Consider the following 65,965-nt stretch of genomic DNA (forward strand, 5'->3'; position numbering starts at 1 on the left):
AACTGCCTTGTTCACTTTGGACATGTCATCAGCAAAGATCAATCAGTATAAAAGGACATCATATGTGATAAAGTGGAGGGTCCATGATAATGTGGGAAACCTTCCAGGAGATGGATTGACGTTAGAGCTGCAACAACAGACTAAAACACATTAACAAGTGTGAGGATGCTGTGGGACCGGGCAATGTTTCATCTGTTAAACTAAATTGTCATGATTTGAAGCCAGCTTACTGATGAAGTTTAAAAAAACTCTATCTTCTTCCTGTTGTGCATCTTGAAGTTAGAACTGACTCACAGCTGATCCTCCAGTGAGTTTTCAGAGGCAGTAAACTGCGCAGGAGGAGATCGCCCATCCTCCTCCTGCAGAGCAGCTGGTAGATTAGACATGCGTGTCTTTGGGATTGCAGCACAGCTTTTCATCACTAGGCCACCAGAGCTCCCTTCAAGACTATGTTCACCTCACACAGAGAAAACAAAAGTCCTCATAACTGGACTAAGAAGCAACATCATCATGATAGATGAAAAAGACTGAAGTTGTCAAAGATTTCATTTTATTTGGATCCACAATCAATAACTATGAAAATAGCAGTCAAGAAAGCCCATGATGCATTGCATTGGACAAGCAGGCCTCAAAGGGACTGAGTGCTAAGGGGCAAGGATATCAGTTTATAGACTAAGGTGTGTTGCACTCAAGCCATGATATTTTCTTATTCATCTGAACATTGGACCATGAGTGAGAAAGGCCAGTGAATAATTTATGCCTTTGGGTCCTGTTGACGATGGTATTGAATACAACTCAGACAGCCAAAAGAACAAAGAACTCTGTCTTGGGAAAAGTGCAGCCAGGATGTTCTTTGGCGGTTTCATGTCACATACCTGGGGCATGTTATTAAGAGGGGAGAAAGGCATCATGCTTGGTCAGTGAAAAATGAGGGAACCCTTCAATGGGATGGACTGATGTAGTGGCTATAGCAATGGGCTCATGCCCAGCAGCGACTCTGAGGATGGCTCAGAACTGTGCTGCGCTTACTTCTGCTGTCCATATGGGCTGATGTGAGTGAGAACTGACTTGATAATAACAACACAAGAGCAGCTTGCCAACATGGAAGAAGATGTCTGGAAGGACATGAAAACAAATCTAAAATATGTGCAGAGGACATTATGCTGAGTGAAATATCTCAGTCACAAAAGGACGAAAACTGCATAGTGCCACTGTTGTAGAACAGGACTTACATCAGGGTTTGGGTGAGACTGAGAAAGATTGGATAAATTATGTATACTGCATTGAAACAGATGAGAGAGAGAACTGTTTAAAAGCGATATATGATTGGTATGATGGTTATGACAAGAGTCCAGAATGAAGGTTGCATAGTGGAGTGTACTGGGAGGAGGGATAGTATACCATTGAAAGAATTTTTCTTTTACTTTACAAAAAGAGTGAACTGGGTGAGGTGGGAGAGGTGGGCAGGGAGAAAAATGCAACAATGAATGAATGAAAATCCAAAATCTCTGTAAACATTCATTATAATTAATTTAAAAATATGTGCAGAGGGCAGTATCTGGATAACTTCTGCAGCTCTAGGTAGAAGCTTTGTGGTTCTGTAGGATAATGGTTTCTCTCTTCTGCTTCCCGGGTATTTCCCATCTCAGGGCAGAGAAAGGGATTACTGGATTACTCATCTACCTGTCACTTTGGTGTCTAACATACAGTCACAGAAATGTTTGATGAATTAATATGATTCCTGTCTTTGCCACATACTTTCTACGTGACAAGTCCCTTTCTTTTCTCTAAACCCCAGTTTCTTAACTATAAAATAATAGAATCAGATGAGCTCTAGGGAGCTCTTTCAACATGAAGGTGGAAGATGGTCAAGGGATGAGGGGACCTCTTAGGAGCCTTAAAATCGATGGAAAGGTAGAGTCTCCATTCAGAGTTGAAGGGTGGGGTCTCCAAAGAGTCTAACAAAAACTGTGCTCAAGTTCAAGGCAGAGAAATGGGCTCAGAAACAGTCTCTTGGTCTCACATGTTGGGAGCTGCCTATGACTCTAAAGGAGGCAAAGGACTTGGGTCGGATAGTCACTCTCCTGTCCTTGAGGGGCCCCGGCTATTACCTTCGGGAATCCCAATGGTTCACTCCGAGCCCAGCCCAGCCTTACCAGCCTGGGGTGGGGGAGACCAATTTCTGGAAGAAACTCTAGGTACCTGGTCCTCCCCTAAGCCTTCCACTGGACAAGCTGTACTTGTTTACGACCCCCATCCCAGGGGAACAGCGATTGCTCATCCCCACGTGTGATTTGAGAGGGCAAGCCTTTCAGGCCTGGAGGAAACTCAAGCCCCGCCAGCCGGCTGGCATCGGAATGCTCAGCTGGTCCCCTCCCTGGCTCATGTGACTGGGGTCCAGTTATAAATATCAGAGGGGCCTCAGACCAACACAGAATTTGGGCGCCAGGAGAAAGAGGCAAAGAGAAGCCGAGCGGGTGTTTTGTGACAAAGACAAGAACAGGGCCAGGCACAGGTAAAGGAGGCAGCCAAGCGGGATTGAATCTGCAGACAATATGGATTACAAGTCCAGCCTGATTCAGGATGGAAACCCAATGGAGAACTTGGAGAAGCAGCTGATCTGTCCCATCTGCCTGGAGATGTTTACCAAACCGGTGGTCATCTTGCCGTGCCAGCATAACCTCTGCCGGAAGTGTGCCAACGACATCTTCCAGGTCAGTGTCAGGGCCAGGCATGGCCTAGATCTGGGGCCCCAGGGGGCTTCTCAGCTTCCCTGTAATGAAATTCTTTTCTCCCCTAGCCAGAAATCTTTCCAGACCATGGCTGCTCTGTCCCCTCTAACATGATCCCCTGCAGGGAGGGGCCTTTGTCTCTGCAGAGGGGCTCTGAGCAGATTGCTAGGGCTATTCCAGCCCTTGTCAATGACTCATGCGTCCTCACCACCCACCCCAGCGAGCCCGTTGCTCTCCCACCCCTACCCTAAACAATGCAGTTGACTCTTTAATCATGAGTCAAATGCCTCAAGTGATAAGTAGGGGAGGCAGGCTGAGAGAAGAAAGAAACCAGACCTTCGGGGCCAGAGCCAACTTGGCAGTGGCAAGGGGCCAGAGGTCTGGGAGGAGGTTGGTGGGAAGGCAGGCTGTTAGAATCTGGGGGGAGTGAGATGCTCCATCTCCCTAAGAAATGGGAATGGAAGTAGATGTCCCAGCTGGGATGATCCCCAAATCAAGTTTCCCCAGGAGCACCTTACAAAATGCTCTTTCATGGTTTTGTTTTCAAAATAGCAACCCTAGAAGTCTGCTATAATTATAATGCCCAATTTTTTGAAGGAGCATATTGAGGCTTAGAGAGAGAAAATTACTTAAAGTCATGCAGCAAATAAATGTGAATGGAACCTGGATCCAGCGATTCCCATAGCGGGCCTTTATCCTGTTGATTATTTTGTTGCTTCTCAGCTGCTCTGAGTATAAAATGGGATGAATCTCATCATGGTGAGGAGCTCCAAGGCATATGGTCCAGCAGGGAAGGCTGGGATAGGGAGAGGTGGGGAGAGATAATAGGAGATTACAAAGGGAAAGAGCTATGGAGCCATGAAGGAAGCCCAGGCCCCACCTCTGCCCTTGCCACTTGCAGGCTGCAAATCCCTACTGGACCAGCCGGGGCAGCTCAGTGTCCATGTCTGGAGGCCGTTTCCGCTGCCCCTCCTGCCGCCACGAGGTGATCATGGACCGTCATGGAGTGTACGGCCTGCAGAGGAATCTGCTGGTGGAGAACATCATTGACATCTACAAGCAGGAGTGCTCCAGGTCAGCTCACCTCCTCCCCAGCCATTCTATACCAGCTCTCCCCAGCCTTCCCTCTTCCTCTGCTCAGCCAGGTCCCAGCATTGCAGAGGGCCATGTCCTTTTTCCTGAACATGTGTTCTACCTGGTTCCTAGTGCCCCTCAGACAGGGATGAGCCCAAGTTGCCCTTCTGGGAGATGCTGAGACCAAAATCAGTGGGAAGATGAGACAGATGAGGCAGAGAGATGCTTGGGGCAGCTTAGTTGCCCTGATGAACAGAGAGAGTCCTGAGGGGGACTTCAGCAGATTCTTTCTTACAACAGCAGTAGCTCCCTTCCATAGGTCAGTAGGTACAGTGCTTCTTCTTGGCACTTCACAGCAACCCTGTGAATCCGCCATGACTCATAGTATTCCCATTTCACAGATGAAGAAGCTGAGGTTCAGAGAGGTCAAGTCACTTACCTAAGGCTTTACAGCTGGGAGTGAGAAGATCTGGGAGTGGACACAGTTGAGCTAGCCCCAAGTTTCCCTGTTTAGAAAATAACAACTCAGTCTCGGGCAGAGTTTGTGAGTGGTACAAGTTACGCAATGTTAGTGTCAAACTGCAGAGAGCTTTACAATCAGGACATCGTGACAAGACATCCAGGTGCCTGATCCCTCAGCTCTCACAGTCCAAAACCTTCACTGAGTATCTGTCTGCTGGCAGCGCCCTGCTCCAGGGAGGGTGGGAGGGTAGGCCTCATAGGAAAGAGCCCTGACCTGGGGAGCTTTGCAGTCTGACTCTGTTATTAACACACCTGGTTAAAGCATTGGTCTTTGGGCCTTTATTTCCCTTGTCTCCAAAAGGAGACTGTAAGATGTTATTGTACCCAGGAAGTAGGATGTTGGTGTTATTATGTACCATTGAGTTAGAATGACTCATAAATGACCCTCGAGTGGTTTTTCAGAGGCAGTATATTGTACAGGAGATGGCCCATCTTTCTCCAGCAGAGCAGCTGATGGATTTGAACTGCATGCCTTTGAGTTGGAAGCACAGCTCCATACCACTAGGCCACCAGACCTCTCTAGGATCTTGACAGGAAAGGTAAAAAAAAAACAAAAAACAAAAAACCAGTTGTTTTTTTTTTTAAGCAGTAAGTTTTTGAGATAGGATCACTATGAGTCAGAATTCACTCAGTATTAATGAGATTACAATATTTTTTTTTTTTTAATGCTTGGGCACTAGGAGCCCAGGCAGAGTAATGATGGAATGTTTAGATATTAACCAAAAGGCTAGTGGTTCAAATCCACCAGTCACTCCACAGGAAAAAGAAGAATCAATCTCCTGTAAAGTTTTACAGTAGTGGCAGCTTCTTAGCGGCAGTTCTGCTATGTCTTATGTGGTTGTGATAAACATAGATTTAATGGTGGTGGGTTTCATTTTGTTTTATTTGTAGACCCTGTGCTAAGCATTTTCCAGGCTTTGTCTTATTTAGTCCTCATAATAACCTGCTAAGGTATTATCCTCATTTTATGGTGAAGGAATGAAGGCTCAGAGTGGAGCAGAGGTTACCAAAGTCACAGAGCAAGTAACGCATGAAACTGAGTGAGAGCCCAGTCTAGGTGACTCCGCAGTGGATATTCCTAACTACTATGCAGATTGAGGGGGCTCTGGTGGCCCAGTGAGTGAAGCATTGTGCTGCCAACCCAAAGGCACATGGTTCAGATCCACCAGCTGCTCTGCAGGAGAAAGATGGGCAGTCTTCTCCCATGTGATTTACAGTCCCTGAAAACCTACTGTAGGGTCAGCTATGAGTCAATTCTGACTCGATGGTAGTGAGTTGAGCTTGAGTTTGAAGCAAATTGCTTCTCCTGTTGATGGAGTTATACATTTCAATCATACAAATGTGTGGCTGATCTCTATAATAATGATAAAGCTGGTATTACATCAAAATATTAACCCAGCTGATGTTGACTTATCAAGACCACACAGTGGGTTTGAACCATTCCAGACATTGCTGCATCATTGAATGGCAATGACAGCTGCCCCTTACGAGAGTCTGCTCTGAGCCAGGCACGACTCATTCCACACAATTCCTGCTATGATCACAGTGGCCCTAGGAGGAGACCAAAGTTCAGAGAGGTGAAACCACTTGTCTGAGGTCACAACAAAGCAAGTGGCAGAATCATCTGGATCTGAAGCCAGATGCAAAAGCCCGGGTACAGGAGTTTGGGCATCTGAGAGGGAAGTGGGCACAAGGCACTAGACCTGCAAGACACATGAAGTGCTTTCTGATTTTTTTTTCTACTTGCATTTAGTTATTGCCATTATTAACCATGCACTATACACTGTAGATTCAGAGCTTGAGAAAAATGAGAAACTTTCCCTGCCTTGAGGGAAGTTACAGTCTGGTGGCTTAAATATAGACTTCAATGAAGCTATGTATATAAAATGCTTAGCTCAGAGCAGGAGCTATGCCTTTCTCAGAAGCTGGTGCTACCCCAGTGCTCCCTTCCCAATGGATAGAGATAGGTAGCAAGGGGAGACCCTTCTCACCATGTGGAGCCTTAGGCTACAGATACAAAAGATCACTCTTTCAAGGTCTCATTGAAAGGGCCTTATTCAGTAACTTAAGGGGACAACACACCTAGGATGTTGTTATTGCAAAGCAGGTTGATTACCAGCCACTAGAAGGACCAATCTTAAAGACAGGCGTTAGATTAGAAAAAGTACATATATTATATCCAGGTGTATAGGAGGTGGGAGATATGGTGACTTAGTGGTAAGGAATTTCGTTGCCAACCTAAAGGCATGTGGCTAGAATCCACTAACTGCTCTGGGAGAAAGATAATCTCCTCTCATTCAATTTATGGCCTCTGAAAACCTGCTGGAGGTCAGTTCCAACTCAATGGCATAATAAAAACAACATAAAGGAGAGGGTATGATCTCTGCCTTCCTGCCTTGAAGGTTTGGGGGCCTTATATAGGAGAGACACAGGACAGCAGGTTCATCCACCATATCTTTTCTCACCCAGGGGTTTGGTCCTGGGGATTGCATCCTAGGCTAATCAGCATTGTCTTATCAAGGTTCCAGAGATAGCTGGATGTTATCTGCATGTCATGACCAAAGAGGAGTAAATCTCAGCTGTAGATTATAGGCTGGAGAGGCAAAGATCAGCAAAGTGCTTCAGTTTGATAAGAAGTTCTTTCTCAATTGATCTTCTGGAGGAAGAGGATGCTTCTCTCTCTCTCTCTCTCTCTCTATATATATATATATATTTCATTATATATATATATATTTTATTATATATATTTCATTATATATATATATTTCATTATATATATATTTCATTATATATATATTTCATTATATATTTCATTCTATTACAGGGATTTTTTTAAAAAATAATTTTAACGACCACTTACAGAGTACAGGGAAGTCTGCTTCCTATTGCTTTCTTGTCAGCTGTGCAATTGACATTGATGGGGACAGTCACTTACGTGACACGGCCTTGTTAGAGCACAGACAATGAGGCATGGTACTGGCTATAAATGAGTGCATAGCCTCAATGGGGAGGTAAGACCTGGGCCTCTTAAGATTGGATCTATGGTAGGAAGTGACCATAGAGTGCCCCAAGAGGAGCACAAATAAACATATCAAAGGCCTTCAATGAGCATAAGATAAAAGGAGAAAGATATTCTGGAAATGTGCGTTTGTGAAGAAAGAAAATAAAGAGACTCTGACCTTGGGAAGACTCTTTGGACTAAGAGTCAAGGCTTGTGCTGGGAGGGTGAACAGCCCTGGGTCACTTGGGCTCTAATTATGTGACTTGGGACAGACAATGCTTCATCCTCTGAGCCTTGGGGTGCCCTGGTGGTGTGCCACAAGATTTATTCTTTCTTTCTGCATTTAATGATCACTATCACTATGTCAGGCACTATACCCTATCGATTCTGGGGTGGAGAAGTGAGCAGCTTTCCCTGCCTCAATAAGGACTACAGTCTGGTGGATCAAACATAAAATGAAATGAGGCCATGAGTATAAAATGCTTAGCCCAGAGCCCATGGTAACTAAGAACTCTGGTGACTATAATTAGAGCAGACGCATTACAGTCTATTCTGCCTGACAGGCTGGGTGACCTTGGAGAAGTCAATTCACCTTTCTGGGCCCCAGTTCCCTCTTCTCTCAAACATCTTTGCTTTGACTCTCTGAAACTCTATGGCCCTTTTCACGTGCTCTTAACTCAGCAAACTGGAGGTTGTTTCCTTGGATGTGGGACAGTCATTGATTTCTCTGGTCCTGAGTTTCCAGAGGGTGAAGAGAAAAGGTTTGGGGCAGCAACCAGACATCTAGGGTGGCCTCCTCTGACTTGAGCTGGAGGCAGGGACTCAGGACGTCCCCACATCCCCATGACTGGTGACTGTTCTCCTCTTTAGTCGGCCCCTGCAGAAGGGCAACCACCCCATGTGCAAGGAGCACGAAGATGAGAAGATCAACATCTACTGCCTCACCTGTGAGGTGCCCACCTGTTCCATGTGCAAGGTGTTTGGGGCCCACAAAGCCTGTGAGGTGGCCCCACTGCAGAATGTCTTCCAAGGACAAAAGGTACCAACCCAAGCTGCTTCCACTCCCAGCCTGGTCTGTCAGGCACAGCGGTGATTTAGGACGCAGAGCTGATCTTTGTAGATGTGCTGAGCCGGCCTTTCAGGAATAGTCCCCCTGGCGGGGGGGGGGGGGGGTACTTCCCAGGAGACAGGGACAGCAGCCCTTGCCTTCCTGGGGGAGGTAGCTGAGCTCATGGGTTATACTTAGAGCCATTTGAGAGCACCTGGGTGTGGCCACAGGGGAGAGGCCAGACCCCAGGGCTAGGCCAGCAGGGCCCTCTCAGGCCATGGCTTCTCTAGCCCAGCACGTTAGTGCCCCTCAGTTCTCACAGAACCCAAGTTCTCTGCATCAGTGGCAGCTTAGAAACTTCTCCCACCTGTTCCTATGGTATGCCACCATCCAGTCCCAGCAATAAGCAGTGGACCTCTCTTTCTGTACTTTTTGCTCACCTTTCTCTTGACCTCTCTTTTCCAGAACTTGCCAGTTCGATTTCTTTTTTTCATCTCTTCTTTCCTAGACACCAGACACTTCCCTGTTCACTAGTACTTTGCTGTGGTGTTTGTTTGGTTTTTTTTTTTGCAACACACTTTTCTTGTTTGGGCCTCATCTATAAATTAAGAGAGGCACTACTTCTCTGCTATTATCTGTTACGAACCTGCCCTGAACCCCAGAATGAGCAGCCAGGCCCCTACTGGAGGCTCTTCCTGCAGAGAGAGAACTGAGGGTGCCACTTGACTGTCCTGTGAGAAAAGACAGACCTGAGACTGTTTCTGCCTGGCCTAACTGACTCCCTATCTTACTCTCATTTAGACGGAACTAAGTAACTGCATCTCCATGCTGGTGGCAGGGAATGACCGTGTGCAGACCATCATCACTCAGCTGGAGGAATCTTGTAGAATAACCAAGGTGAGGGGGACGGAAGAGCCCCACCAGGGGCTCCGAAGCCTTCCAATGCAGCCTAGACTCTGGCTTGAGGCCTGAAGAATCACCCATGGTCTTGGGTTAGAAGCTAGGGTCTACAGCCTGAGGTGGCCATCAGAGGAGGAACATCAGGGGAGAGACAAATTTTCATTCTCTCAATCAGCAAATGCTTTTGGAATTCAGCTATGTGTCAGGCAGTGCCCAGCGTGCTGGGGATATGTGGTTAACAAGACAGACCTGGTCCCTGATCTCAGGGAATGTCCCATCAACAAATCTAGGGATTTTTTTTCGGCATTAACAGTTTTTGGAGAGAATTCTGGTGGCACAGTATACAAGAACTTGGACTGCTAACCTGAACACCATGTCTCTCCAGCAGTTCAAATCCACCAGTAAGCTCTGAGAGAGAAAGCTGGAAATCTCTTCCGGTGCAATTTACAGTCTCTGAAAATCCACTGGACAGTCAGCTGTGAGTCAGTTTCAACTCAAAGTCAGTGAGAGTTGAGAGAACAATTTTCAGAGCAGTGTTGTAGAACAGAGCTCCTCAAACTTCAGAGTACAGACAAATTAATATGGATCTTGTTAAAATACAGATTCTGGCTCAGTGGTTGTAGAGTGAGGCATGTGTTTCCATATTTCTAACAAACTCCTAGTGTTGTTTTTTCCCCTCCCAAGCTCTGGTCCAGGGACCATACTTTGAGTAGCAAGGTTGTAGAAGAGAGTTTTCCATTCCTATAAAGATATCCATGATTCTCCATCTCCACGTATGGTAAGAGCCTGGAAATGAGATGGGAGAAAAAAAAAATCATCATTATTGCTGGTGGATAAGGTCTTGTTCAAAGGGAAGAGAAGGATATTGTTCTATGCAATCTCAGTTTTAAGAAGGATTCAAGAGTCCCAAGTCTGATGAAGTGTTATCATTCTACCCATTTTGTAGATAAGGAAGTTAAGATATAACATCAATGATGGGGAGAAGCGATTCTTAGAGAAGGTGGTGCAGGAAGAACCTTCTTCTGTTTCTTCTAGGACCAAATGATGCAGACCTTCTTGAGTCCAGTCTTGGTTCTAAAATGAGCAGAAGAGTGTGACTTGGGAGCCCCAGAATATGGCATCCCATCTGACCCTAAAGCCTTTACTTCTTGAGGAGGGGGATAGTCGTTCTTCATGACACCAGCTTCCAGACCTTATACATTCTAATTAGCTATAAAAGCCTTAGCAAGTGCTATCTTCCTGCCAAGCCTTTATTTCCTCTTCTATCAAATGGAGGTGTAGTAGTAAAATATCTTCTTGCTACAAAGTTTTCTTCCTGGGCATGCCTACAGCAGGAAGGAAGTGTTGAGGATGAGGAATAGGATCCCCCAGGATGTGTGACTCCATGATTTCTGCCTTCAGGAGAACAGTCACCATGTGAAGGAAGAGTTAAGTCAGAAGTTTGATGTGCTCTATGCCATACTGGATGAGAAGAAGAGTGAGTTGCTGCAGCGGATCACAGTGGAGCAGGAAGAGAAGCTCAACTTCATAGAGGCCCTCATCCAGCAGTACCGCGAGCAGCTCGACAAGTCCACCAAGCTGGTGGAGACAGCCATTCAGTCCCTGGACGAGCCTGGTGGGGCCACCTTCCTCTTGGTGAGCAGGACCAGGAGCTGGGCAGGGTGGTTTCAACTCAGCAGTTCTGTCTAAGGCTCATGTCTATTCCTCCACTAAGCACCCAAGTGCCCTTGGATAAATCACTGGTCCTCAATGTCTTTCTCTATAAACTGAACATGCTAGAATCACTAGCCTCCTTCTGGTCTAGGGAGAGGATGTTTGTGAAATGGGTTTATAAAGCTGCCAAATTCAGTGCCTATGAAGAGCCAATGAATGGCAGGCTGGACACTGAGGTGGAGATACAGATAGGAGCAAAACTCTGCTCCGCCCTAGAAAAGCTTTTTGGCTGGTTGAGGAGACAGAAAGGAGTTCAGGTACAAAATTCCTCACTTTAGTTAAATAAAAATTTCCTGAGCTGGGTCCCAGGTTCTGTGCCTGTCTTTGGGTGTTAAGTTGATAAGGATATGGCTATCATTTTTGAGATTTCAAGATCTAGAAGTGTTTGGGCTTCCTGCCAGGATAATGAGGATCCTGGAGTGACACCCCAAACCTTTGACATAGGTGTGAAACTGAGGGAAGGGAACAGACCATCACCAGGCTAGGAAATGTCCCGAAGCGCCCACACGTAACACCAAGTCATCAATTTTGCTAATTTTCTGGTGCCACTGATTCCATAGTCCTAACTCTTTATACTCTTTCTCTTCCCTACAGAGTGCAAAGCAACTCATCAAAAGGTCAGTGTCTCTTCAGGGGCTGTGTGTGTGTGTGTGTGTGTGTGTGTGTGTGTGTGTGTGTCTGATTTCTCCCAGCAAGTTACTTCCTTTGTATTAGGTTGCTGGGAGGGTATCACCCTAGGCTAGCTTTCCTAAGCTTTGTATGCCCTGCTCTCTTGACTAATTTATTAGAGACCGGAGATAGCACCCTATTACTCCCGGGCAGTTCCTTGGTTCAAGGCCTGGGTGTGGGCACAAGCGTGTGCATTGGTGTGAAGTAGAGCTAATGACACTGCTTCCTGCATCAAATCCCAGATCTCATCCTATCCTCTCTGTCCCACAGCATTGTAGAAGCTTCCAAGGGTTGCCAACTGGGGAAGACCGAGCAGGGCTTTGAGAGCATGGACTACTTCACTCTAGATTTAGAGTACATAGCCGACACTCTGAGGGCAATTGACTTCGGAACAGGTAAGGGGAGAGAAGGGCCATGTGTCTATCTCCCTGCTTAATCCATGGAATCAAGGCAAATTCATAGAATTAACTTCTGGATGGCCCAGAATCTAGCACAATGTAATTGTTGCTCAATATATTACATAGGAATCCATAACAGAAAGGCATCTTGGGACAGTAGGAAGAGCATGGTGTCAAGGTCTAGGGAGACCTGAGTTCAAACCCAAATTCTGTCCCTAGTTGACTATGTGACCTTTAGCAAGTCTCTCCACCTTTCTGAGCTTCAGTTTCCAACAACAACAAAGTTAAAAGTAGACTTACTAAAATGACTATCCCAGGGTGCCACTATAACAAAATGATGATGCCAAAGGGTTTTATCCAATATTATCCATATACTAGTTATTACCCAATGCCAGTCTTAGTTTCACATTCTTAATACTGTAATCTATAGTTTTGGGGCACCTTAATTTATCCAAGTTATGTAGGCATTTCTGTTTATAATCAGTCTTTTATAGAGTACCCATAATAATTGTAACCAACCCATAGTTGATCCTCCAAAACTCTTGCAGAGCAGCTGGTTGGCAGTGCAGTTTCTTACCACTGTGCCACCAGAGCTCCCTATAATAAGAATAAACATTTATTATGTACTTACTTTGTGGCATGCAGCTCTGGTGGCGTAGCGCACAGGGAGTCCCCTTGCTAATCCAAAGGTGGCATCTCTCTGGCAGTTCAAATCCCCTAGAGGTTCCAGAGGAGAAAGTTGGACAACCCCCTCCCACGTGGTTTATGTCCTCTGAAAATTCACTGGAGTCAGCTATGGATCTGCTCAGACTTTACAGAAATGAGTTTATCTTGTGACAGCACCAGGCTAAGGGCTTTACAAATATTTTACTTAATTCTTATGAGAGCCCTATGAAATAAGTATTAACATTCTTATAAGGAGTAGTCATAGCATAAGAGTTATGCACTTGACTGCTAACTGAAAGGTCAGTGGCTCAAACCCACACAGTGGCTCTGTGGGAGAAGAACCCCTCGAAATCTGCTCCTTCAAAGATTATGGGATTAAAATGATAGGAGAAAGCATAGCATATATTCTACAAAAGGCTCTACCACTTTAAAAGCGTCCCACAATATTTTTTTAAAAAATTATAATTTCTTAAATCATTTTCATATATCAACAGATAATATTTTTCATTTCTTCTAGTTGAAAACGGAAAAACCATTCCTTCTTAGCTCACAAATTACAAAAAAAAAACAACCCAGGCATCATATTTACCTTCTATTGCCCCTCAAAAAGACTACAGTTTAGAGAACATTCTGGGGTAGTTCTGTTCTATGCTATTGGGTTGGTCGATATAGATTAGATCAATTCAGTGAGAGACAGAAAATTCTCATTTCAAAGATGAGGAAACCAGATGACAAACATAACAGTGATATTGACCTTTTTGAATGTCACACAGAATTAAATTAGCAATAGACAAACTTGTTGCCATCAAGTTAGTTTGGACCGCAACCCAATAAAACAACACAGAATGTAATCTTTACCAAAGCAGATTGTCACATCTTTCTCCTTCAGAGCATCTCAGGAGTTGGAGCACTAACTTTTGTTACTAGCCGAACACTTAACCACTGCACCATTAGAACTCTTGAGGGAGAGGAAAAAAAAAAGCAGATTCAATTTGAATGACCGGTTTTTGAGATCATGTTCCTATGGTCAGTTAGAGAATGAGAAAGAGGTGTGTAACAGGAACAAGGAAGAACTAAAACAGGCTGACATGAGAAAGGAAGACACTTAACACCTCCGGTGCCAACTTTACTGCAAGCCTTCAGTGTCTGGTTAAGTCTGTTCTCAGAATCCTAGGCATGCCACAGTCCTGGTGAAGGGCTAGAAGGCCCTAGGGAACAACACAGTTCAAAATTCAACCCAGAGCTGAGATGCCAAGGGACTCGAGTTTATCTATTGCTGTAGGGCACCTCCTCCACTGTTAAACTCCCTGAGCTGATCCAAGAGTCGCTCACACTGTATGAACTGACAACATTGTGAGGACCTGCACTACCCTGTAATCTCCCTGAGAAAGAGTACCAACAATACCATTTACTGAGCACCTTCCATGTTCAGGCACTTATCTCTTTATGTAAATAGGTTTTATCAAGTAAGTTCTATTATTATCAGGTTCATCTTAAAATGAAAAGACAAAAAACTAAGATGAGCCATTGGCTTCAGGCCACACAGCTAATAATCAATCCACACAAATCTCACTGGAGGCTACCGGACTATGCTAAGTCCTTATACCTAATTCCCAAGACTCTGGTGAGGATTAAAGGAGACAGTGTGTGCACAGCACTTAACACAACTCTTGGCACCCAGTAAACCAATTGTCGCCAGGTTGATAGACAAATCCCTGGCAGCTCCAATTGTGTCCTCAGAAAACTATGCTCCACATGGGTTTCGGTATTTGATAGTTTGGTGCCTCTGGGTGGATTTGAATTGCCAATATTTGATTAGTGGCTGAATGCATGAACCACAAAGGGACTCCTGCCCATAATAATTCTTAGAATAAAAAACAAAAGCACCTCATTGCCATTGAGTTAGAATTAACATATATAGCTGACCCTTCATTGGGTTTCTGAGGCTATAAATGACATGGAAGGAGATTGCCTAGCTGTTAGTGGAAAAACAGGGTTTTGTCATGTACTTCCAGTAAAATCAATGTTGGAGACAGAGATTGGAGTGGAAAAAGCAGAAGTTTTATTATACACATGCACATAGGAGATAGAGGGTATGAGCTTCCCAAATCTGTCTCAACAAGGAAAGGTTCCGAGGTGATATTTATAGGCTAGGTTAAGGGCATGGGGAAGAGCTCATGATGTAGTCCAGAGAGTGGAACTGCTAGCCTATACATGGTGCCTTACTGGTGGTTCTGATCCACCAGGTTCTCCAAGGGGGACAGATGGGAGAAAGACGCCCCTGGAAGGTCAGCTATGAGTTGGTTCTGACTCAATGGCAATGGGTGAGAGGCTAAAAAGGACACTGCTCCCTCTGAAATATTACTAAAGCAATGTTGGCTTCTTACTGCTCTCTTACCTGTTGTCCATTTTTCTCTTGTCATGGACTTGAATCACCAGAGAGGTGTACCCTTTGAGTTAGCAATGCAACTCCCAACAGACTAGGTCACCAGACTTTCTCTGGACCATAATAGGTGCCCAATAAATACCGAATAGTAATTATGGTGATGATTCAATAATAACAGTGAAACTCCCTAGGTTACAAGCTCCCTGACAGGACTTTTGACTGTCTTCTTAGAAACATTAGCCTTTTCAAAACAGGCGCAGATTCCTGACAAATGCTGTGACTCCTCTGTGGCTATTCAGAGCTTCAAAGGATAAAGAAAGTGCTTGAGGAGGTTGTAGGGGGCAGTCCCTGTTAGTGGAATTTAAAGGTAACATCTCAGATGAGAAAGTGAGAACTAAGTTGTAGCTCTGTCATTGGCCCTCTGTGGCTCAGCTCCAATGAGCTAAATGAAAGCAGAGATCACCCAGGAGTGCTCGCCACCTCATGCCCATCCCTCTGTAGGCTAAACAATGAGGAAAACAGGAAAGGGTGCTGAGCAAGCTGAGTTCAAAGGCTGAGCAAATTCCTTGAGAACCAAGACTTTGATCCTAGAGTTTCTGCCTGTCTCCCCACCCCCCACCCCCAGGGACTAATTGAGAGATATGCAGAAAAAATGAAGTGTACTGCCCCAAGATTTCCTCTGTTCAGGTGGCAAGAGGAACTGGAACAGTTTGACTATACTCCCTTGGAGGCAGAAAGCAGGCAGGGAAAGGAAAAAGCAGGGGGCAGGTTAGGTTTTACAAGCCCCTCACCTCCAGGCCTCTGCTTCCTCTGGGTGACCATTTGACTCCCAGGGACAGGAAGGGGAGCTAAAAAAATCACTGGCTCTGGGTTCACCTCTGAGCAGATCACAGCACCACTGATCATTGTGTCACACAGATGAGGAAGAGGAAGAAGTCACTGAAGAAGAAGAGCAGGATGAGGAATCCACAGAGGGGAAAGAAGAAGGTAAGAAACACCCTTCCATTTATTTATTCCCTCAGTCATTCAATAGCATGAGATACCCATTGTGTGCAAAGCACTGTGCTGGGCACTAAGGGTGGGACTTTGTCTAACTCCCAGTATTGTTGTTGTTATGTGCCGTCGAGTCTCTTGCAATTCATAGCGACCCTATGTACAACAGCCCTAAACTCTGCTCTGTCCTGAGCCAATGGCACCATCTCCGATACACCCATCCCAATTCACTGAATCAATCCACCTCATAGAGGGCCTTCCCCTCCTGCGCTGTCCCTCCACCCTAGCAAGCATAATGTCCCTCTCCAAGGACCGGTCCCTCCTTACAACATGTCCAAAGTATGTTAGACAGACTCCCAGTATACATTTAAAAAATCTTTTAAGAGCAAAATCTCATTACTTTTATCCTTGTTGTTGCTATGTGCTGTTGAGTCACTTGCGACTCACATTGACCTTATGTACAATAGCCCTGAAACCTGTTCTATCCTGTGCCAACTTTACTGTCTCTGACACACCTACCCTGATTACCCCAGTCACTGTATCAATCCATCTTGTCGATGGTCTCCCTCTCTTTCTCCATCCCTCTGCACTTCCAAGCATGATGTTTCTCTCCAAGGACTGGTCTTTAGGCTGGAAAAAACCCAAACACCAAACACAACTGAACTATTCATAACAAAAAGTCTCCCACTGTCCATCTAAATGACCTTCCTAATTGAATGGCAACACCACACAGCAGTGGTTAGAGAGCCAGGCCTGGCACTAATGTATTTGGTTCGCTTAATTTTTGACAATCCATATACTATTTAAAATATTTTTCCATTAGTTGCTAACATTTAAAATGTAGATAATTAAAAGAAAAAAAAAACCCAAACAACCAAAAGCCAGTTTCAACTGGGAATCTGGGCCTCCATCTTCTCATGAACATTCGAGAAGAGTTTATCCTTCCTCCCTCCATGTCCCCACTTCCAGCTGGAGAGGATGGGACTGCCCCTTGGAAATGGAGCTGCCAGCTTGTCCCCCAACCCCCACCACTGCCAAGCTTGCCAACTTCACTCCTCATGCTATCTGCTGGCCCAAGTAGGCATCTGTGTTTGCTAAGCTGGCAGAGCTGATAAGCACCTGGATTCCAAATTGTAGGTATATCCAGGACTAGTGTTGTGACCTTGAACATTTCCATTTCTCTAAAGTTTGGGCTGCTCATCTGAGTTTGGGGGGGTCTCACAGTACTGATCTCATAATATTTTTATATGAGGTAAATTTTAAAATACTCAAATAATATACACATTGTCTTATATATAGGAAGAACTCAATACTTATTTGCTGATACCAGTTTTCAAGCCATAGTTACTAGAATGAAATTCTAATCCAGCCAAAAAATATAGAGTTGTCTTTGGGAGTTTTACATGGGAAGTGCAAGCCACAGTGTGTTGGGAGAGGAATTCTATTTTGGTTTAAAAAGGAAGTGAATAGACAGATGTTTTTCTTTCTCACTGCAGCCTGGTGAGCCCTGGATCTTCCTGGACTCCCTGTCTCATTACGTGTCTCTTTTTATTCTTTCAGGACACCAGTAAAGAGTGGAATGAATGCGAGACCCTCGAGATGCAGAACCTGGGGAGGGTGGGGATGGGCCCAGCTGCCTCGGTGATAGGCCCAGGGTGGGAGGGGTTGGGGCCCTCAGAGGGGCATCAGGGAGATGTGTTTTCCCTCTGCTCAGAGAGCAGAGATTAAGAGAAGGACCCCACCACTGGGTCCAGCAGCCATTGATCCAGAATTGGAGATGTGCTTGAAACAACCACATAGGACATTTTTCTACCTTTGTGCAAAATGAAGTATTTTGTATATTTTTAAAATGTGATTTTTTTTTTGTATATACTTAACTTGTATATGTATGCCAATTTGGTGCTTTTTGTAAAGGAATTTTTGTATGATAACGCCTGGTCATTGTGTGACTGGCAATTATTAGAAAAAGGGAAAGGGTGCCAGACTGAGATGTCTGGTCATTTCCTTTCTTCAGTGGGGGGCCTGGGTAACACTCTGGCCTGGATAGGAATGATGTACTGTATTTTGATGCCTATCCCTGCCATGTGGGATGGCTACAAAGTTTGTGGTATATGTTATTTTAATAAATGCACAGCTGTTATTATCAAAGAGCTGGGCACTCATTCTCTCTTCTTCCCTCCATATTTTCTCTATCTGAAGAGAAGGATCCCTCATGGTACAGGAGTTAAGCTAGATGGCTAACTAAGAAGGTCAGCAACTCAACCTTCCAGCCACTCTACCACTCCTTTGGAGAAAAATGCAACCATTTTCTTTCTTAATGATTGTTGTTGTGTACCATCGAGGCAGAACCAACTCACAGTGGACCCTCCAGTGGGTTTTCAGAGGCAGTTTAATCTCATGGGAGGAGATTATCCATCTTTCTCCCATGAAGTAGCTATTGGATTAGAACTGTGTACCTTTGGGATGGCAGCACAGCTCCTTAACACTAAGCCACCAGAGCTCCCTTCTTTAGCCTTGGAAATTCTCTAAATTCTACTGTGAATGTTAGAGTCACTGTACGTTGGAATCAACTCAATAAAACATCTGGTTTTTGGTTTCTGGAAAGGGAGTTATGAGTGAAGGAGGAAGTTTGTAGCAGGAGGAAGAGGATGATGGCAAGGTTAGGCTTATTCCTCCAAGAATGATTTTATTTTGTTTTAATATAATAAATATAGGAAAACACATTGATTCAACAATTTCTGCATGTACAATGCATTGGTATGGGTTATATTTTTGAAGTTGTGTGACCATTCTTCATTTATTTTTTGGAATTGTTTCACTATCTTTAGCACTCTCTCCTGACTAAACTTCTCATCTCACCTTTGTAATTGCTGTTATCCTGTTTGATCTCTTATAGATCATTTGTTAAAAGAGCACAATCCTCAAATTGAACATTATTTTCTAATTATGCACGACTATTTCATTTAAGGGTGAATTTGGGCATAGTTTCCAGTCAAAGTTTAAAAATTTACTCAGAGTAAAAATTGGAAGGAGGGTCATTTGGCCTCAATAGCACTGAAAAGTCTGGGTTCTGGGAGAATTTGAAGCTCTGTTCCACATTATTCTCCCTTTGATCAAGATCATTCTTGATATCATTTGATCAAATAATTATGTTATCCGAGTCTCATTTAGTTCTTTGAGTATTATGGGAGGAAAGTGGTTATTTATGAAGGCAACCTCCAAGATTTCTCTAAACTAGCACTTCTCAGTATAAACTCCTTAAAAAACTGCCGGAATGATGTTGCCTTAGTTTTCCCAAAAAGAGAGCATGAAGCAAAGTTTAAATGCTAAAACTGTAGTGGGAGGTGCAGTCCTTTGGCAGCTAAAGTAAAAGGGCATGGAAGCTAGGCGGGAGGCAAAAAAGGAAGATAGAAACAAGGCAGAGAAAGAGGAAAGCAAATACAGGTGTCAAATTCCCGCGTTGACCACAGTTTCACTGAGGTACAGTTGATTGCTCAGTTATGTGAGCAGTTCCTGGCAGGTCATGAAGAATCAGAATGAATGCAAGAGAGAGATGTCGGCTGGCTCCTTCTCATCTCCTTTCTTTCATGGCTGACCTTTGTGTCACATAGTACTCATTCACCTGAACGTTCAGGTTGCATCACTCAGCCCCTTTGAGGAGCTCTTGAGGAACTATATTGCACACCACGCTTACTATGTGGTGGTTCAGCCAAGTCTGGAAGAGATGCAAGCATCCACAGCTTCTGTGGTCCAGCTGGGTCAGTCATGGGTGCTGGAGCTGCTGCTGTCAGGGCAGTGGTCACAACGATGTTATGCTGGAGCCCAAACTCACTCCAGGGAATGCTAACATAGCACCAGTACTAAAAGTTAAAAGGATGATAAAACCACAGCATCATCCAGGCTTTCCAAAGTCAAAGGTCTTGGAGAAAGACAAGAATAAAAAGTCTGAGGCAATATGAGTCTAATATACAATAGTCCATATACATTTGGCAGGGGGAAGCTCTAGTAGCCTAGTGGTAAGAAGTGCTGCCATCCCAAAGGTATCCATCAGCTGCTCCATGGGAGAAAGATAAGCCATCTCCTCCTATACAACTAACCATCTCTGAAAACCCACAGGTGGGTTAGCTGTTAGTTGGTTCTGATTCAATGGCACACACCAACAACAACATACATTTGTGGAACACTATTATCTGACTGAGATAACTCATAATAACAAATGAAGGGCTATGAGAAATCCTACCGTCAAAAACAAAAAACCTCCAAGGAGAGTGGTTAACTTTTGTTGTTGTTGTTCTTAGTTGCTGTTTCATTGGCTCTAACTTCTTTTTGTTATTGCTATATATTGTCAAATACAGTACAACTCATAGTGACCTTATTGTTGTTAAGTGCTGTCAAGTCATAGACAACTCAGAGCGACCCTATGAATGCAAGACCTGAACACTTGTATAACTTTTATCATTTCTCTGAGTTCATAGAGTTTCCAGAGGCAAGCCATTTCAGAAGTGGATGCCACTCCTGCTTCCAAGCTTGTTTTAATCTGGGAGCTTGACCAACACTGACCACCATGGGTAACCATTATTGCATATAACACAGTGTCACAGTGTTTAGCATCATAGCAATCACAAGTTACCTCTTTATATCAAACTGACAGACAAGAGCTATACCACTTAGAAGAATGTTTGACCCAAAACAACTAAAATCAAATGTCTTTTTAAATACGAGGCCAAATTAAATAATCTCACACCCAATTGTGAGCAAACATTCCATACCCAAGCCTCAACCAAAATCAGAAAACATATCTTTGTAGAATCCAGCTGCTCCATTCATCTTCCCAAACTGGATTAATGAAAATCCAACTTTTCTTAAGATAAGTACGACAGCCAATCTGACATTGTGCTATCCTGTGCCATCTTTATAATCTTTGACATACTTGAGCCCATTGCTGCAGTCACTGTGTCAATCCATCTCATTGTGAGTCGTCTTCTCCTTTGCTGACTCTTCACTTTTCCAAGCATGATATCCCTTCCCAATAGGAATAACTCCTCTAACAACATGCCCAAAATATTTGAGATGAAATTTCACCATCTTTGCCTTTAAGGAGCACTGTGGCTACACAATCTCCAAGACATACCTGTTTGTTCCTTTGGCAGTCCATGGAATATTCAATACTCTTTGCCAATAACACAATACAGAGGCATCTATTTTTCTTCTGTCATCCTTATTCATTGTCAAGCTCCCAGATGCATAACAGGTGCTTGGAAGACTGTGGCCTGAATCAGACATGTATTAGTCTTTAAAAAAAAAATCATCACTTTTCAGAACTTTGGAGAGGTCCCTGACAGAAGACTTTCCCAATGTTATTAATCTCTTGTCACTTGACTACTGGTCCCCAGAGTGTTGTTGGTCCAAGTAAGATGAAACTGTTAACAATTTCAATTTCTTCTTCACCTATCATGATGTTGGCTATTGAATCAGTGGTAAGGATTTTTGTTTTTTTGATGCTGAGATATAATCCAGGTCAAAGGCTGTGTTACTTGATTTTCTGCAGCAAGTGCCTCAACTCTCCCTCAGTTTCAGCAAGGAAGATTGTATCCTCTGGATAACACAGCTTGTTGATGAGTCTTATTCAAATCCTGATGCCACATTCTTCTTTATAGATACTGTTATTGTGACCCTCCAGGGGGTTTTCAGAGGTAAGTTAATCACATGAGAGGAGACTGTCTGTCTTTCTCCCACAGAACAGCTGGTGGATTTGAACTGCATGCCTTCAGGCTTGCAGTGCAACTTCTTTCCACTAGGCGAGTTCTACATTTGTGTTTTACTGTCTCTGAAAACCCACTGGAGGATCAACTATCAGTCAGTTCCAACTTGACTGTACTCAACAACACAAGATTGTAACAGAAAGAAACAATGAATTGTCTTATGCTCTCTTAATAATCATTGGCATGAATGCGTCCATTGTTGAGATACTGTTTGATCTGCTAACCAAAAGGCAAGCAGTGCAAACTGTCAGCTGATCTGATCTGCTAGCAGTCTCCTCCTGTGAAAATTTACGACCTTGGAAACCCAATGTAGGATGGCCATGAGGCGGAATCAACTCAGTGCTAGTGAGCTTTTGGGCTATGGACTCAACATCCAAATTTTTCAAATGTTATAAATAGAAAACAAAATTGTTGCCATCAACAATTCAGACTCATTTAGTGACCTTCTAGGACAGAGCACAATTGTCCTTAAGGGGTGTACTTTCTATTGGCTCTGGAGGAAGGGCCTTGTTTTTTCTGAGCTTCAACTGAGAGAATCAGAGCCCAGAAAGAGAGAAGAGTCTAACTCCTTGAAATAACTCAGTGCACATCCTGGCTCTTGATTACCTTTCCAAGTTACTGATTACCTGGGAAGCAAGCATATCAGTCTGATAGCTTGTCACTTATCTGGGGGAGGGAGAGGACCGTCACAGTTCTGTAAGCAGTTACAGCTTAAATTCCAGGAAGATATCTAGTTGCAAATAAGGAGATCTCTACTTTGCCACATAAAGGATCCTTCCTGTCCTTGCAAATCAGCACAATGAAGGGTCATAAAAATGGTTTTTGATTAATGGGATTAATAACATGCTGCATGAGAGGAACTAATTTCAAGGGGGTACTCCAAAAATCCTTAATACTGTATCCCAAAATAACCAGAGAGAGTTTATTTCCACCACCACCACAACCCTTTCCCACCAAACCTTTACTTTGGACTATTTCAGGCATACTGTAGTGAGAACAATGTAATGCACCTTTATGTACGCATCACTTGGTTTCAATGTGTCATCACACGTGGTTCATCTTGCTTGATACAATATGAAATTCTTCTGTGTCAGCCAATTCCTTTTGGTAGAGTGACTCTGTACACTCCTTTCATCTTCTTTTAAGGCTTCTTGGGTCATTTACTTTCCACGCAAAGCATCCTTAAGTATTGAAACTTGAGGCTTGAATTTGTTCTTTAGCTCTTTCAGCTTAAGAAATGTTAAGCGAGTTCGGCCCTTTTGATTTTCTGACTCCAGCTCTTTGCACATTTGATTATAATACTTTGTCTTCCTGCCCTGCCTTTTGAAATCTTCTATTCAGCTCCTTAACTTCTTGATTTATTCCCTTTGCTTTGGCTTCTCAGTGCTCTAGTGCAATATTCAGAGTCTCATCTGACATCCATCTTGGTCTTCTTCCTCTGTCTTTATAATGACTTTTTGCTTTCATTATGGATGATATTCTTGATACTCTCCCACAGCTCAGCTCATCTTTACTCATTCTCAAACCTGTTCTTGAGATGATTTTGAAATTTGAGTGGGATACACTCAAGGTCAAATTTTGGTCCCTGTAGATTTGATTTAATTATCTTTAACTTTAGCTTGAACTTGCTTATAAGTGTGGTCTGTTCCACAATAAGAACCTGGTCTAGTTTTCACAGCTGATATTGAGCTTCTCCAGTGATTCTATCCACAGATGTAATCTATCGGATTCCTATCCATAACATCAGGTGAAATCCATGTGTATAGCCTGTGTTTGCATTTCTTATACAATTTGCAATGAATACATCATTGATTGATTGTACAGAATTATATCATTCTATCTCCAGCTTCATTTCTGTTACCAAGTCCATGTTTTCCAACTACTGATCCTTCTTCTTTGAGCAAGAGCCTACAGTGATAAAAGAAGAAATTCAAGTTGCTCTGAAAGAATTGGCAAAAAGCAAGGCCCCAGGAATTGATGGCATACCAACTGACATATTTCAACAAACAGACGCTGCCTTGGAGGTGCTTACCAAGTTGTGCTAAGAAATCTAGAGGTTAACTACCTGGCCAACTGACTGGAAGAGATTAATATTTGCTCCATTCCAAAGAAAGGTGACCTGTCAGTGCAGAAATTATCAAACAAAAAATATCATTAATATCATAGGCAAGCAAGATTCTGCTGAAAATTATAAATAAATAACAGAGAATTTCCAGATGTGCAGTTTGGGTTTAGAAGAGGTCATGGTGCTAGAGATATTACAGCTAACGTTAGATAGATCTTGGCTGAAAGCAGAGAGTAGCAGAGAAATGTCTATCTGTGTTTCACTGACTATGCAAAGGCATTTGACTATATGAATCACAACAAATTGTGACTGACTCTGAGAAGAATGGGAATCCCAGAACACCTAATTATGCTTATGTGAAACTTATACTTGGACCAGGAGGCAGTCATCAACACAGAGCAAGGAGATACTGCATGGTTCAAAATGGGAAAGGGCGTAAGCCAGGGATGTATCCTCTCACCATACCTTTTCAGTCTACATGCAGAACAGATCATTTGGGAGGCTGGGTTCTATGAGGAAGAATGTGGCATCAGGATTGGAGGAAAACTCATCAACAACCTCTGTTATGCAGGTGACACAACCCTGCTTGCTGAAACTGAGGAGGACCTGAAGTGCTTGCTGCAGAAGGTCAAGGACTGCAGCATTCAATATGCATTGAAGCTCAACGTCAAGAAAACAAAGATTCTCACCACTGGGCCGATGGGCAGCATTATGATAGATGGTGAAGCCATTGAGATTGTTAACAGCTTTAGTTTGTTTGGTTCCACAATCAACACTCTTGGTACCAGCAGCCAGGAAATCAAAAGATGCATTGGTTTGGGAAGGTCTGCTGCCAGGGACCTTTCCAGATTATATAAGAGCAACAATGTTAGTATGGAGACTAAGATGCACCTGATCCAGGCCATAGTCTTCACAATTACTTGCTATGTGTCAGAAAGCTCGACAATGACTAGAGATGATAAAGAATTGATGCCTTTGAGCTGTAGTGCTGGAGAAAAGTATTGAATATACCATGGACTGCTAGAACAAACAGGTTTAGCCTAGAGAGGGTGAGACCAGGTTGCTCCTTGGAGGTATGGATTCTGAAGCTTCATCTGACAAACTTCGGACATGTTGGAAGGAAGAACCAGTCCTTACAGAGGGGCCTTATACTTGTGAGGGTGGAGGAAGAGCATAAGAGAGGAAAACCCTGGATGAGATGGGTTGATTCAGTCACTGGGGTAATGGAGGTAGGTGTGCAGGGTTGGCACAGGATAGAGCAGGGTTCAGAGCTGTTGTATATAGGGTCACTATGAGTTGCAAGCAACTCAACAGCACTGAACAACATATCATACAATAGGGAGCTCTGGTGGAGTAGTCCATAGAAAGTTTCGCTGCTAACCCAAAGGTGGCACCTCTTGGGTGGTTCAAATCTACCAGTGGCTCTGAAGGAGAAAGATGGGCAATCGCCTGTGTTATTTACAGCCTCTGAAAACCTACTGTATATGAGTCAGTTCTGACTCTACAGTAATAGAAAGAAAGAAGATACCATTAATGAGCCATAAATGGTTAAGAACTCAACTAATGGTGGAAAGATTGGCAATTCAAACCCAACCAGAGGTGTCTTGTAACACTGGCCTTCTGAAAAGTCATAGCCTTGAAAATTCCTATGAAGCAATTCTACTCTACACTCATGGGGTTATGAGGAACTGGAACTGACTCAATGGCAAAACAGCAATAAGCTATACAGAATGAACAGTAATTCTACAAAAGCATCAAATAAAGGGAAAGATTTAAAAAATATCAATTCCTAGGCTCCCCCTGAATCAGGCACTAGTTGCACAATGAAGAAATCTGTTTTTAAATAAAAATATTCAGATGATATTGAGGTCTGGGATCTACTGGGAGTCTCTAGGGGAGCCAGGTATAGAAAACAAGCATATTTAGCATTTTCCAGTACCTTGGAGTCTTGGTTAAATAGCTTTTTGGTGAATTAAACTCTCACAAATCTATAAACATGAATAGCTTCAAAGTATTGATGTAAAATAAATCTGCTAAAAATGTTTTCCTTTAAAATAATAAGTATATATAGCAGGATTCAGTATCTAAATATGTATTTAGTTATTTTAATATGATATCCTTGCCTTAAGTGGAACAAGAAGTACATACATTGAGGAAGCATAAATATTTTGCCCTCAAGTAGATTGAACATAACCGATCTGAGCATAGATAGGGCAGAGTCTAAACTGCAATATAGAACTGAGATTGCTCAGTAAAAACTCTTTCTGTGAGGGAGGCCATCTTAGTCCCTCTCCTCTGATTAAAGGACCAGACTACCATTCATTTGACAGCTTTATACTCTGGTGGCTTGAATGTCCCTGTGATACTGGAAGTTATACTGCTGGTTTTTCAAATACCCAGAAGATCCCTCATGGTGGAGATTTCAGTCTGAGGCAAGTTACTTCTGAAAACTGGTCAGTGAAAACTCTATGGATCACAGCAGAATATTGCCCAAAATAGATAGTTCTGGAAGGCTTCAATACACACAGTGGCTGCAACAGACATGAACATCCCAATGATGGTGAAGGTGTGCAGGACCAGCAGTGTTTCATTCTGTTGTGCATGGAGTAGCCTTGAGTTAAAAACATAAGGGATGCTCAGAGCTGAGTGCAAACTGATAGAACTACAAGATATACCCCTCCCTCAAAGAGTTTACAATGTCATGAAGAGTTAATATGAAATGTTATCAGAGATCTCAATGCTCAAACTTTAACAATCCTGTAGGAATCTTGAAAATATGCAGATTATGTCCCCACCTTCCTAGGCTACATGCCCAGAGATTTTGGGCTGGCTGGTTTCATGCAAGAAACGGCAACCTTTATTATACCACCTTCTTCAGGTACCAACAATAATCAGGTAATGCTGAACCAGCTGGTTTTAGACTGGATCTTAAGAAAATCATATCCAGAAACCAGAGAAAGTGGAACGTAAGCCACACAATGGGGACCTAACCTACACAGGTGTAATTTACCATTCTCACTCCTTTTACCTTGTCTCTTACCAAGACCAACTTCTCTTTGGAAAGCACTGGGGAGCTCCTCCTTTTGCTCCAATGATGTAAGCATAGTGCCTTTCTGGTCCTCCACTCTCCTCTGTAAACTATTGTGCTGGCCAAGCTATAACCCTGAAGACAAGGACACATCTAATGATGTCTTGATGATGAGGGAAGTCGTGAAAGGCTGGAATTCCTCAGTGACTGGGATAATTGGGATGGGAGTGTCAGAGACAGTGCGACTGGCACAGGACAGAGCGGAGTTTAGGGCTGTTGTACATAGGGTCGCTATGAGTCGCAGGTGACTCGACGGCACATAACAACAACAACAACAACACAGAGGGCATCCATCAGAGGCCAGACAGAGTTGAGCCCACAAACTCCCAACTCTCAGGGATCTCCATCAGAGAAAGCTGCTTCAAGTCGGTGGGGTCCAAGCTGGCGTGTCTTCTGCTACAGTACCACAATGCACAGCACCTTCTGCCTGTATGGCCCTGGCGTTTATAGGTTCACCTCCTGGGAGGATTCCCGTAAGCCGCTGCCTGAGAGAGAGAGGGAATGAATGGTGATAGTGGTGGTGATGTCAACTCGTCCAGCTGGTGATAGGCAGTGGAACTCAACACCATTCTGTTCAAGTTATTATGTGCCACAGAGTCGCCTGTGACTCATAGGGACCCTATGTACAATAGCTCTGAAGCCTGCCTGTCCTGCCAGTCTCACTGACTATGACACACCTACCCTCACCACCCCTGTTTATGTAGGGATGGACATGAAGCTAGTCCTGTTTGGAGCGCGCAGGAGAGGCGTGGAGAGGATGGGTCTACAGTCAGAACCAGTTCTAAAGAGAGGCAGTGGATCCAGCCTGATGGAGGAGGCATACGCCTGCCCCCAGGCGCCCTCTAGTCTGAAGCGAAGAGACAAACCAAGCCGGAACAGTCTCCTGACTGAGGGTGAAAAACAATCAAGACTGTGGGAACCTCCAGTGTGAACACGGAGGGCTCAGTCCTGGCTTCAGTGGTCCTTATCCTATGCTTGTCCCCAGAGAGCTTAAAGCGAGTCTACAAACCAAGGTCAGTAAACGTTTCTGTGGGAGGCAGCTACCCCCTCTGGAAAGCGTGGGCCCAGGCCTCCTTGGTCCTAACTCGGTAACACCCAGCGACAGAGCTGGGCGGTCAGGCTTTTCATCACAGACCAGGCTGGCTCCTCTGGCCGCAAGGGTGCAGGGGACCGCTGCTGGGGGCAGCGCCGGGGCGCCCTTTGCAGCCGGCCACCCCCCTCCCCCTTCCCCGCGGGCTTTTGCGCACGACGCGCCGCGGGCTGCTTCACACCGGGTGCAGGGGCCGGATAAAGCCCAGCGGGAGCGGGCAAGCCGGTGTGCAGAGAACCAGAGCGCAGTGCGGGTGCCGGGTAGCGGCGGGCTGATCGAGGGAGGCAAGACCCGGGGCGAGCGTGCGGCGGAGCTGGCGGCTGGGGGCGCACGCGCGGGAGCAGCGGGTGGGGCGTGCCGTTATCCTGGAGGCTGAACGCTGGCTGTTCTGGCAGGTGGTCGGCTGCAGGCCGGTTTTCCCGGCAGGTGAGCGCGTGCGCCGTGAGCTTTCCCCGCGCACCTTCGAGGCGCACTCGGCCCGGCAGCTGCTTGCGGCGGCGAGGGGCACCCGCGGGGGCGTATGGAAGCCACGGAGAAGCAGCATCTGTTGGACGGCAGGCCCGAAGCCCGGTAAACCCGGTGAAGGGAGGGAGTTTGCACAGCATCAAACGGACCTCCTCGTTAGCCGTCCCGGCAGTGGACGTTTTGGGCGACACGTTAACTCTAGACCACGCGGCTGGGTGGAGTGAGTTGAAGGAATGGAGAAACCGAAGTGTGGACCGAGAAATCAACCCCTAGAGCTGAGAGCAGATCTTGACCCTATGCCTGCGGGGAAGGGGAGGAGTCTCTTCGGAGCCCCGCCTCTCGCTCAGCTCAGCCTTTTCTCGCAGGCATCCAACCCTGGGGAACCGATTTGTCCCACGAACGCGTTGGAAGGAGTGGAGGAAGTATTCCGGGTGGGCACTTCTCTAGTCTGAGCTCCTCTGGGCTCTGGGCTGATCAGCCCGCCCCTTCTCACCTCTCAGAAGAATCCGTTTCTTAAATCTTCCATATCCTCCAGGCCCAGGAAGGTATCAGGGAAGAGAGGTCGGGCCAGGCTAAGGCCCCAAAACTCCTGGACTGATTATTCCCCCAGCCACCGTCTCCTCATTTCTTAGGCAGAGGTCAGCGTGTACGGAACCATGTGTTGACTAGGAGCACCAAGGCTGGAGAACCAGACTCCCTTACCCATCTCAGAGCTGTTTCCCCTTTCCCTTCTCTCTTACCAGGTCATACACGGGATCTGTATGGCAGGATGCGGCTGGCTGGATCCCTTTGCCATCACCTGGCCTAGACTTGCCAGCCATTGAGCTTGCTGCCCAAAGCAGCCATTACTGCCATGCCCAGAGGGATCCTGGTAGCCACTGTGACCCCAAGAAGCAGCGCGCCCGGCGCCAGCTCTATGCAGCTTCTGCCGTTTGCCTGTTGTTCATGATCGGGGAAGTTGTTGGTAAGAACTTCTGGGTTAACAGGTGTTGCAGCATCAATAATTCAAGACTTTTCTCCTGCATTTTCCCAGTAACATGAATATTGTTATGTACTGTCAAGTCTGAACAGATTCATAGCTGACCCTCCAGCGGCTTTTCAAAGGCAGTAAATCATATGGGAGGAGGCTGCCAATCTTTCTCTTGCAGAGCAGCTGGTGGATTTGAACTGCATTCCCTTAGGTTGGCAATGTAGCTTCTTACCACTAGGCCACCAGAGCTCTCCCTGTGAATATTAATGACCCCATAGATTGAATACTCATCATACTCAGCCCTGTATGTTCACATTACCTCATGCAGTCTTTACAAACCTCATATTGTCATATGGATACTGTTTGTTCTATTTAGAAAAAAAGGAAATGGAGGCATATTATAGTTAAGGAACTTTTCCAAGATCACATGGAATTAATGAATGAAAGCCTGAATGCCTAAAAGAGATTGTTCTTCAGCATCTACTTATTTATGATGTCATTCTTATTTCATGGACATGGAAGCTTAGGCTCAAGAGAGGAAGTCACTTACCCATGGTTAGCTAATGAATGGAGAAGTCTTGAACCTGTGGTCTCTCCACTGAACACACCGCCTGGGAGCACTGGCTTCTTGGGGAGCTGATGAAGACCATTCTCCTTGTCCTTTCCCTGTAGGTGGGTACCTGGCACATAGTCTGGCTATCATGACCGATGCAGCTCACCTCCTTACCGACTTTGCCAGCATGCTCATCAGCCTCTTCTCCCTCTGGATGTCCTCCCGGCCAGCCACTAAAACCATGAACTTCGGCTGGCAGCGAGCTGGTGAGGGCCTTAGTCAGGCTAGAGATGGGCTTAGGGGAGGGGGCAAATCAGGATATGGGTTCTCAGATGGCTGCAATTGGCAGAGCCCTCAGTGACGCCAGAAGGGGTGTACTGGGTGGGGGACTAGGATATAACCTAATTAGGGTCTCTGTTCTCTGGGAACTCCCAGGGCAGAAGAGGTCACCTTCCTGAGAAATGCAAGGGTCATACTTGAAGAGCAAATGATTCTGTACCTAATACCATGGAGCAGTTTTAGAGGGAGGGAAAGGTCCCCAAAGCTTTCATGAAGCCAACAGGCTTCAGACCCTCTATAATTCACCTCACTAGAAAGCTCTGATGGTGTACTCAATGGGGGGTTGTGCTGTTAACCCAAATGAGGCACCTCTTTGGCTGTTTGAATCCACCAGCAGCTTCAAGGAAAAGTGATGGGCAGTCTCTTTCCATACAATTAATAGCCTCTGAAAGCCTGCTAGAGGATCAGCTTTGAATTTGTCCTGACTCTAAGGCAAAGAGATTGGGGAGGTTTTTGTTTGTGTCTTTTTTAAAAAGTAATTCATCTCTTGGCTGCACAGTCATTACGTTTTTGGTTTTTGTGGGTTTGTTTGGTTTTTTGTAATTTTTAAATTGTGATTTTCACAAAATTTTACAGAAAAATTGGATTTTCATTCATTCATTGTTGCACATTTTCCTTCCTACTGCCAACCCCAGTTCACTTGGGGGGGAAAAAATCATTCATTGTTGCATAATTCCAACTCTTGCACCCCTCTCCCAGGTTCACTTTGCTATGCACCTCTTATTTTGGACTGTTGTCATACAGATAATACCTAATCATATATTCCTCTGAAACAGTTCTTTCCTTCATCTGTTCCAAAGTAGTGCTCATTATTTATCCTCTCTTTTCTTGGACCTCCCCCAACCCTCATGTCAATTCTGTTATATAACAATGGTTTTATACAGTATTTGTCTTTTTTGAGACTAAGATATTTCACTCTCTATAATGTCCTCCAGAGTCCCTCATTATATATAATATTTTGAGTTCCTTGTTTTCAGTGCTGTATAGTATTCCATTGTGTGAGTATTCCATTGTGTGAATATACCATCGTTTTTTCTATACATTCATTTGTTAATCGGCACTTGAACTGCTTCCATCTCTTTGCTATTGTGAATAACATAGCATTAAACATTGGTGTGCATTTATCTGTTTGAGTGGCAGCTCTGTTTTCTTTAGGGTATATATTCCTAGAATTCTGGTGGCCTAGTGGTAAGAAACTGCTCTGCAATGCCAAGGGTATGCATTTAAAATCCAACAGCTGCTCTACAGAAGGGTGAGCAATTTCCTTCTGTGCAATTAACTGCCTCTGAAAACTCTCTGGAGGGTCAACTATGGGTCAATTCTGACTTGAAGGTACACAACCCATAAACCTAGTAGTGGAATTTCTGGGTCAAATGGTATTTCTATTTCCAATTTTTTTAAAATAAAGTTTTTATTTTAAACTGGTTTGCTTACAAAGTTCATGTACATTGTTTTTCACAGTGGATCTTTCCATTTACCCACCCCTATTTCTAACTTTTTGAGAAAGCACCATACCTCCTTCCATAGTGGTGCCCCATTTTACACTCCCACCAGCAGTGAATAAGGCTTCCAATCTCTCATTTGTTGTTTGCTGCTCTGTTGAACTTTGGTATAGTTCCTGGAGTGAGATGGTATTCATAGTTGTTTTGATTTGCATCTCTCTGAGAACTAGGGATTTGGAACATTTCTTTGTGTATTTATTTGCTGTCTGAATGCCTGTTTTGTTGAAATGTCTGTTCATATCCTCTGCCCATTTTGTGACTAAGTTTTTCACTATTTTCTTTTTGAGGTGTTGGAGTATTCTAGAAATTTTAGATATGAGCCCCTTATCAGATATGTCATTACCAATATTTCCCCCTCAGCCTGTGGCTTTCCTTTTTGCCCTGTTGGAGAAGGTGTTTTTTTGGTTTTTTTTTATGTGCTCCTTGGAGGCAAGGATTCTGAGGCTTCGTCTGACATACTTTGGACATGTTGTAAGGAGGGACAGGTCCTTGGAGAGGGACATCATGCTTGGGAGGGTGGAGGGACAGCACAGGAGAGGAAGACCCTCTATGAGGTGGATTGATTCAGTGACTGGGGTAATCAGGATGGGTGTGTCAGAGGCAGTGCGATTGGCACAAGATAGAGCAGGGTTTAGGGCTGTTGTACATAGGGTTGCTATGAGTCACAAGTGACTCGACGGCACATAACAACAACAACAGAGTTTTTCATGGCTGGTGACTTGATAAACCCTTGGTCTTATAACCTTGGCTCAGGAACTCACTGCTCCAGAGAAAGGAAGGGTAACTCATCATGCCTGAATTTCTCTCTGGTCTTTGACTCAAGGGGAGACTTGTTTCAGTTGGAGAGAGGGATGGCCTGTGAATTAGCAGCCTTCTCAGGCAGGCAACTGCCACAGCTAGGCAGGGTCCAAAGGGTCTGCAGCTCAAGTATTGGCTCTTGAGTTGGGCCTAGGGTACCAAGGTGGTGTTTGGGAAGGCAATGGCTTCACCTATGGGATTGGTGCCCCTGGCACAGAACAGCAGGGTGGAAGCAGACTGGTCTCGTGCAACAGCATGGTCAGTCTAATGCAGCAGCTCACAGTCATTTTTCTCTTGAATGATGGCCTAGCCTCTCTCCTCAGGAGCTTCAGTTTGCCAGCTGAGCAATGGGTATATATTGTGACAAGTCTTTTTTCTTCCATATATATGTATTTTTAACATGTCAAAATGTTGTTGTTATGTTCCATCGAGTTGGAACCACTCGAATTGGTCCTCTGGTGGATATTCAGAGGCTATAAATCACATGAGAGGAGATTGCCTATCTTTCTTCTAAGGAGCAGCTAGTGGATTCAGACTGTATACCAATAAATAGATTGATCCAAATGAGTCAAGTTCCTTCTACCTCTGACATCCTCTGATCTGTGAGTGGCAGGGTAAGTTGCAATAGCTGTACCAGTTATTTCCTTAGTGGAGCCCAGTAGCACAAGATCTGAGGAGAAGGTGGTTGTAAAGGGACAGGGAGGCCTCCTCAGTGCTAGGACCACACACTCTGAGGTTGGTATTGGGGGGTCTGGTTCTTCCTCAGAGATCCTGGGAGCCCTGTTGTCTGTGTTATCCATCTGGGTCGTGACTGGGGTGCTGGTGTACTTGGCAGTGGAGCGGCTAATGTCTGGGGACTATGAGATTGAAGGGGGAACTATGCTGATCACATCGGGCTGCGCTGTGGCTGTGAACATCATGTGAGTATAGCCTCAGTTACCTCGCAAGCCTTCATCCCCTTACCTTTCGCACACATACCCCCTTGCCTGCTCTTTGGACTGTCCAGCACAGAACACAGTGACAGGATTTCCCCAAAGGTCTGGCCGCTAACACCTGGAACACCTGGGTCTTTTTAAGGCCTTGGCCAAGGTCATCTGGTGCTACAAATCTGGAGCATCATCAATTCTTTTCCCTTCCTCTTTTACATGTCAGTGATGTGAGGGGGCAAGAATCTAGATCCTGCCGCAATAGGGGTCCCTGAGGTCCAAATAGAACCCAATCCTTTCAAGCTGACATTCTGGAATTTGGTCTCCCTGGGTGGCAATGATGTGTTGAGCACTGTTGTCTAACAGAGGCTTTTTTTCTCCCCTCCTCAGTGGCCTTAGATAAGCCACTTCCCCTCTCTAGGCCTCAGCTCTTCCATCTGTGAAATGGGGGTATGAACTAGGTGACCTCCATGATACCATCCCACTCTGAGAATCTATATTAGGCCAGCAGTGTGCTGAGACTTAGCCTGGCACTGGGTCTGAGCCCTTCCCCCTGTGACACTTGGAACCAAAACCATGTGACCTGGGTCCCTCACATGGCCAGGGGGACCATGCAGAATCTGGGAGGTAGAGGGTGTTTTTGCCCCACAGGGAAGCCAGCCATGATGATGACCCCTGCCTCCTACTCCAGTGAGCCCCTCCGCTTGGTCTCCACTTCTGTAGAATGGGGCTGCTGCTTCATCAATCCGGCCATGGGCACAGCCATGACACCAGCGAACAGCAGGAGAATCCTAGCGTTCGAGCTGCTTTTGTCCATGTGACTGGGGACTTGCTGCAGAGTTTGGGCGTCCTGGTGGCAGCCTATATTTTATACTTCAAGGTCAGAGCTGGGCGCAGAGGGAGGTGGGTCAGGGGACAGGAGAATGTAGATCATCTAGACACTCCTCACAGGACCCTGACCTGGTTCTTGCCCCTTCCAAGCTCTGGGTACAAGAGTTGGGAGAGAGAAAGAACTAGCATTTATCCAAAACCTCCCATATACCAAGTGTCAGCACTTGGGGTCTTCATGATAACCCTAAAGGGTAGGTGGTGGTGTTTCCTGTAGCTCAGAGAAGTTGATGTCCTGCTCTGTGTCACACAGCTGGTTCGCATGTGGAGTCACACTCAAACCAGGGCTGTGCATTGTTAAAGCCCTGCACATTGCTCATCAAATGGATAGGAAAGGGCCGGGTATTGCAGGGAGGCCTGGATTTGAAGCCTAACTTCACTCCTTGCTTCTCATATAAACTGACGAAGTAATTTCCCCTCCTTAAACCTCAATTCTCCATCAGTTAGTGGGGATATGGGACCAAATGATATCAAAGGTTCCTTTTGGCTCTGCCCAGGCTCTAGTCCTTTGGGCAACAAGAGTGGAAGACACAATGCCTTACCCTACATTGTGGTCTGCCTGCTTGCCCCTCAGAATGTGGATTAAAGGGCAGACACCTCAGAGCAGGGCCAGTGTGAGGCTGGTGCCCAGCCTGCTGAGAGCCCCTCTTCCTGCTCCTCTGCTGGGAGGAGGGGAGGGCAGAAGCTGGACTATTAGGTGATGAACCTCAGCTTTGCTGTCCTCTATTTCTGTAGCCAGAGTACAAGTATGTGGACCCTATCTGCACCTTCCTCTTCTCCTTCCTGGTCCTGGGGACAACATTGACCATCCTGAGAGATGTGGTCCTGGTGCTGATGGAAGGTAACTCAGGCTTGGGCTGCCTTTTGGCTCTTGGCACTCCAGATCTAATCATCTTCAACTTAAGAATATGTGGTGTGAAGGTCAGGATTCTGGCACACTGGTAGTGAAGCCATGGTCTGAAGCCGGGCATAAGCTGGGAAACCTTATGGGATACAGAGCCAATCTTAGCATTCGGTTGAGCCCTCAGATGTGGCAGTTCCTGGCAGTGTCCCCTTGGCCTACACATTCCCTTCCCCAGCTGCTGACTGTCCCAAACGGTGCTACCTCCCCTGTTAGAAGTCTTTCTCCTGCCTGGTCAGGTGGCTTCAAGGTGATGTATGTGGCATCTGTCACTCCATACACCTTGGTCCCCTCTAGCCTTCTTACAGGCACAGGGACTGTGGCAAGGGTGGTGCCTCCATTGCACAGCGACTGAGAGTCAGAAGAGGATAATGAGTCTTGGAAAAGCCTTGAACCACTCCCAGCTCAAGCCTTTTCCATAACATCTCAGGGACCGGACTATGTATGTCCCTCTCCTTTGTGGGCTGTGGGAGGAAGGTGTTATTTGAGGGAGTTATTTCATTGTGGAAAATGGCCTCTCTTGAGTACCTTTTCTTGTGCCTGAGAGCCTTCATCCTACCAGGGTCATGGGTGACCCTGCTGGGTGTTGGTGTGACTCCACGTCAGTGCTTTTTCTCCAAGAGTCTGATTGACCCAGACAGCAGTAGTGGTGATGGTGATACTGTTGATGATACCCAGAGTCCCTTCCTTCCATTCAAAGACAATCTATTGAGCATCTGCTATGGTCCAAGTGATGGGGATACAATGGTAAATAAAACAAACTTCCCTGGCAGTCCTCTGGCAATTTCCATTTTAAAATAGGAGACAGATTATATATTTACAAACATGATCATGTCAAATAGTGTCATTTGTGAAGAGGAAAATATAATGACGGAGCATTTGAGCATTTGGGAAGTGGGGTCACCATCAGATCAGTTGACTAAGGAGTTGGCTCTGAGCAGGTGATGGTTTATAAGCAGGAACCAGCTCTGCACACAGATGGAATGGGCAGGAAGGAGCTGTCCCCTTCCAGACTCTGCCCTGGCTCTCTCCTCAGGGACCCCCAAGGGCATTGACTTCACCGCTGTACGAGATCTGCTGCTGTCAGTAGAGGGGGTGGAAGCCCTGCACAGCCTGCACATCTGGGCTCTGACCGTGACCCAGCCTGTGCTGTCTGTCCACATTGCCATTGGTGAGTGGCTGGGCACACCTGGGGCAGGGATGGAGGAGAGAGATAGCCAATCACCTAGGACCTTTCCTGATGGGTCCTCCGGTCCCAGAGTCTTACAGTGTCCATGCACTGAAGCTGGTACCACATTGAGTGCATGATTCCATTTGATCATCACAACCTCATTTATAGCTGAAGAAAGGGAGGGTGGGGCGAGTATAAGAAAGTCATTTGTCCAGGCTTTCACTGCCAGTCAAGTGGCAGAAGAAGGCATGTCCCAATCGCAAGCCCAGCTCTGTCAGTGTCTTGCTGGGTTAAGGAACTACGACTGCTCTGTGTGTGAGTCGAGTCTGGGGCCTTCTTAGTGTTCATGGTCCACTTTCCTGCCCTACTGGAGCTAGAGGTAAGGTATGAGGTTGAGGATACTGAGAGACAAGGTGAATAATTCCCTGGTGCCTGACCTGTCCTCCTGGCCTCCAGCTCAGAATGCAGATGCCCAGGCTGTGCTGAAGGCGGCCAGCACCCAGCTCCAGGGGAAGTTCCACTTCCACACAATGACCATCCAGATTGAAAACTACTCTGAGGACATGAAGGAATGTCAGAAGTGCCAAGGCCCCTCAGACTGACTGCCTGGCCGGGCACCAATTGGGGCATGGACAGCATCTGCAGGTGGCAGGACTAAGTATCGTCAAGGCTCAGCCAGGATACTGCAACTCTGGCTGCTTTATAAACCAGGTCCCCTCCTGGCCTCCAGCCCAAGTTCTCTGTGAAGGAAGCCTTGTACCACTCCAGGAGCAGGGTCCTTCCCTTGCCTCCCACTCGGCAGGTGTTAAATCCAGGGTGGCCTGCTCGTCCAGTTCCTGCACTTGCTGCTGGTGGAGGTGGATTTGGGCATCATCCTGAACTAATGCTGCCTTAGCCTTAGGAGCTGGCAAAGCAAGGAACATGGGTGGAGAATGGAACGGGAGGGCTTTATCATTCCTTAGCCTACCTACCTCATTTTTCATCTCAGCTGTAGCATGCCTGGCTTCTGTTTTATGGGTCTGTATAGAATCCCAGAAACAGAGCCCTTTCCTTCTGCCTATAACAGCATCATTGATGGGGGCCATGTGGGTTGGGGTGTTATAAGGATCCCACACTCTAAGTGAGAAGTCAAGGGCACCTGAGATCTCTCTTTGCCTTACTTACTTTAGCTGTAAGCCAAACAGGTCCCTTTCCTGGAGAGACTAGATCTCCTACTAGGACTGACTTGAGTTTCCTCCTTCCTTATTCCCCCAGTCCAGGAAGCTGGGCCATCATCAAGATGCCCTTGCTTCAAGTGGATGGGAGGTCACAGGGATTTCAATGTGTGTCTCCCCTTGTAGCCTTGCAGCCCTGGGCTACTTATCCCCTGAGAGTGTCCCAGGGATCAGGAACCTGAAATAAGATGATACCTGTACCAGTTCTGTCTTCAATATAGCCTGACCTGGCAGAACCCCGGAATGGAGGACAGATGGAGGGTGGACACAGGACAGGGTCCAACCAGGACAGGCTTCCTAAATGCTGGATGTGAAGATTCAGGAATTAGAGAATGGCTTGGGCTTTCAGATGCAAGAGGGGAATGCTGTCTTCAATCTTACAGAGACATAAGCCCAGTCATCAGATAGCCCCAAGTCTCTCCTCATATAAGCTAGTCACTAAGGAATGCAGGCAATTAATGTGTTCGGCTGCTAACTGAAAGATTGGAAGTTTGGGTCCACCTAGTGGCATCTTGGAAGGAAGGCCTGGTGCTTGACTTGCAAAAAAAACCCCAGCCCTTAAAAACCCAGTGGAACAGTTCTGCTGACATTAATGGGTCACCATGTGTCCGTATGCTGCTGGGGATGGCAAAAGGCCTTAGGTAAGTCAGCCCTTTTAAGGCTGTTACTCCTGTTTGTACATGAGAATCCTAACATCTACCTCACAGGGTTGTTGTGAGGCTACAGCCAATGTGTGTGATGTCCCTGGTGGATGAAGGAAGTGGTTACTTGTATCATTACCCAGGAATGGGGGATCTGTGGGGCTCTTGGCCAAGTGGGCTTCCCCGTCTTCCTGTGAGTGTTCCTTGATTCTGCTTTGACTCGTGGGAGGGGAGAACATGAGAACGGCCACCCTCTCTAAGCCTCTCTCTTCCCATTTGTAAAATGGACTTCAGTGCCTTTCCAGCACTGTTTCCAGGGACTGCCTGTGATCAAGGTCAAGATTTTGACGGGCCTGGGAAACCAAGTTCTGGAGCTCTGCCTACTGACAGTCATCAAAGAGATGCTGATTGGTTCCTAGAGAGAATAACCCTAAGATAACCAGAAGTTTTGAGTATAAGTCAGTTGGATTCAAGTTGAGCCTGTGTGTGCTGTCTTTATTGACAAATGTGCAACAATGAATGAATGAAAACCCAACTTCTCTGTAAACTTTGATTAAAATCACAATTGAAATAAAAAATTTTATTATTAACAAAGAGATCTCATTGCCATCCCCAGTTTACATAGATGAGGAAATGAGGCTCAGAGATGGCGCTGCCTGTACTGTCACAGTCAGTGAGGCAGGGCTGCCTTCCACCTCCCTCTCGGCTATGCCTACAGCAGGGCTGGGGCCTCCTCTGGGCCCCTGGGCCTGGCAGTGCCCTTCTTGGGGAAGGCCAGGCCTTGGCTGTTCAGTGGCCTGGGTGCTGTAGCTGCACTGAGGGGCGGGGAAAGTTGCTGCTTTCTCTGGCTGGACCTGGCACTGGCTGAGCGCTTCCTCACTAACTCCAACCGTTCTTGACTCAGAGCCATGCTGCTCCCCCCACCTTCTAACTACTAATTTCCCCTCCCTCACAAAAGTCTCCGGATCCCACGCCTCTCTGTACCCCAGCTGTATCAGACTCCAGCATCAACCTGAGTCACTCTGGGACCAGAGGTTGCACTGGAAGGTGGGGGGTGGGCGGCCTTGAATAGTCCTTGGGGGACAGCATGTTCCAGCCAATGAGCTGGTCACGGGAGTTTCCAAAGCAGCTAGGCCACCAAAGCAGGAAAACACCTGACACCCTGGACCTGGGTTGGACCCACCACCCCCACCTTTCTGGAGCTGCCCCTCCCCCAGGCAAGCCGAGTCTCCCCTCCCCCATGCAGCTGCTGGGAGGGTATTTATAGTTTGAGCTTGAGGGTGCAAGGACATGCTTTTTATTTCGGAAGTGATAATTCCAGTTCCAGGTGGGTGAACCCAGGAGAACCCAGCGTCCTCTCCTCCACTAACCATCACTGACAGGGCGCTCTGGGCAGCCCCTGCGCCCAACCAGCCCACCTACAAAGGGCCTTTTTTTTACTGAGTCTCAAATGTTCAAGGGGAGGGGGGAAAACTTCAGATTCCTTAGACTTTAGGGTGCATACACTTCCACGTTGGCTGCCCACCCCCTGACCCGGAGGTGTGAGAAATGCTCTTTCTAGAGTGCGGTGTGGCGCTCCCTCTAGTGGTCCACAGCGGTAATGTAGGGAGGCCGGCGGAACATCCGTGTTCTCTTTGCTCACACCTTGAGAAATGGAATCCCAGATATTGGCCTGCCATGGTTGTTTATGCTCCTTCACTGGGGCGCAAGGATTGTGTTAATAGCCCAGCTGTCTGCAAGCAGTTATCTACCTCTAAGAACCCTGATAAGGCTGTAAACAAGGGTTGTGTCCTCCCATCCACATTCCACCATCAAGAGCCAGGTACTGCATTGAAGCCGATGAGGGAGAGAATAGTTTAAAATTAATATATTTCAGAGCATTATGATTATCATAAGAGTCCGGAATGAGGGTTGCAGAGTGGAGTATACTTGGTGTGGGGGTGGGGATGTGTGGGGTGGGGGAGGGGATTGTGTACAAATGAAGGAGTTTGTCTTTTGCTTTTCAAGGAGAGGAGCGAACTGGGGGTAGAGGTGGAGGGGGGGGTGGGGAGAAAAGTGCAACAATGAATGAATGGAATTCCAAAATCTCTGTAGATGTTCATTGAAATTAATAATAACAATAAAAAAATTGAAAAAGAAAAAAAAAGAGCCAGGCATATAGTAAGTAAGCGGCAAATTTTGTGACACCTATTTATTCGTCAAATATTTATCATGCACTTGCATGTTCAGGGTGAAGAGGACGAGGCCTAGTCCTCGCGCTCACAGGTCAGTCAGTCCTGGGCCCTGCCAGCCTGAACACTCAAGGCAGAGCCTGGCTCCATCCGGGGTCCATGCCGTTGTTGTTAGGCAATTTTGATTCATGACGACCCTATGTACAACAGATACCCCGCCGGACCCCCGCACAATCCCCACAGTGCATTAACCACGTGATGCAGTCACTCCTTGAGAGTCTTTCTCTCCTTGGCTGAACCTTCTCCATCCTTCCAAGCATGGTGTCCCTTCTAAACACTGGGACCTCCTGATTACATGCCCAAAGTTTGTAAGACAAAGTCTTACTACTTTTGCATCTAAGGGACACTCTGGTTATACTTCTTCCAACCCAGACTTGTCCAGGTGGGAATAGGGGGTCAGGTAAGTCCCTGGAGGAGATGAAGACCTGAAAAACAAGTAGATGTTGGTTGACTAGAAAACTCACTGCCATCAAGCGAGGTTATAAATCAAAAGGGAGGAGATTTGCCTATCTTTCTCCAACAGAGATGCTTAGCAGGTTCTAACAGTGAGAAAGGTGTGGCCTTGGGCTTAGCCAGGCAATTCTCTGCAGACTATGCCACCTACGCTCACTAGCTCAGTAAAAAAGCAGAGGAGGAAGAAGAAAAGGTTCTGGCAAAGGGATCTGCATGTGTAAAGGCCCGGAGCAAGTGTAATGCCTGCAGAGGCTTTGGAAGAGGGAAGAGCTGGCCTTCCTCTTCAAGGATGGAGCCCTGTGGCTGTAACTGGCTAGCCAGGATCTGACTTTTAACTAACTCTAGGGTAGGTGCAGTGTCTCCTAAGAACAGAACTGTGGTCTCCACTTGCCAGTTCTAGGGCTTCTCCAGGCTGCGGTACTTCTTGCGCAACACAGATACTGGATCCTTGAAAAGCACTGGGTCCAGACGGAGGTGAGAGGACACCAGGGGCATGTGGCCGAACCCTGCAGCCATCAGATTGATGCAGTTCCGATCAGGACGTTGCAGCTCTGGCTCCGGGCCTCCAGATGTCTATAAGAGGGGCAAGAGAAATGCAGTGAAAAGGCGGGCTCATGTGTTTTTCCCTCTCCTTTACCACATGTGCACACACACCCCTCAGCAAGGCCCTGGGTTACCTGAGAGGGAATGCTCCCTCTCTCCCTTCCCTCTCCATCCTCTCTTAGCCAGTGCTGGCCCCTTTCACCCTCCTTACCAGTGAAGGTCTAGCTTCCTGATGCTGCTTCCCAGGCAGCACCTTGATAGGAGGCAGCTTGGTTACTGCCGCTACCAGGAAGTTCATCAGGACGTCCACACAGGTGGGTGCCTCATCTGCCAAGGTCCTTAGAGCTTTGGGCAGGAAGTGAGTGAACAGAGTGTGGTAATACCTGGACAAACGAGGAGGACAGAGAGAGGCTGCAGCAGCTAACTTCACCCCAAGTCCTGTTCTTTCTCTCACCCCAACCCTCCCTGTTTCCCTTTGACCCTATCCTCATTGCTCTTTTCTGAACTGCCTCAGGGCCCTCCATCTCCAGCAAGAAGATCTCTCCAATGTGCCAGCTTGTGTCCACTCTGTGGCATGCAGTGCCCCTTATCCCCTCCCTTACAGTTCCTTGAGATCCCGACCACTGTGCTGAATTCTGGACTCCAATGGAGCCAGATTAATGAAGTTCATCAGACACGGCAGCTGAAAACTTAGCTTCAGGAATGCTGAATGGTGGATTGGCCAGCTGATGCCTCACTTCTCACAAACCCATACAGCAGCTGGTCTCACTGTGCAGATGCCAAGGGGTATGCTTCACTCTGTGCCGTGCTCTCTGGAAAGTGCCTGGTTACCTCCTGAAGAGGCCCCAGGTTACGTATATTTCTTTTCAACTTGTATAAAGAACCCCTTAGAGAATCTGAGAGGCCCTCTGGAATTCAGTCCCCATCCTATTTCTTATTGAGCTTTTAAAGACCTATGTTAATCCCCAACTCACCATGCACACATTTAAAACTCATCAGGGTCATTCTATTGTCACCCCCTCCCTGAATCACCATCATCAGACCATGGCCACTGTTCACCCCCTCTGCACTACCCTACTTATAAGAATAACTCTCGCTACCACTTGTTGAACTGTGTGGCAGGGATTTACACGCATTCCCATTTGGATTATCACACCAGTCATGTGAGGCAAACAGATCTTATTTTACAGGGGAGGGAAAAGGCTCAAGAGAGGAGAGAAGGCCTGCCCAGGACCACACAATTTGGATCTCTGGACTCTAAACTCATGGCTGTGTTCACCTCATTCCACCCTGCTCCTGGTTCAGGAAGGGGGCTTGTTGTCCCTGTACCAGGGCCCGTGCTATACCTATGGTAGAAGGCAGCGGAGGTGAGAACCATGGAGAATTCATTGGCCTTCTCGGCAGTGTAGCCCCAGCCACCCTGGGCCTCGTCCCAGAAGTGGCTCCAAGTCAGAAAGCCCACCATCCGCTCCGGGAAGCTCAGCCACACCAAAAAGGCAAAGTCCACCTAAGGAGGGATTCAAGTAAGATGTGAGGAAAGACTTACCATGCAACCAGGATCATCTAGAGATACAGACGCAAGGCCTGCCTGCCTGAGGGACACAGGGGACAAGAGAAGGTAGCCATGACTCTGGAACCAGCTAAAGGTATAGCATGAAAGCGATGACAGGAAGGCAGAAAGGACTCTTAAGGGGGTATTTCTGGCTGAGACACACTAAAAAAATGGTCCCAAGGTCTGTGACAGCCCATGTGAGATTTCTAGTGAGGAGACTGGTTGGCATGGTGGGGTGGTTTTGGAAGCCAGAGGCTGGACGTCTTGATCCCTGGTCCTCCTGGCTCTAGGAAACCCTGAAGCTGAGAGGACCTTCTGGTCCTTCCCCATACACACTGGGCTTGGACCCAGCTCTCACCTCACTTGTGGAGAGACTGTTGTGGGCATCGAGGCTGATGATGGCATCAGTACTGATGGTGCTCTGTGGGAGGAAGCGATCGCTGGCCTGCAGGGGAGCGCAGAGAGGACCACCCGGCTGTAGGACTCCTCCTTGGCCTTCCACAGCCAAACATGAGTGGCCACTGACTAGGAACCCCTGAAGGGGTGGTGTGGAGGAAAGAGCTATGGACAGCAGAAAGCCTGGGAGCTGGGTAAAAGGGCATTTGGTCTCTGGGTAAGATGGACAGTTGACCTCTGGTCCTTCTGGTTTTGACACCTCGAAATGTCTCCATTGCCTCATTGACACAGAAGCACTGGGAAGGGTTGTCAAACATCCTTTCGTATGAAAGAAACAGAAAGACGAGCCAGCCCAGGACCATCAAGCCCACCCTGGTCTGTTTCTTAGAAGCCAGCTTTGACGAAAGATATTAGACCCACAGCTGAAACATACTACCCAATTTCTTCAGAGCCAACTTGAAGTCCAGCCTTAGTTCTGACCCACACAAGCACCCCTCCACCCCCTCCCTAACCCTCACCTTCCTGTGTCCCTCAATGACTGTCAAGGGGATGGCTGTCTCGGGCCACTGCCCCCTGGGTGGGGGTGGCCTCTCACTGCTCCAGAGAACCAAGATCTAGGAAGAAAGAGGGGTGGTGCTGAAGACAGGGTTGAGGGCTGGAACAGGAGGGGGTCCCAGGAGTGTGCTTTTCTCAGGTGGATGAAGTAGGCAAACAGCAGTATATGTGCATATTGAGGAGATTCTTTTATTGCTGCTCTGTCTTGCTCTCTGAGCTTCTGTCCAGATGAGGGTGGCCACCTGAGGTTAGTAGCCCTTAGCCTGCAGCCCTGCCTGTCTTCCCTCCCTCCTACCTGCTGTTCCCTTGACTGTGTGTGGAACCTCACCACCTGCACCCTGGTTATGCGGACAGCTTCCCTCTTCCGTCTGTGCTGTTTTGAGTCTAGCTGCCATCAGGGAAAGTGAGAGTTGACAGTCCATGTGTCAATAAGTGCTACTTGAATCTGAACCCTGCTGGCTGATTCGTTTCCTCCTTTTCTGAGTCCTCTGTTCAGCTCAGGGGCTGGTACTCAGAAAGCAACTGCTGAGTGGTGATGCATAAATGAATGAATGAGTGAATGAAGCTTTATGTTGCCAGCCTCAAACATCTGTTTTTCAGGTGAGCTGCTCTATTTACATTTGGGGGAGAGGAAGAGACTTAGGACTTAAAAAGAAAGGTAGGAAGGGCACTTAGAATTTCTCCCTCTGTCTCCTCCCAAAATATGTAGTATTCTTAGAGTCTAGATGATGTCAGGGGCCTTTCCCTGACTCCTGCTCCCACCCTGGATCCCAGGACGTGAGCTTGCAGAGGCAGACCTGGGCACAGTGCTTCGAGCCTGCCACCGCCTGGATGAGTTTCAGGGGGAAGAGGCCTGAGGCCTCCACTCGGATCAGGGCACTGAACCTGCCCACAGGATGGGAACCTGGGAACGAGAAACAGGCCATCAGCATAGGAGGAGATCTAAATGGGAGGATTAGGAGGTCCAGGAGAGCTGTTGGGGATTCAGGGGGGTCTTGGAAAGGCTCTGAGGAAGATGCTGGGGCAGACATGGAGAGAAATGATAAAAGGATGTTAAGATGGCCCACCGCCAGGGCAGGGCATACCCTGATGAAGGTGGTAGAAAGGGAAGTTCTCGGGGTTCGTGGAAAAAGTAGTCAGGGCCAGTAGTGCTCCTGGGACGCTGTTCCACATCAGGGAGGAGTGGCCAGAGGCTCCAAGGATTCTGTCCTGAATAATCTGAAATGAGAGGGATGTGCAGAGAGGTGGCCAGTGTGACCCTGGTCCTGGGGAGCCCCACACTTTCCTCGTCAGGTTTCAGAGAGGGTTGAAGTAGCATCACCAGGTTCCTGGAGGCAGAGAGGTTCAGCTGCAGAAGCCTATAGGAACACTCACTGCTGGCTCTCCAGGGTTGGCAGGCAACAAGTCATGACATTCTTACCAGAAATCCTCGCCAATGCAGGACCCCAGGCAGCCACCTCTGACCAACTGCAGTAACCACATAAATTGAAATCTATTTGCCACAGCTGTCTCCCCTATACATGAGAAACTGAGGCCCAGACTGGAGAAGGAACAATCTCACAGTCTTACAGCCAAGTCTCAGACTTTCTCTGGAGGCATTTCAAGGGAGAACCCCAAGCAGGAGACAGGGAAGATGAGGTATCTGAAAGAAGTATGGGATGACAAGGAGCCTTCTCACCTCTAGAGTGGTGTGCACAATCTTCTCCAGTGAGGAGAAATAGGCATCCCACAGGAACTGGGTCTGCTGACGCAGGGCAAGCACCTGGGAAGGGGGCATCTCTCGGAGGGCGTCCAGGACCTGGGCACACAGAGAGAGAAGAGGCAAGGAGTCACATCAGGCCCTGATTGATCCTGGATCAGAAACCTGAGCCTGAGACCTGGCCACCAGAGTCTCTTCTCCAGGGCTTCCCAAGTGGCTGGTGGTGGCCACCCCTGGTCAAACCCCAGATGACATGGCAAGTAAGAATTTAGGATCATCCAAGACTCATTAAATGTTACTGAATAACTGTTATAGATAAGGCACATAGAAACCTATGGCTGTTTCTTTATGTGTAAAATGAGGATAGTAGTGTCTCCATTAGGATTGATTGTGAGGGTTGAAAATGAGATAAAATGAGCTATCTAATTCAGCACAGTACCTGGCACATCAGAAAGGCTCATACCTTGTAACTATTGTTATCCATTTCTCTGCCTGTCCTCATGCTCTGTTCTTAGGGGCTTCAAGGCAAGTTCTTGTGCATGTTTTTCAGAACTGGGCAAATTTTGTTTCGTCAGATGGAAAAGTCACTGTATTTTTCTCTCCCACCCAAAATCCCATGGAGGAACTTTATTTGAGTTTTCTGTAAGTTTCCCTTAACTCAAGTCATTGCCATGGAGTCAGAAATGACTCATAGCTGACCCTCTATTGATTTTCGGAGTTTGTAAATGGCATGAGAAAAGATTGTCCATCTTTCTTGGAGCCGCTGGTGGATTTGCACCTGCAGAGAGGCACAGCCTTTCGGTTAGAAGGATAACGTACAGACTGTACCACTAGAGGGCATTTAAGCATTCATGAACGAGTGAAGAGGGCTCATAGTGATTTTCAAGTCTAACTTATCCACTTGTGCATATAGGAAACCAAGGCTGAAAGATCAGGACCTGCTCTAGGCCATAGAGTTCTAGAACCCTACACTCCTGGCTTCCAATGGGAAGGAGCTCATGCCTGTGAACTCTCAGGAGTTTCCAATCTCTGCCTGATTCCATGATAGACACGTGGGGACAAGTTCATCAGTACGCGTGGATGTTCGCGTGGATGAGGGACAGGACAAAGGCAGAGGCCAACCTTGGAGCTAGAATCCTGAAGACCCTCCCACTTTTTGCATCCAGTCCCCATGGGCAGGGCCCTGAGCTACCTGTGATAGGAGCCTCTTGTCAGCTATAATGGCAGCCTTGGTCCAGTCGATGACCTCGGAGAAAGGCAATTCCCAGCGAGGGCTGAGAAGCACGGGGATGCAGCCAGCCTGGGGGAGAGGGGTTTAACTGGGGTGCCCAGTCCCATTCTGCACATACCCCCGCCCTGCACCTTGAAGCCAATAACTGCTGCTGTGGGGGGCAAGAGGCAAAATGGAGAGGAAAATGGTTGTTCTGCTCTCCCTTGGGTAGGGTGGGGTTGTGCTTGCAGAAGGTTGTGTATAAGACCCCGAGTAAGGGAGTGCACAGCTCATGGCCCTGCCCATTGACCTGGGTCCAGGTGAGCCACCGGCTCCCGAGTGTGGGGGATAGGAAGAAGGATGTTCAAGTTGGGGTTGTACCTGTAGGGCTTGGAGAAAACGTAAGGCGTCGGAGCGGCAGCCTGGGATGAGGCAGAAGGTGGCGTTGGGCAGCGTTGCCCTGGGGTGGCTCCTACGGAGGCACATGAGGGGCTCCTGCACACATGAGGTCTGAGATAACAGCCCTCCACCCCTACATGCGGGCTGGCTCCTGCCTCCCTCAATGGCCCCGCAGCACCCAACACTTTTAAATCCTGACTATGCAAGCTCCCGACATGTTTTCATAGATAGGGAAACCCCCAGCCTCACACCCGCCTCACCGTGAGCCTCTCACCCGCGCCCCTGTGAGCCTCAAACCCGTCCCACAGTGAGCCTCTCGCCCGCCCCACCGTGAGCATCACCGTGAGCACCACCGTGAGCACCACCGTGAGCACCACAGTGAGCCTCACGCCCGCGCCACCGTGAGCATCACTGGGAGTCTCACTCCCGCGCCACCATGAGCACCACCGTGAGCACCACCGTGAGCCTCACGCCTGCGCCACCGTGAGCTCTGCACATGGGTTCTAGTTCTGGGTCTGCCCGTAGTGGCCTTAGAGACTTCCCTTCCCTTCCCTTCACTGCAAAATGGAGCATTAGACCTGACATTTATATATCTATGGAAAATAGCACCTATAACACTCACATTGAAATTACTCCCCTATCCAAACTCTGAAACCCATCTTTCAGATAATTTCAACCATAACATCAGTTCAGAATGACAAGTCAAGTTCTATAATTGTTTACTTAGCATATTATGACATCAGAGTTACGACTGTACTTTCTTTACTTTCACGGATGAAAACTGGTCTGTAAGGGGCTTAAAGTCATATATTCTCCACGCCGCCTCCCCTAGTTTCTTCTTTTTCTATACTCAGCAGAACAAGATCCCAGTCTGCCTTGACCAAGGAGGCTCTCAAATATAGACGTATTCATTCTAACTTGCTGAACGAGCTCTCACAGCTGGTGATGGAAACAGCCATGGTTTCCAAGCACCACTCAGTGGCGCCCCCTTCCAGCCACACCGATAGTCTCTGCTTGTTTGACTTGGACATGCTGAGGTTACCCTCCCACCACTCTGCCACACACAGTCTCTGGCACCCCTCACCTGAGTGGCCTCCACCCTCTGCCTGCCCCCACCCCACAGCCCAGGCCATGAAAGACTTCTCTGTCATGAGGTGGGCTGGGCCCCCAGCCTGGAACCACACAGGAAGCTGCTGGCCAGAGGCCCCCTAGTCCAGGACAAACCTTCTCTGTTCCTCTCACCCCCACCCCTCAGCCTCAGGGCCACACTCAGGCTGTGTGTGCCTGTAGGGGGAAGGGCAGGAATCACACTGTTGGTGGGAGTGTAAAATGGTACAACCATTATGGAAGGCAGTATGGTGCTTTCTCAAAAAGTTGCAAATAGAGATATCATTTGACCCAGCAATTCCACTACTGGGAATAAACCTCCAAAAAAACATAACTGCCACCCAAGCAGATATATGCACACCCATGTTAATTTCAGCTTTGTTCACAATAGCAAGGAGTTGGAAACAACCTAAGTGCCCATCAACAAACAAATGGATAGAGAAGCTGTGGTATATTCGCACAATGGAATACTATGCTGCATTGAAAAACAAGGAACTCATGCAATATTATTCAAAATGGGTGACCCTGGAGGACATTATGATGAGTTTAGTATCTCAGTCACAAAAGGACAAATACTGCATAGTGCCACTGTTGTAAAACAGGACTGACCTCGGGGTTGTGGGGAGATTGAGAAAGATGGGTTCAATAATGTATACTGCATTGAAACAGATGAGGGAGAAAATTGTTTAAAAGGGATATGTGATTAGGTATTTTTGTCATGACAGGAGTCCAGAGCAAAGGGTGCATAGTGGAGTGGACCTGGAGGGGAGGGATTGTAAAACAATGGAAAAATTTTTCTTTTACTTTTCCAAGAGAGTAGTGTACTGGGAGAGAGGGTTGGAAGGGGAGAAAAGTGCAACAATGAATGAATGGAAATCCAAAGTCTCTGTAAATTTTCAATAATAATAATAATAATAAAAATTTTAAAAAGAAGGAAAAAAAGAGCCCATCATCACCTGTCTGTGACAGTCTCTCGCTTAATTCCATAGATCACAATAGAACTTCCCCATAGAAGCTAGTTGTAATATATTTTTCTGGCAGATTTGCTGGTGGGTTTGAATTGCCAGCCTTTTGCTTAGCAGTTGAGCTCTTAACTGCACCATTAGGCCTCTAAGAGACTGAAAACCACTAATGTTAAGGCTTCAAAATGTCAGAGACACAAAAACTGTTGACCAAACTGCACCTCTCAGCCCTCATTGACTTCGCTTGCCCTCTCTTCTACGCCTTAGTTATTGCTAGGTGCCATCGAGTTGACTATGACTCATTCAACACTATCAACAATGGGTCTAAACTTTGCCCCACCTGTGTCTTCCTCACCACCCCTGTAAACTTAAGTCCATTGCTACAGTCACTGTGTCAATCCATTTCCTTGAAGGTCTTCCTCTCTTTGGCTGACCCTCCACCTTTCCAAGCATGATGTCCTTTTCCAAGAAATGGCCCTTTCTAACAACATGCCAAAATATGTGAGACAAAGCTTTACCATCCTTGCCTCCAAGGAGCACCCTGGCTGCACCTTCTCCCTGACATATGTGTTTGTGTTTTTGGAAGTCTGTGGGATATTTAATACACTAACACTAGAACTCACAGGCATCAATTCTTCAGTCAGTCTTAGTCTATGACTTAATATATACTTTTTTTCTCTGCCTGGAATGCTCTTCCCTGCCTTGTTCTCCTTAGGCACTTCGCCTACTGAAGTTAACATCTGTGCACAAACATCATCTCATCTGAGAAGCCCTCCTTGATTACTCCTTCTGCTGCGTGTTCGTAGCATTTGTGTTCACTGTAATAGTGACTTAAGGTCAGATTTATTTTTTATCGCCATGAATTTTGCTCTAAGCATTGTTTTCAGAGCTTTGCTCCCATTGCCTCACTATTCTTACACCAACCAGAAGAGATGAGATGTATATACTGTTATCCCATTTAACAGATGAAGACACTGAGCCTCTTACATGGAAGTCAGGTAGGCAACTCGACTTAACAATGTATATTATAACCACTGACTCATTTGTTTCTCCTATAAGATTGAGCTGCTTGAGAGCAGAGGCTGTGCCTCCCTCATCTCCACATCCCCGGGGCGTAGCAGAATGCCTGGTTCAGTGGGTAATAAATGGAAAAATGCTGCAGGAGGCAAGATGAAGAAAGACCCAGGGTCAGTGGCTAGAAATGCTCAAAAGGTGCTTTGCAGTACCAATTTTAGTAGTGGGGCTATCTGCAAATGGGTAGCCTCAGTAGGTGGTGAGTTCCCCAACAGTGAAAGCAAGCAAGCAGAAGATAGATGATTACTGATGGGGATGGGTGTTATAGAGGGTATTTGTACATTGTGTGGTAACCACTGATGTAGTCTTAGGAATCTATCGCCACGTGGGCTACCGGTGCTAAAGGTGGGGGTCAGCATCACAATGGCCTCATGACTCTAGTGAGGTCTGGCCACAGGCACCTTGAGTTTCATGAGCTATTTTGTCATTAATTTTTTAAATTGTATTTTTAACTATGTTGGTATAAAGACAAGACTTTTAATGTTACAGGGTAAAACATCTTCTGGCTGAAAGTTGTTTTCCTCACTTGGAAAGAAAGGAAAACATTTTCATGGTCCCCAAAAGTCTCATGTTCCCTAGGCTTCGTACTTAATGATATGGACAGGGAGACTTTAAAACATGCATTGAATTTATGTGCCGAAAAATGGGGAGGGGGAGGAGAACATGCATGCTTATTACTTATACAAACACAGAATATCTCAGAAAAGAAGCACAAAAACCTGTGTGTTTACCTCCGGAAGGAGAACTGGGTGGCCAGGAGGCAGGCTGGGAGGGAGACTTTTTACTGTATACCCTTTTGTACCTTGTGAATTTGGTACCATTTGAATGAATTACCTGTTTATAAACATGAATAAGGAACATTTTCAATGGGTGGGGACTTCAATGCAACAGGAGCCTATTCAACCTAGATGGAAAACTTGGGCTTTGGAAGGAGTCAGACAGAGTCTGATGCCAGCTCCACAGCCTCCAGTGAGTGGTCTGGTTAGGAGTGAGTAGGGCTATGCTGGATGGATGGACAATCTTATCCCCTTTCTAGCCTCACTTTCCTACTTCTTGAAGCGACATTAAGGCCTTTCTTGAAGAGAACTTGAAAGGATCAGCTTGCTCTTAATGGATTCTGCCTCATCATGACCCTGTAAGGTTACTGCCCTGGAGGGTTTCTAAGGCTGTCATTTTATGAAAGCAGACTGACACATCTTTTTCCAAGAGTGGCTGGCAGATTTGAACTACCCACCTTTCAATTTGTAGCCCAGAACTTAATCCACTGCACCATAAGGGTTCCTTGACTTATGTCAAGTGCCTGGCTAAGAAACTGGCCCTGGACAGGCTTCTCCCCTCCCCTTTCCCATCAGTGACAGGCCAGTGAATTGTGTCCTTGGAAGCGACTGAATTGCCTCTTTCTCAGGCCAGTTCGTGTGTAGTCAGGCCACCTCCCTGACACTGGTCCTGAGGTTGTAGGGCTCTTTTGCTCTCTCTGTCCCTGTACCGGCTATCTTTCTGACTCAGGTAGCTTCTTGGCACTTCAGAAAAACAGAGGCTCATGCTGCTTCAGAGATTACAATTTCTGTTACTGGAGGTAGGCTGAGGTCAAGGGTAGAACTCTTTGAAATTCAGAGGATGACTAGAAGCTCCCCACAACATAAATTTGTCAAAACTATTACCTAGGGGAGGGAGCTCTGATGGCCTAGTGGTAAGGAGTTACATTGCCAACCCAAAGGCACACAGTTCAAATCCACAAGTTGCTCCTCAGGAGAAAGATGGGCAATCTCCTCCCATGCAGTTTATAACCTCTGAAAACCTGCTGGAGGTTTAGCTATGAGTTGAGTCCAACTCAATGCTACATAACAACAACAGCAACAACAACACTACCCATGGGAGGCTCGAGGTGATTAGAAAACCTGACCAATGCTAACCAATTTTAGATCAATCTGTAGACATTTAGTTGTCATTCAGAGGCATATCTAGGTGAGGTGGGTATGGCACCTGCCCCAGGTGCACCCTGATAGGGGCATCAATGAACAGTTTCCATTCATCATGGCAGTTTCCATGGCTAGTTGTGAGAGATCATTCAGCAAGTTAAAACTGATTTCAAAGGCGTTATTTTCCATAGATAGGGAACTCTGCTGGCATAATAGGTAGAGAGCGGTGCAGCCAACCCAAAAGCCACACCTATTTGCGCTGAGGGAGAAAGATGGGCACTGTCCTCCCCTGAAATTTACAATCTCTGAAGAACCCTTTGGAGCGGTGAATCTCTTCTGACTCAACAACCAAGGAGCCTGGTTGAATAGTAATTAAACGCTCAGCTGGTAGCCCAGAGGTCGACAGTCCAATTCCACCCACAATAAGGTGTTGTTCTTGTTATGGACCCTTGAGTTGCCTACAATGCATAGTGACCCTATGAAGAACAGAGCTGAACCTTGCCCTATCCTGCCACATCCTCAGAATCTCTGCTCTGCTCGAGCCCATCGTTATAGCCACTATGTCAACCCATTTTATTGTAGGTCTTCCTCTCTTTCTCTGACCCTCCAGCTTTCCCAGCATAATGCCTTTTTCCAAGGCCTGGTCCCACCTGACAACATGCCCAAAGTATGTGAGATGTGAAAGACTCTAGTAAAGATCACAGTCCAGAAAACCCTCCGGAACAATTCTACTCAGTCTACAGGAACAAAGACAGCTCAAAGAATTTCTTATAAACAATAAAGTCTAACTGTGTAAGTGCTCAGCTGCTAGCTAACAAAAGGTGAACAGTTCTAATTCACCTAACAGCTCTAAGATTGCAAGCCTAGATATCCTTGTGAGGCCTTTGCGCCTTGCCATATAGGGTTGCTAGGAGTCAAAATCAACTCAGTGGCACAAGGCAGCAACGACATAAATAAAAAAGTGCTGTAGGTAAAAGGCAGGGTGGAGAGGACCATGGTGAATGGAGAATTTGCCACCAAATATCTGTCAGCTGGCAGTGCCTGAGGACAACTCCCAGGAGCCCCACGCAGAGACAGAGAAATGGAGCTTGTTCACATGCAGAATTCCTGGGAGGAAAGTGAAGCTCAGAATAACTTCTGTTGTTCTAGCAGAGAACGGGGAGAAAGGTACCTGAGGGAGGGAACGAGGCAGAATACCAGAGTGACAGGTTCCAACTTGAGCTTGTCCCAGGGGCTAGAGAGGGAAACCTCTGCCCCCGGGGCACAGGACAACCACAGAAGGCTCTGACTAGAATTCCTGTCTGCACAGTCAGCCTTTGGAAACTGCTGACATCCTGGAGATGCAGAATATGTTCAGGGGTTAACTTCACTGTTATCTGAAGTGTGTCATCAACTGGCCATGGTGGAGAGATGTTTCAGAACACATTTTTCATGTCCTACAGGCTCCCATGCTCCTTATATAGCTAGCATTCAGGCACTGTCAACAGGCAGGAAGTTCTCCTTTAGGCCTGACATAAGTCATGCTTACTAGATACAGTGGCAACTTCCATCTGTGACCAGTTACTAATCTCAAAGCCCCTCTGAGTCATCAAACCAGGCTGACTGCAGGCTCTCAAAACTCAGAATTCTAATTCTGGGCTCAAGTACTGGCTCTGCTCTTTCTAACTGTGTGGTCTGAGACCAGTTACTTTAACCTCTCTGAACTTTAGTGTCTGGCATACAAATTCTTATTATCATTATTATTTTAAAAAGTCATTTATAAAAGAGTAGACATTATCCAAACACACATTAAATAATATGTAGATCAAAGAAAGAGGAGTTGGAATGAGGGAAAGGAAGATAGTAGGAATGAGTCCAATTTTATGTTTTTAAAGAACTCCAAGGGAGAATTCCAAAACCTGCCTTTGACTTTCCTTGTATCATTTCACAGTCTTGGTGGAAATGCTTTCTATAGTCTAACCTGAGTTTCTCTTGCTGCAGCTGCAGCTTGCATTTGCCCAGATCAATTGACTCTCCCATCTTGGTCCTGTCCTCTGGGTTCCTTCCTGTCACATCCCCCCTCCCACTCCAACCTTCAAAGGGGAAAGTCCACTTACTGGTCAGCTCCAGGATTCTTCTCACAACGCCCATCCCAGAGGCAGGCAGAGAAGTTGGTGCCCACTGTGCGCCACCCATCTCTCTCCTCTGCCAGGGCAAGCAGGGTCTCCCTTGGGTGGGGGCTGTGCTGCTGCAGCTGGCCAGGAACCCCACCTCGAAATGGGTGACCTTCGAGGACAAGTGGGAGTGCCACGTCATACCCAGGCCGAAATGTGTCCACTGTGGGGCTGGTCTCAGCCACCATGGCCTGTCCTAGCTGGAAGGTCTTGGGCAAGGAGTCTAGGTGGAGACTGAGGACCAGATGGTTCTTGCCCCCGTTCCATTGAGGAGGCACCAGACTAGGCTTTTCAGCCAGAGTGTCCAGGCTGAGGAAGAGGAGGAGGCAGGCCTCACTGGGGCTGGATGTGTGGTAGCGGGAGCCCTCAATGGAAGCCAGGATCTTGCGATGAGTCTCAGAGACTGGTCCAGCCGCTGGGTACACAAACACCTTGAGATCACCAACCCTGCACTGGGAAGTGTCAAAGCAAGTTGCCCAGTTGCAGCGAGTGCCACAGCCACGAGGGGCCTGAGAAGGTAGAGGGGCATCTTCTGGGAACTCTCCAGGCTGGGAGAAACTCTGCAGGAGCTCTCTATCCAGCCATCGGGGCCAACCTCGAGGAGCCCCTGGCAGAGGTCTGTGGGGCACTGCCAGATGGAGAAGTGGGGGGATCCGCAGGAGGACGAGGAGGAGCCAGGAGGCTGACAGCGCCAGCCAGAGGGACTTTCTTCTCCACGACAGCATGTGGCCCCCCACGGCCTGGGTTGAGGGGTACCTGCAGACCTCAGGCAGGAGACAGGAAGAGCAGGGGCCCAAGGCTGGTTAGCTGTTGCTGGGATCAGTCTTCTAGTCCTGTGCCCTCCAGAAGACCAACGCCAAACACAAAGTGGCCAGGTAGGACGCAGCTTCCTGTGGTCAGCACTCTGCTCACTGGCCTTTGGAGAGTCAGGCCAGCCTCTGCCCTCGGTGTAGGGCCCCCCTTTCCTGGGCACTGGTCAGGCTGATATGACCCCTGTCCAGACTGGAAGGCCGTGGCCTTCTGCTTTCCTGGCTGCACCCCCTGACTTTGCCCTCGTTCCTGAGAAGGATGGTTTGCCAGGCCATGAGGTCCCTATGAGGGCTCTCTAGGGAGAAGGCTTGGTCAGGGTGCAGGGCTCTCCTGCCTACCCCTGTCCGGGCAATCCTGGCCACCCGTGTTCCTGCTGGCAGACACCCCTAGGCTTTGGGCGCTGAGGCTGGAGCTATAATTAGATCCTGTACTCCATGAGGGCCACCAGAGCCAGCTGAGGTCAGGGCCTGGGTACAGCTGGTGCCCCCTGCCTGGAAGGGGCGAGAAGGGCTCTGAGTCCCAGTCCTCTTCTTGCCTCTGCCCTGTTTTGGGCAGTACAACCTCAGCCCCTTCTCGCCTCACCTCCAACAGCTAGCCCTGCACCCTCTGGCCTGGAGCTATCTCAGAGCAGTGGCCGGGTCCCGCCCCAGCTCCTGTCCCAAAGTCCCTTGTCCCTGCCAGCGACTCCACAGGCTGCCTCTCCAAGCGGCATCTGGCGGGTCTGCAGCCCTTTCCCAGCGCAGCTTGGCTCCGCCCCTGCCATCCCCGATTGGCTTCCAGCTAGGAGGCAAGGTCTCTACTTAACTACTTCCAAACCAGTTCCCTTGATTGTTCAATATTAATATCTATCCAGCATTTATCAGAACGGCCACAGCCTCAGCTTCTCTGAATTCCCACAGCAGTCCTCCCAGGCAGAGATTTATTCGAGTTCTTTTTGGCACATACACAAAGTGGCATTCACAGAGGGAATGGAATCTTCTTAAGGTGACCCGGCGAAGTTGTGGTGTGGAGACTTGAACCCTGAGCTCCTGACCCTCCTTCTTAGAACTTTCCACTGACCACCCTGCTGGGTATGTGCATGTGCGGTAACTACATATCTACAACCCAACAGAAGAGAGAAAGTCAGTGGATGAGATAAATAAAGAGGAAAAATAAAGTTCCCTGAGGGGCTAGGAAAGGTTCCTCAATTGCCCCCAGTACGGGTCCCCTCCTCCTTCAGCTCTTCCACTCATCTGGCTCTAGCCTTTCTTTAATAAAATCTTTATTGTATATTGGTTTACTTACAAAGTTCGTATACATTGTTTTTCACACCAGATCTTTCCCATTTCCTTTACCCACTCCTCCCTCCACCCAACAAATTGTGTGACTCTTTGTTTACCCCCCCTCCTGCCCATCTTCACCCCTCTGCTCCCTCCCTCCTCCCCTTGGATCCTTATACACAATAATGTATGTTTTACAATAATGGTTTTATACAGTTTTGACCTCATGGGACTTGCTTAGTTCAGTTAGAATAATGCTCTCCAGTCCCTCTCAAGTTATGTGCCATCAAGTCACCTGCAATTCATAGCGACCCTATGTACAACAGCTCTGAACCCTGCTCTATCCTGACCCAACCTCATTGTCTCTGACACAACTACCCCTATTAACCCAGTCCCTGAGTCAATCCATCTCATTGAGGGTCTTCCTCTCTTGTGCTGTCTTTCCACCCTACTAAGCATAATGTTCCTCTTCGAGGACATGTCTCCTCCTTGCAACATGCCTAAAGTATGGCAGATGAAGCTTCAGAATCCTTGCCTCCAAGGAGCAGCCTGGTTTCATTCTCTAGGTGAAACCTAGAACAACCTGGTTATTCTCCTAGCTGTCTATGGTATATTCAACACTCTTCTCCAGCACCACAGCTCAAAGGCATCAATTCTATCTTCCCTAGTCATTGTCCAGCTTTCTGATGCATAGCGTGTAATTGCAAAGACCATGGCCCAGATCAGGCGCACCTTAGTATCCAGACGGACATTGTTGCTCTTCAGTACTCTGGAGTGGTCTCTGACAGCAGATTTTCCCCAATGCAATTCATCTTCTGGTTTCCTGGCTGTGGGTACTAAGAGTACTGATTGTGGAGCCAAGCAAACTGAACCTGTTAATAATCTCAAACGTGTCACCATCTATCATGATGCTGCCAATTGGCCCAGTGGTTAGAAACTTTGTTTTCTTGATGTTGAGTTTTAATCCATATTGAAGGCTGCAGTTCTTGACCTTCTGTAGCAAGTGCTTCATGCCTCCTCAGTTTCAGCAAACAGGGTTGTGTCATCTGCTTAATGCAGGTTGTTGATGACTTTTCCTCCAATCTTAATGCCACATTCCTCCTCATAGAGCCCAGCCTCCTGGATGATCTATCTGTTCTGCATATAGATAAAAAAGGTATGGAGATAGGACGCATCCCTTGCATACACCCTTCCCAATTTTAAACCATGCAGTGTTTCTTTACTCTGTTCTGACAACTGCCTTCTGGTCCAAGTATAGGTTTCACATAAGCACAATCAAGTGTTCTGGGATTCCCATTCTTTTCAGAGTTTGTTGTGATCCACACAATCAAATGGCTTTGCATAGTCAATGAAACACAGATATACATTCCTCTGGTACTCTCTGCTTTCAGCCAAGATCCATCTAACATTATCTATAATATTCCTAGTATCATCATTTCTTCTAAACCCAGTTTACATGTCTGGCAGTTCTCTGTTGATGTGCTTTTTGGGTAATTTTCAGCATAATCTTGCTTGCATATGATATTAGTGATATTGTTCGACAGTCAGTTGGCCAGGTGGTTGTCCTCCAGATTTCTAGGCACAACTTGGTGAGTGCATTCAAGGCAGCAGCTGTTTTTTTAAATATGCCACTTGGTATTCCATTAATTCCTGGGGTCTTGTTTTTTGCCAATTCTTTCAGAGCAGCTTGAACTTCTTCTTTCATCACCACAGGCTCTTGCTAGTGAGTTACAAAATCATTGCTCCTGCATGCTGCATGGTATTCTATAATGGGAATGTACCATAATTTCTCAATCCACTCAGTTGTGGCTGGACATTTGGGCTACTGCCATGTTCATGTGATGGTGACTAATGCTGCTATGGACATTGGTGTACAAGTCTTCGTTTGTGTCTCAGTTCTCATTTTCTCTTGGTATATTCCAAGCAGTGAAATAGCTGGGTCATAAGGCATTTCTGTGTGCAGCTTTTTTAGGAAACCCCAACTGCCTTCCAGAGTGGCTGCACCACTTTACAGTCCCACTAACAATGTTCCTATCTCACCATTCTCTTCAACATTTATTACTTGCTGTCCTCTTAAACTTTGCCACTGCTACTGGAGTGAGATGATATCTCCTTGTGTTTTTTATTTGCATCTCTCTTATTTCTAGTGATTTTGTAGCCCTCACCTTTTAGGAACTACTCCTGGCACCTTTCAAGCAGACATACAGGTCTGCCCTTCCCTGGAGCGCTGCAGAAAAGGGCTGAGTGCTCTTTATAGTCATGGTTTAACTTTCTTTTAGTTAGAAAAATTATTTATTTCTGCTCCTTTATACATCCTACTGTTGAGGAAATAGTCTCACACATACACACACACCCCTGAAATAACTGTTTCACCCACTGTGTTGAAAGGTAAAGCACCACAGGTACCGCTGATTGTCTGTAGTTCTCAGCTTACAGAACCGTGATTTAACATTCAAGTTTGGAAATCAGAAATGCCACTGCCAAGAAATATTAAGGGGCTGTGAAAAAATCATTTTATTCAGTATTACAGAATTGAGTATATTTCTTTTAGAAAGGAGAAACTAAGAAAAAAAATCCACTTAATTGTCATTGATATGTCAATGTAGATCAGTAGGGGAAAAATACTGTGGTAAGCTTATCTATGTGATAGTACCAAGAAGAAATTCTAGTCCCAGTTCTCATAAGCTTCCTATGTTTTACAAGATTCTTCCTTCTCATTTGCTTTTTACCCTTTCCCATATTTCATGTTGAAGGTTGGTATAGCCTTTAACAACTTCATCAACATAAGCAAATCCTGTATCCACTGATTTCTCCTCAAAGGGTACTCTAACCCATGAGAGAGCCTGGTAGTTTCATTCTCATGAATAGGCATTAAAAAACCTCAGCAGGACACCAATTCAATGAACAGAAGAAGAAAACTGTTGAGCTTTGGAATGTTTGGTGCATTGGATCAGTTCAGGATTATGAAATGTAAACCTCCCATTGTAAACAAGAAGCTAGGCATGAGCCCTTCCATAATACACTATCCATTTACTCTGTAGGCAAAGAAAGCTACTGGCCTCAGATGTCCATGCTCCTCTGTCACAGAGCCAATGCGTGGAGGTTCCACAATAACATCATCATTTACTCCCCCTGCCCCAGTGATGAGGAAGATACCACCACCAGAGCATGCACCATCATGGCTGCCAGCAATGCACCCAGGGCAGCTTCTTCAGCTTCAGGTTGGAACATTCAAGCACTAAGAACGGGACTTGGTCCAATGTCTCCATGCTGTGGGTAGGGACAGCTCTCCCTGGTAGAGCTGTTATTAGCCATTTGTTCATGATTCTGTGACGGAGACCAAAAAAGGTAATGGAAGAGACACCAGGAACTCCAGTCAGATGAGGGAGGCCCCGTAGAGTTAGGAAGATGTGGGGTTGAACTCTGGCCTTTGTCCCTTCCTGAGGAACCTTGGCCAGTAGTTTGTGCCCACCAGGCAGTTCTTGTTCCACTCCTTGGGAAAGATCTGGCAATTTTAGCTCCTGTAATAATTACAGCCTAGGGCCAGGGTTTTTTGTGATATTGAAAGCTATGTTACCAGTATGTCAAGTGCCAGAAGGGTCACTTATGATGGACAGACTTCATCAGAGCTCTGCAAGTAGGACAGACTAGGAAGCAGGATGGGCCATCCACTTCTTAAATAGCAGCCCTCTGAAAAATCCTATGAACAGAGAGAAACAGTCATAATGTTAGAGGTAGATCCTAGATTGGAACTCAATCAAAATGAGGAGAAGTAGCTGCAAACATCCTTTACTAAGTTGGAACATGGAATGTTCAAAATATGAATGTTGGAAAACTAGAAGTTGTGAAAAATTAAACTAAATTCATGAATATTGATATTCTAGGCATAAGTGAGATGACACGGACTGGCTTTGGCCACTTTGAATCAGAAAATCACATGGTATAACAGAGAGGTCTTGGAGAAGGGGCTTCCTGAATGCTCCATGGAGGCAAAGAGAAAGCTTTGTCTCACGTATTTATGTATTTTGGACATATTATTAGGAGAGAAACGTCATGCTCAGAAAGGTGGAGGGTTTAGCAAAAGTGAGGAAGACCTGCAAACTTATGACAGAAACAGAGGCTGCAGCAATTGGCTGAAGTGTGTCAGAGGTCATGAGGATGGCACAAGACAGGACAGGACAGGACAGGAGAGGGTTCAGATCTGTTTTTGACAGGGTTGCTATGGGTCATACTTGACTAGGTGGAACCTAACAATAACAACAACAGAGAAACTCTACTCTGTCCTGTAGGGTTTCTGTGGATCAGAATCCACTTGGTAACACACAAGAACAGCACTGAAAAGCCGGTATGTGACTAAATCATGAAGAGGTGAGGGAGCAGGCAGAGCGTAGTTCTAGAGAAAGATTGTTCTGGGCAGAGGGAATGGCCAGGGCACAGTTCTGATGGTGTGTGGGCCTGCCTGAGACAGGCATGAGCGAGGGTGAGAGAGGAAGCAGGAGAGGACCTTACACGTGTTGGTTAGGAAGGTTTTGCTTTTCATTCTGTAGAGCAGTGACCTAGAGGCCTGGCCTGACTGTGTTCTTATAAGAACTGTTAGGCTGTAGGGAAGAAGTTGAATGTAAAAGAACATGGACAAAAGCAGGAAGCCAGGAAGGCTATCAGGCATGGAAGGAAGGCTTGGACCAAGGCAGTGGGAGTGAAAGTGGTAAGAAGTTGTCAGGTTCTGGATTACTTTGAGGCAGGGCAAAAATGAAAGATGTGTGGATTGGCTAAGTGGTTTAACTTGAGCATAAGTAGAAGGAGTCACCATTGACTGAGAGGGGCAAGATAGAAGCAGGAGAATTTGGAAGGAAAAGATTGAGTGTTTGGTTCTGAGACAATTGAAGCATGTTTCACTCACCTTTTTATCCCCAGTGCCAGTATGATGAATGTCCAACAAAGGCTTTTTGAATGAGTGGTTGGATGGATGGATGGATGGATGGATGGATGGATGGATGGATGGATGAGTGGACAGATGATCAGATACAATTGGGAGATCTCGGAGGCCAACTGTGGCTAGTTGGGGTCTAGGAGGCACACCTGATCCTGTTTTGCCTCCCACAGCCCAAGACCAGGGCTGGAGGCCTATCTGAGGTGTGACAGATGTGGTATATTTTTGGAGCACTGCTTGAAAAGGGGAATCACCAAGAACTTTCTATTAATCCAGGAAGTTTCCATCACCAGCTGTGAGAGATGATTTAGCAAATTAAGACTAATACTATCGTACTTGATAGCTGTAAGGTTCAGGTCTGTTTTCATTGGGTCACTATAGGTCATAGATGACTCAATGGCACCTAATAACCACAACGTGGGTCGAAGGAACCCACCAGCGGCTCTGAGGGAGGAAGATGGGCAAACTCCTCTCATTCTACAGACCTCCTCCAAAAAACACTGATAGGTCAATTATGATGCGTCTCTGACTTGGAAGCAATCAGATAGCAGGTTGATAGGCCAAGGAGAAGCCCTGGTGGTTAAAGCAGTAAGATGCTAACTAAAAGGGCAGTGATTCAAACCCACCAGCCCTTCCAAAGGAGAAAGATGTGACCGTCTGATTCCATAAAGATTTGCAAGCTTGGAAACCCTATGAGGACAGTTCTGCTATATCCTGTTGCATTGGGTTGAAGTCAACTTGACGGCAGTGGGTATGGGCCTAGACAGGCTGTGCATCTAGTTATTTAGTAATACTTGTAACAGAGATATCACACAAATAGTGGTTGCTGTGAAGCTGAACACTGTGACACTGATGTGTCAAATAGCATAACGGTTACCCATGGCGGACAGTGTTTGGCAGAGCTCACTGATTAAAACAAGCTTGGAAGCAGGAGTGGCATCCACTTCTGAAACAGCTTGCCTCTGAAAACCCTAGGAACCTGGAGAAACGATGAAAGTTATACAAGCATTCAGGTCTTTTGTTCATAGGGTCGCTATGAGTCGCCTACGACGTGACAGCACTTAACAATAACAACAGCATAGAGAGAGATCAGTTGGCCTACTGGACAGAAAGTGATGCTACCAAGCCAAAGATGGGTGACTTTGATCCACGGCCCTCAGGCCTGTTTTTCATTGTTTTTAGTCAAACATTCTTCTAGGTCATATAGCCTTGGTCTTACTGTACAGAGGTAACTTATGGTTGCTGTGAAGCTGAACATTGTGACACAAATGTGTCACATGAGATAATGATTACCCATGGTGGACAGTGTTTGGTGGAGCTCACTGATTCAAACAAGCTTGGAAGCAGAATTGGCATCCACTTCATAGGGTCGCTTAACAACAACAACAACAACTTACAGTTTAGAAGACTAAGTCCACATCCAGGATGGCGGCTCTAGAGGAAGGTCCTTTCTTTCTGTCAATTCTGGAGGGCCATGCATCTATAGGCCTGGTGCTCCCTGGAGATCTCGTTCCTGGCCTTCCCTGGTTCCAAGGAGCTTTTTAGATCAAGTACCTGCGTCTAAAAGGACACACTCTACTCCTGGCAAGTCTGTCTTGGTGGTCCTGAGGCCCCTTCTCTTAGATGACTTTCCTCTCCTTTAATTTCTTCTGAGATAAAGGGTGTCTCCAGGGAAACTTCCCTTGTATTGGGACAATGGTGAGATTAAGGAGAGTTGCACTCCACCCTCAATTCTCTTACAACTATCCGGTTTAACAGATAATAGGGGATCATTACACAGCTTACACATTATACACACACATTCTGGGGAGGCACAAGTCAATTTATGCTTCTGTGTGCTCTTACTCAGCTGAGCATCCAAAGAGAAGAAACTGGAGGGAGGGGATTGCTTAGAGCACACCACAGACTAATTTTTATAAGTGAAGGTTAGGAAGGTGCAGTTGTAATCTTTATGCAATGCCATAACATGTTTAGTAAAAGATTAGCCAACTTGACTTGTGCTTTGGAGCTGATATTACAGTAAAATTATCTAAAAATAGGTTTCAAGATGCTTGGGCAGGAGCACATAATCAGCTTTATGCGCTGTTTTCTGTAAAGACACCTCTGCCTGGGCTCACGCTCTCTCTTGCCCTGTCCCTGCAAGACATCCCTGTGTTCTTGGCTCTCAAGCCAGCTGAGGCCTGGGCTTGTCTGGACAGTGATTCACATAGCTTCCCTGGAGGCTTGGATAGAGGAAGAGATGGCAGGGCATCCTGGCAGGCAGCGCCAGGCAAGGCTCACCCTAAAAATAGATTCGTGGGTTGGACCAAGCAGAGGCATATCTAAGGAATGGCAGATATGGCACCTGCCCAGGGTACCCCTTGAGGGGGAACATCAAGAAGAAAATTACAGTTTTCATCACCAGCTGTGAGATATCATTCAGTGAGTTCGAACTAATTGCCAGAGGTGTTATTTTCCATATGCATACCCCTGCTGCCAAGGGATCCAAGGACTTTGAGGTGCCTTTTAGAGGCTTTGGGTATCAGGGCTCCTCAAAGCCACCAGGAGCCCCTCTCCTATACTGGGTTTATAATCAGTGTGGTAGAAGCTGATACTTTGGGGCAGGGCAGGAGGAAGTGGGGGACAGGGAGGAGGCGCTGACAGTCTGGGTTCTGGTACAGGCCTTGCTTCCTTTATGGCAGAGCTGATGCAGGCCTTTGGGTGAATCTGAGGACAGAGGACTCTGGATGGCACCCTGGAGCCCGTGAGCACTGCTGGGTTTGTATCACTGCTGTGGGCATGTCACGACTGCCTGGGGGAGCTACTTGGGGCTTTCTGAATGTGGGACATTTCCAGCCTGAAGTGAAAGGTGTCAGATTGGCCAAGGTGCCCAGTCAGATATAGACCAACAACACTGTGCTGGAGTGGAGGGTTTTCTTTCTGCGCTCTGCATCCACCTTCCTCCATCTCTTCCTCCCTTCTCAGGGCTGGGCCCCTGCAACCTTCAAACGGAGTCTTCTGGAATAGAGGGCGCTACGGCCAGTGTGATATAAAGAGCCCAGCCCAAGTGTCCTTAAGAAGTTGTGTTCTTGGCAAGTTACTTTACCTCTGTGCCTCTATTTCCTTATCTATGAAATGAGCCTAGTAATAGCTCCTTTTTCAGAAGCTTCCTGGGAGAAAAAATGGAAATAATTAATGTCCAGCACTCAGTCCACCAGGCCTGGCACAGAACAGGCCCTTAAACAGTGCCCCTCTGCCTCTCCTCTGACCCAGGGAGAGATGAAATTACTTGCCCAGAACCTCAAGCTCTCTGTCTGGGGCTGATTGGAACTAGGACTTGGCTTTCTTCTCCTGCACCCATGTTATTTCAACTTCACTTCTGTTCTTGCTATAAAAAAAGAGACATTGGGAGTTCCAGGAGACGATCACCGTGGAAACCCATCTGCTTCCATTTGTCTGCTACTGTTTGTTCCTTCAGTGATGGGAGGCTGTTTAGGTATCTCATAGCAGAATGAATGTGTGTCAGGGGCTGGAGGATGAGTGAGTCTTGGAACCTCAGTTCTTACTTTCTTGAGCAAAAACAAACAAACAAAACCCAGTTGAGTCAAATCTGACACAAGTCTTTGTCAGTAGGAATTGACTCCTAACTGACCCTCCAGCAGGTTTCTGAGGCTATAAATCACATGTGAGGCAATTGCCCAACTTTGTCCCTGAGAGCCACTGGTGGATTTGAACTTGAAGAAATGTGTGGCCTTTGGATTACTCCTTCCAGACTATTCCACTGTTGTTGTTGTTGTTATGTGCCGTCCAGTCACTTGCGACTCATAGCAATCCTATGTATAACATCCCTAAACTCTGCTCTGTCCTGTGCCAATCGCACTGTCTCTGATACACCCATCCCGATTACCCCAGTCACTGGATCAATCCACCTCATAGAGGGCCTTCCCCTCCTGCACTGTCCCTCCACCCTACTAAGCATGATGTCCCTATCCAAGGACCTGTCCCTCCTTGCAACATGTCCAAAGTATGTTAGACGGAGACTTAGAATCCTTGCCTCCAAGGAGCAGCCCGGTTTAACCCTTTCTAGGATGAATCTGTTTGTTTTCCTAGCAGTCAATGGTACCCTCAATACTCTTCTCCAGCACCAAAGCTCAAAAGCATCAATTCTCCTTCTATCCTCCTTGGTCATTGTCCAACTCTCTGATGAATAACAAAGACCATGGCCTGTATCAAACGCACCTTAGTCTCCAAAGAGACAC

The 65,965-nt window shown here is 46.6% G+C and overlaps 3 protein-coding genes and 1 pseudogene across 4 annotated transcripts; 2 read left to right on the forward strand and 2 right to left on the reverse strand.

The window, feature by feature from the left end:
- Window positions 1-2,433: 2,433 nt before the first annotated feature.
- TRIM63 (tripartite motif containing 63, E3 ubiquitin protein ligase) lies at window positions 2,434-17,893 on the forward strand. The gene is made up of 9 exons (XM_006883493.1): window positions 2,434-2,714; window positions 3,634-3,783; window positions 8,261-8,368; window positions 9,179-9,274; window positions 10,679-10,912; window positions 11,585-11,607; window positions 11,930-12,054; window positions 16,028-16,096; window positions 17,663-17,893. Exons 1-9 carry the CDS (start codon window positions 2,556-2,558, stop codon window positions 17,671-17,673), a joined length of 975 nt encoding a protein of 324 aa, XP_006883555.1. The 5' UTR covers window positions 2,434-2,555; the 3' UTR covers window positions 17,674-17,893.
- Window positions 17,894-28,627: 10,734 nt separating this feature from the next.
- On the forward strand, window positions 28,628-37,347 carry SLC30A2 (solute carrier family 30 (zinc transporter), member 2). 2 transcript variants are annotated; one of them, XM_006883494.1, is made up of 8 exons: window positions 28,628-28,677; window positions 29,316-29,536; window positions 30,215-30,361; window positions 33,501-33,654; window positions 34,384-34,540; window positions 35,284-35,389; window positions 36,486-36,620; window positions 37,077-37,347. In XM_006883494.1, exons 1-8 carry the CDS (start codon window positions 28,628-28,630, stop codon window positions 37,220-37,222), a joined length of 1,116 nt encoding a protein of 371 aa, XP_006883556.1. In that variant the 3' UTR covers window positions 37,223-37,347. The 2 variants fall into 2 exon arrangements, with proteins under 2 accessions (XP_006883556.1, XP_006883557.1); XM_006883495.1 differs by lacking the exon at window positions 30,215-30,361 and having other exon boundaries at window positions 37,077-37,222.
- Window positions 37,348-41,555: 4,208 nt separating this feature from the next.
- EXTL1 (exostosin-like glycosyltransferase 1) lies at window positions 41,556-55,453 on the reverse strand. Its single transcript, XM_006883496.1, has 11 exons — window positions 54,672-55,453; window positions 47,496-47,586; window positions 47,097-47,204; window positions 45,884-46,003; window positions 45,291-45,423; window positions 45,003-45,109; window positions 44,169-44,264; window positions 43,613-43,699; window positions 43,049-43,209; window positions 41,914-42,085; window positions 41,556-41,732 (listed from the first exon to the last, which is right to left on the reverse strand). The coding sequence occupies exons 1-11, from the start codon at window positions 55,451-55,453 to the stop codon at window positions 41,556-41,558; spliced, it is 2,034 nt and encodes a 677-aa protein (XP_006883558.1).
- A 4,170-nt stretch (window positions 55,454-59,623) lies between these two features.
- On the reverse strand, window positions 59,624-60,066 carry LOC102853953 (annotated as a pseudogene).
- Between the last annotated feature and the right edge of the window lie 5,899 nt (window positions 60,067-65,965).

This window comes from Elephantulus edwardii, unplaced genomic scaffold (assembly GCF_000299155.1).
Source record: "Elephantulus edwardii isolate Elephantulus edwardi_28Jun2011 unplaced genomic scaffold, EleEdw1.0 scaffold00028, whole genome shotgun sequence".
NCBI lineage: Eukaryota > Metazoa > Chordata > Mammalia > Macroscelidea > Macroscelididae > Elephantulus > Elephantulus edwardii.

What these genes read in the sequence shown, in the direction of transcription:
- SLC30A2 (XM_006883494.1), top strand. Translation starts at nt 28,628, where the DNA reads ATGGAAGCCACGGAGAAGCAGCATCTGTTGGACGGCAGGCCCGAAGCC. An exon ending in CTTCGGCTGGCAGCGAGCTG is followed by an intron (nt 30,362 to 33,500) that starts GTGAGGGCCTTA and finishes GTTCTTCCTCAG; the next exon opens with AGATCCTGGGAGCCCTGTTG. An exon ending in CCTATATTTTATACTTCAAG is followed by an intron (nt 34,541 to 35,283) that starts GTCAGAGCTGGG and finishes CTATTTCTGTAG; the next exon opens with CCAGAGTACAAGTATGTGGA.
- EXTL1 (XM_006883496.1), bottom strand. Translation starts at nt 55,453, where the DNA reads ATGCTGTCGTGGAGAAGAAAGTCCCTCTGGCTGGCGCTGTCAGCCTCC. An exon ending in GCTCGAAGCACTGTGCCCAG is followed by an intron (nt 44,265 to 45,002) that starts GTCTGCCTCTGC and finishes CTTTCTTCCTAG; the next exon opens with ATCTTGGTTCTCTGGAGCAG. An exon ending in TCATTGAGGGACACAGGAAG is followed by an intron (nt 43,700 to 44,168) that starts GTGAGGGTTAGG and finishes GCTCCCCTGCAG; the next exon opens with GCCAGCGATCGCTTCCTCCC.
- TRIM63 (XM_006883493.1), top strand. Translation starts at nt 2,556, where the DNA reads ATGGATTACAAGTCCAGCCTGATTCAGGATGGAAACCCAATGGAGAAC. An exon ending in TGGTGGAGAACATCATTGAC is followed by an intron (nt 3,784 to 8,260) that starts ATCTACAAGCAG and finishes GAGAAGATCAAC; the next exon opens with ATCTACTGCCTCACCTGTGA. An exon ending in AATCTTGTAGAATAACCAAG is followed by an intron (nt 9,275 to 10,678) that starts GTGAGGGGGACG and finishes TTCTGCCTTCAG; the next exon opens with GAGAACAGTCACCATGTGAA.